Raw genomic sequence first — 72089 nt, 5'->3', positions numbered from 1 at the left:
TGACGCTTAACCAAATAACTGAATAACGCGCGCTATTTGAAGCGCCTTTTTGGCCGCGTATGTTTCTCAGGGGTCACGTGTAGTGATTGAGTGAAGGCTGGCTCTTCTCCCAGGCAATTGATGCGGTATTTTTTGGACAAAAAAGGCTAAAACAGGGGGAAACTGGTTAAGATAACTGAAAGACAAAACTTCGATTTGAAAATTGGTTTCAGTTAAGCAGTAGATAATATTAATGTCTGCATCCACAGAAGAAATCGTAAAGCATGTGTGCTTCGACCTAGAGAATTTTTGCTTTGCGTGGATTCCGAACTTAAACGGCAAAAGACTTGTTTAAAGAATATTTTATGGACATTCTTGACTTAGATCGACAAAAGGTGTACGGTAGCACTATTTCGACCGAAAAAGCACCAAATACCTAAGTCGTTTTTTTCGGAAAGTGCATCGTTAAGACACCTTTCTGACTGTGTGTGGAACACCACATTTCATATTCACAACTGTAACATATTATCTTAAAGTATCATCCAGTTATTTCAAAGCATTAAACATCGACGGAGGGGCAAGAAAGCTGTCTAAAAGTGCGAAAATGGTTGCTATGAGCGCTGCTTTACACTTATATTTGCGGTTGGTTGGAAAAAGTGCCAGATTGCACAACAAAAACCGAAATTTGTCATAAGCACTCTTTGCCACGGTATTGTAAGGTGAATTTGTTGTCAGAAAATAGGTAAAAGACAATTCTTGAAATTTAGACATTATTTGGTGGTAAACCACCTTAAAGGTACTAGCTAGCTAGCTAGCTAAATATACAAATTGAATTATTTTTCTGAAACAACTCTAAATGTCTTTGGTAGAGCAACTTTTTCGATATATTTGTTTAGCTTTTTACCAGGGTTCCATTTGTCTTTCTTTCAACTTCGTGTATGTGCATCTTTCGTCATGTTCATATCGACCTCGGAATCCAAATCATTTCTTTTATCAAAAATACGTGTGGATACAATTAGGTTAAACAAGCGGATTTGCAATATTTTCCATGCTAAAGCTGCATAATTGCTAGTTAATGCTTATTCAACTTGATTCATTCTTTTTAAATCAAAAAAAACATAAATTTCGTTATTAACCAGTAACCCAGACAATACTTTTATTGCACCGCTAAAGACATTACCTCCTTGCTAATTGGTTATTAGGACATGTGTTTACGAAAATAATTGTCTAGCAATTCTTTATTATGTATACTTTTATCATTTCACACCACAGTGTATCCACCGATAGCTCAGTTGGTAGAGCGGAGGACTGTAGTAGAAAAAGTAACAGATATCCTTAGGTCGCTGGTTCAAATCCGGCTCGGTGGAGACCAAACTTTTAATCTGTTAGCAAAACATTATTTTTAGGCACCTATTATATCTCTTAAGTCACTTTTTTAACTCAATCTTTATTTTTTTAAGTCTAATAAATAAAAATTAAAATAATGCCACTACAGATTGGTACATATTGGCATAGCAATTTGATTAAATGTACAAGGCAATATGCTAACAGAATACGCATAGTCGATATTTTCATTTTCATACATGATTCTATGTTTTAAATGAAAACTAAAAATAAGGAGATGAAATAAAATAATAAAAAGAGATTGTACCAAACAAAAATTAAATAGGAATATGGGTACACAACGAACAAATTTTTGAAGTTTCGATATCAGACGTGATTTTGGTCTGACCAACTTAAACATTTGTTATTGCCGACATTTTCTAGAAAGTCCTTTTGCCAACTTATAAAGCCTGCACTTGCTGTTAATCCGTAAAATCGCATTAATCTGTGATAAACTTCCCGAAAAAAATCCATGTTCCATATATTTCGAAGAATAGTAGCAGAAATGCGAAAGAAACCACACCTGGTCTACTGAAGTGTAATGACGTAAAATGTAAATCATGTAAACTTTATATAGACGAAGGAGATCGATTAAAATCGTCAAACAACCAAAAATGGATCATCTAAACAAATTTACCATGACAATCTATCAATGAAATTTAGTTCTTAAAATGTATCAATTGCACTACGACCTATATTGGCAAAACAAACAACTTCCGCCTTCGTATGAATAGCTGTAACCAAGGTAACTCTACAGATGAATTTGACAATTACGTACATGCCTCGATACTAATAAAAAAGAACCTTCCTTTAAAATTCGTATAATGATGTCCCTTGATGACGATAAAAACTTCTTCAAGACGAACATTATCTGCATTTAAAAGGATGTGATACAATGAACAAGACAAAGGCCTTTTCTAATTTTGATTATTGTTTTTTAAGGAAAGATCGATCAGTGCAATCAATATAGAAAGTGTTGCGGAGAGGTTGCCAAGGCAAAGGCATTAAGTACCGCAAGGGAAGGGCACGGCAAAGACAGAGAAGGACACAGGAAGAGGAATCAGCAAGGCAGGGGATAAGCAAGACATGGAAGGCACAGGCAAGGGCATAGTAAGCAGGCACCAGAAAATGCATAGGAAGGGTAGGCAAAGGCAAGAGAACGGCAAGGCAGGGCAGGCACCTTAATAGAAACTCTCCCCCTCTTCAACTCAAAGATACTCAGAGCAAGGTCAATTTGGTCAATTTAATCCAGGTCAATTTGGACATCGGTATAACGATTTTGGGGGACATCTAATTTAAGCCCCCAATTTAGAGAAAATTTAAAATGCTTGGGAATTGCTTTATTTCCTATTTTCTGGATATTTAAATACAGAAACGAAACCGAATTGTCGAAATTAATTTGGAGATTAAAAGACGACATTATATATATATATATATATATATATATATATATATATATATATATATATATATATATATATATATATATATATATATATATATATATATATATATATATATATATATATATATATATATATATATATATATATATATATATATATATACCCATTTTTGAAACTTTTGCGAGGCAAAGTTTCCCGAAAAAGTTTCCATGGCGAAATTTTCTCCAAATAAAAGGTTTAATGCCCTTACAAAAAAACTTTGGTGCAACTTCGATTAAATAGAAACACAAGTAACAGCCTGTCGTTAACACAAGGATGACCACTTAGTACAGGTATTATTTCTTTATGCGGAAATTATAGGTATAATATTATGTTTAAATTTAATTAAATTAATGCGATATATATTAAGATTTCCAGTATATACATGTTGACGTTTGTACGAGAGCCGCTCCTCAGACTTTAAAACATGCCTTAATAAAAAATATATATAGATGTTGATGTAGAAATAAATTGATTAATTAAAATGCTAGCCATTTTTGATGTATAGGGATGGAATTGATAGAAATACGAAATACTCTTCATCGTTGTAATTTTTTATAATATTTGACTATAATAATGAGGAAATGGGCTCCGCTACGCTCCGCAATAAAACAAGAAGCGATAGGTGGAAAAGGAATGGCGTAGATCCGAAACAAACAAAATAAATGTCTAGCTAAATTCACTTTTTTTTCTTTGGTTTTACTAAATTGCTACAAGTCTCTTGTTTAACTGATAGGACAAGTACATGGCCAAAAACCAATAGAGTGTTACTGTTAAAAAAGATCCATGCTGGAAAGCTATTCAAACACGAAAGGGATAAACTGCTTAGAGCAAGATGTCAAGACACCATTGGGACTGATTGTATAAAAGCTGGTACTTATATGGAGGTGATAAATACATCGCTTTTTATTTAGTAAATTTGAAGTCATTCTGCTTGTTGTATATCTGCTTATCTACTTTGTTTTTTGTTTCTTTCTGCTCAGATTAACAAGAGAATCATTCGAAAGGTACGATGATTTTAATATTTGCCGTCACAATACAAAAGGAGAAACAAGAAAGTTCCCTGAAAGATGTTTAAAGAAAACAGAAGGAAGAGTTGACAAGGAAAAGGTGCTTGGAGAATATAGATGGTAAAAATAACACAAGAAGGAAGAAAATTGATTAACAAACAGCCTACTTAAAAGAGAGAAGTTAGAGCATGTGGAAAACAAAAGAAGAAGAACGAAAGGGAAATAGAATTTCTACGACACCTGGTAAATGCGCAGAGACTGTGATGGAACATCAGAAGGCAGAAATGAATAAACAGCAAGAAAACTTTCAACAAACTTTATTGCAAATGGGGTTCTCTTTTATGTTCGCTTTTGAAAGAAGGAGAAATTCCCCAGCTCATGGAGAAACAAATTCTTTATCTTACGCGAACTTTTGGTTTCACGTTTTTTGGCACTTTATTAAATTTATACTAATTTGCGTTCCGTCCAAAAAACAACACAAAATGGCGACGACAAATATTGTACTTATAAAACTGATTCACGCGGAAATGATTTTTGCATTTAAAAGAAGAAATGATTGACGCACTATGTGTGCCAAGCATCAATAATAATCAGTTTGAGGTAGTTGCATGGGTGACTGAGTATGATTGCATCGGTAATGTGAGGCTGTATGGTCAACAACAACAACAACAACAAGCATTACAGTCATCACAAATCATGACAAAAGAGCTGGTAATAGTAGTTACACAACGATAAGAGCAGTCACAAGCTCAGCACAACCATCATCAGCTTTACGAAAAAGATACGTTCTTTTTGCTCCATACAGAATTAAAAACGGTATAAGTTACAACAACACAAGAAATAAGCAACCCTTCTGCGGCTGGTCGGGAACTCCTTGTTTGCCTGACTAGTTTACACCAGCTACATGTTCCAGTTGTAATAGAAAAGGGGAGATTACAGTCACCCGGACTAGGACATAAAAAATTAAATTGAATCAATGATGACAAAATAACTTTTTATGAAAATTTAACTTCCGATGAATTCATTGATGGAGAAGTTAAATATTTCCCAGGTCTTAAATGTGGTAGTAAGTTTTAAATCATGCAGTGTATTCTAAATTCACAGGAATTGTGTTTGTTGAACTTTACAATGAATGTAAAAGATATAAAAAATTATTGGCTGCATATGAAAGAATTATGACATAGAGGGTTGAATCAGAAAGGACGATTTGCTTGATAAAAGTATTGTTACTCCTGCAAATTTGGAAAGAAGGGCATATAAATATACTTTCGAAAAAAATAACATGAAGAAACATTTTACTAATTTACACCTTACTACGAACAAGGTATTACAAACTCAGAGTATTCTAAGAAACTTACATACATAAACAAACAAAAAGCAATAACAAAAAATTCAGGAAAAGGAATATAATTTGGTTTTATCCTCCCTACAGCGTAGAAGTATAATCTATAATCGACAAACATTTTACTCAAAAACACAAGTATCGTGAAATATTTAACCGAAACAATATTAAAGTATCAAAGTGTAGATGTAAGTGAGTTTGTCAAATAAAAAAAACAGCTTCTATGTTTTGTTTTTGTATATCAGCAACCAATTAGGTCTTTCATTTTGTTTGAATATCGCCTGTTACACCCTAAGCCTGCGTAAACTATTTTACTTTCTTTGGGCAGGTTACTGAACTTAAAAAAAGGAGAATAAATCGGAAGCAAAAATACTTGTAGCTACTTTTCAAATTCAGTCTATAGCAAATATTGTAATGCTTCGAATTAATGCCCATCCCATTCCTTAGACGGCCTCGTGAAATGCCACCAATTTATTAGTACTAAGACCACATTTTCGAAATTATTATATGAAAACTTTCAATTTTCAACCATTTTAATAAAAAAATTGCCACTTCTGTCAAATTATATCGGCACTAAAAATGATATGGATTTCGAAATCAAACAAAATCAACCTATCTACTGAGTTGAATGTTTTTCAAATGAAAACAATTTTTTATCTTTGTCAAGATGACAAGTCACTCAGGAGAAAGATTAACAGTTTTTGTTGCATGTTTCATCTACCACCTCTTTGAACGGCAGTTGCTGCTCAACACAAAATAAAAAACAATAAAATCGTATATTATATGTACGTTAATGAATAGATTTTTAATTTTTAATAATAATAATAATAATATCAAAAATAAATATAGTAAATAAATCAAATACCTTTTTACATTTTTCCTTTTTTTATACATTTTTATATATTTTTACACTTTATAAATAGACAAGTATATATGTAAAGTGAATAAAGTTTTCGTCAATCAGATAATTCTTCTCATTAACTTAACCCGTTCTCTATTAACCAAAAAAATGTCACTCTTTGTAAAAACTTTTGTTCGATTAAGTAAAGAACGAGTTTTTTTAAACTTGCAAACCGTGGTTGGTATTCATCTGAAAAGTCTAAACAGTATTTTCCGTCAACACAGGGGATTTTTTCCACACAAGTATCCTTCCCCATGGCATATATAACCGTGCATGTTACTTCACCATTTTCGTCAACTTTTGCGATGATGGACCCACTTAGTAAAGACGTTTCTTCAGTTACATTACACTCACCCTTTCTAAGGAAACTGAATATAATATCAAACTGACCATGATACCAAACATTTGTACCAAAAGTCGATTCCATTTTGTTTATCATTATATCATCTTCGTGATTTGTTGTATCCGTTCTTTTCATATACGCGACGCGTTTGTTTCCGTACATTTTTTTATTATCAAAGTAACGACCGAGACTTTTTACATTCTTTATCGTTCTTAAGTCCATTTTAATACCCTTGTCCGTCATCATTTTGTTTGCTGTCTCCTTTAGAAAAGTCTTTATATACTTGCTTTTATGAGCGAATGTGTGTCGTCTTTTTAATACAGAACTTCCATTATCCTCAATTGAATTTGACTTATGTCTTTCATTCAAACTTGAACTTCGCTGCATATCATAAGTACGTTCCAATGCACGATATACTGAGCTAAATTTCAGCATTCTGAAAATAGAGGAAAATCTTTCCGAAACTTAAACTCCTTTTGTAACCTTTCTTCCGTGCTAACTCTTCAACAATAAAAGCGAAGCCTGTCTCGCTTTATATAAATCAATAATACGTGGTTGTCATGGTCCTAATTGTGTGAATTCCTTGACAACGTATTTCAGTTTCATTATTTATCTCAGTAAAGCAATGATTGCTATGGATATGATTGATTGACTTCCTGACAGCGCAATTTATATCCACTATAAAGCAATCGTAGTTGTCATGGTCCTAATTGTTTGAATTTTTTAACAACGTATTTCCTCTTTGCTAATTACCTATTAGGAGAAACCTTGACGCAAAACAGTCTTTTATTCTAAACACACCCGGTTTGTCAAAACTGTTGATGTGATATATAATTTGACTAGCTGTATGCCTGTGGATGAATCCTCAATCAACTAATGCCAAGGAAATATTACCTTTAAATGGAACGATGACAGAAAGTACTTAAAAATTGACTATTGCAACGCAGTAAACATCAATTTAGATGACCAAGGCATCGTGATATCTTTTCTTGCATATAAATTAAGAAACTTGCGAAGAAACTTTTTTCTAGTAAAATCGCATCTTGTTTTGAGAAACTGTTACTAGTTGGTATATTACTTAGTTTCTCAATAAAAAAACGTTCACATATTTGAACAATTATTGTCTGTGCTTGGTGGAAAAACTGAAGTACGTGATCAATGTGGTTAAAGGAACTAGATTTTAGATTGGAAATTGGCTATCTTAGGCAGATTCTCAAAGACTAGAATCTACAATTTAAATTTGAACAATTCATTGGTTATATCATGTCAAAGAAAATTAAAATAACACAATGAAAGTATATTTTTCTTAACGTTTAACTTTTCATCATTCTTTTAAATAAGGGTAACGGACTTGGAAATGTAATTTTTAACTTTTTTTTTAATTTTTAGGAAACATTGGCTAAGGCAGTTTGGGAGGGTCAGAATTAGAAACAGGAAGACCTACTATCAAAAGCAAGTTATTTAGTATTTTTTGAGTTAAATAGGCATAAAAAATGAAAGATAATATCCAACAATCCAAAAAATAAGGTTATGTGCCATTTTTTCTTCTTCAAATTATATAAAATAACCTTGCCTTTTTACTTAATTACCTTTTAAATAATCATTCATTTTATGCTTCAGTTTTAAAGCAAAATTGCTGTTATATCGAATGGTAATAGATTAACTCTAATTAAGTGAAAAGTTTTAGCAGAAAAAAAATTGCGTCAGGCACATAAAATTCTTTCTGGTAATTAGCTGAATAAATTAGCTGACGTCGTATGGGTTAATAACACGTTAACAAAGCGTAACGCTTCACTGTGTTGGAAAAAGTACATTAGTAAAAATATCGAAGCGTTTAGTTTTGACCACGGATCATGCTTTCGATGGGATAACATTAAGCAGAGCCCTTAATAGAAAACAAACGATTTTAGAAGCGTTTTCGATTCTTTCTTCTAATCCGTCGCTTAACGACCAAAAAAAAATTAAAAGTTTGAATTTATATAGGTAAGGCGTGAACTCTTTCCGACAGGTACGTTCATTATTGGTTTTTAGGTGTTCTGTCTCTTCAGAAAAGGTTTTCTCGCATTCGTTTTTATTCAATAATAATAGTATTTTAATGATGCATACAAATTAGATAATTTAAGATTAGAAGTAGAAAATATAACTGAAGATGTTACTATGTAACGAAAAGCTTCGTGAATAAAATATTTTAATCATACACGTGTTTTCATGTCTGAATAAGAATTTGGTTTAACTTAAGGAGATACTCTTAAAACTTAAATTAAAACAACTTTTATAAAATGTAATCGTTAATGTATTTACTTTAGTGGACAGAATAAAAATAAGTTTTTGTACTGTGATATAAAGGCAAAAAACAGTTATTTTTTCACACAATCCGGAGGAATGTGTCTTTGGTTTAGCCTTTCTTCGTTTCCGGAAAAAAATGAACACATCGGTGAATCTTTTACGCGGAGCCAGCTTACATGCGTTCGTACGTGAAGTTCTTGGCAACTAACTTCGCACAACTTTTTTATTTGCATTGACTGGCTAAGTATTGTTTACTGCGGGGCCAGGTTTGGTTCGAAAATCGACAAAAAACTTGAAGAAAGTCGAAAAGACAAGACAGGTTAGGTGAGGTGAGTATGTGCCCTATTTACATTTTTTCCGTAGAGCTGTAATTAGCAAATAAATATTCTTGAAATATATTTTGTTAAACGAGTGCAATGTTTTTTGTTTTTTTGCTTTCCGCCATCGCCAAGCGGGGTGGAATTTTTAAAATCGCCGGATGGAAGATAGAGATACTTGATCGCGTATTCATCGAATAAGATCGCTGCAGTCAAATAGCCAGCAAGTTTAAGACCGTCTTCCATGTCCATCTTGCCCCCGGGTCTAGAAACTCCCAAAGCTTTCCTATATCCTAAAATATCGACATTTGGCCGGGTTTTGCCATGTTTGCCCTGTTGGGGCTCCGGATAGGTCGTAGGCTTGTTAGATTCATTTTTACCTCTGCCAATTTGTACCAGACACATACTCCTACGGCAATCACGGCTCCGAATCCATAGATGTAAACGCTGTCCATCGACTTGCTAGAACCTGTCCAAGGTTCTTTATCATCCTGTGAAGGTTCTTTGTCCACGTTCTTCTTTAAGTCTGCTTTGTTCTTACGGTTCCATTGAGCAAGCCTCCTGCTGGCTGCCACACGACCCTCGTTCTTCGATGATTTTGTTATAACCCTCTCCTCTTGTTTGTTCTGAACTACTTCACTCATTTATTCTTACAGCACCGTCTCCGAATCTGCCTATTTCGCCACCTCCTCCTGTTTCTTTTTCCCATGTGTCTGGCTGTATGGTCTGCTACAAGCAGCGGGGCTAGGCACCTCGCAATAGTGCACGAGTATTCCCAAATCCGTCATACTGTTCCGGATAATAGGATCTTCCTCAACATCCCTGCGTAACTCGTCAACAGAGTCAATGTCGACAAAATTCCCAATCATACTAGCATACAAGCTTATAACATGGGTAGACAGTGCTTTTGACGTCTTCTCCCCTTTTTCTTGGAGATCTCGCTGTACATACTTGGCACGTACCTTTTCTACCGCCTCATCAGGGTCCTTATCGACAAAAACTTCGGTGCACTTCTTTGGCACCCTCCTTTAAAATTTGGCGTTTGTTGGGTGGGAGTTCCACATGTTCATATTCTGCAGAGGTGGCTGTGTCGAATACTTGTGCAATATCGGACGATATCTTTATTATACGTCCATATCGAAAAAGTACATAGGCAATCATGGCATAGAGTAGGAGTATGGCGATATACATGCCTCCATTTTATTCCCTATATTGGATTATAGCCTCTAGCAAATGTCGTAATTTGATCTGGTTGTACAATCCGCTTGTCATCTTCTCTATTAAGCGCCAATTTATTTACCTCCCGCGTGTATATTCGATGGCTCTTGAATAAGCACTTGACGTTTGTAGATGTCAACCCCCTTTTCCACAAACCGCTTGCATTCATCGAAGGTTATTGATTTTTCTGTGACACATCGATTCACACCCTTCGCCATCCTGTCACCGCTCTCTTTTGTAAGGCTATTGTAAGCATACAGCTTGGCCCTTAGGGTGACGAACTCTGTCATGATTTTGTAACCTAATTTGTCCTTCATGAGGCCTACAACTTTCTTGGGGAGAGGCCTTCCATCATCGGCCTTATACGCACTTGTATCGAAGCGTGCTTTTTAACAGCTTCATGATCGATGCAGTAGCTATAGCGCTTGTCCCTCGATTCAACCGTGGGAAAGGTTTGTAGGCAGTTTAGGCAAAAGTGCATTGCATTCCTATTCTTCGAGGTCTCCTTGCCCAGGAGCCTCGATAGACTTTTGACCGCCGTATAGTGGGTATTTTTGTCATCGGTGATAAGCAATAGGATATTGATCTTCTTTGATCTATATAGAGGACGTTCACCGCAATGTCGGGGTTATTCGCCTCAAACTTGTATATGCTCTTGGTGCTGCTTTGAAACTCTATACCCTCCCCCAGTTATAAAGCTTGCCGATACTTTGTGATTTTTTTCAATCTCCCCATGATGTAGGGATGCTATATTGGCCCACTTGAAACACTCCTCATCCTCATCTTTTGGGTTAATAATTGCCTTTTTGGAGGATACCCACTTGAATAGTTCAATACACGATGAGCCTCTTGTTAATCTCAATTTGTGAAAATCTGCATTAAGGTATAGGATTGTAGATATTGTGTAAGCCTTGTGTTGGTTGTCTCGGTATAGAGATTCATCACCGTACGTTTGAATGCTGCATGGGTCCCCGTGACCGCCTCAATTATAGGCTTTGAAATAGTATCCACAAGCCAGTTGTACCATCCCTGCATTTTATTCCTAACAACGGACGGATTTTGCGACAGTTCCTGTTTCTCGAATACATCCATCTCAGATAGGGGCAATACCCAGTTGTACCATTCCCTGGTTTTACCCATGATAGTTGGACGGGTCTTGGCCATCTCCTGTCTCTCGAAGACGTCCATATCCTCTGAAGTTATAGGTCTAACCGGTTTCTGTGATACATTCCCCAATAGGGCAATCAATTTAGCCTTACGTAGCCTGTAATAACCCTTAAGTCCACAGGTTTTTGCAATATCACGTAATTGTTTTCTCTTTATGCTATACGGTTTTTTGTTTTGTTAGAACATTTCATTCTATTCGACCTAGCGTGTCTTTACTGCACATGCGTTGATTTTTGATGAATATTAGTATCACTAGGGCATTTCCCTTGTATGCGCGTAGAATATTATGGGAAATTGCGCTAGAAAATTGTTAGACCTCTTATTCTGTATACTTTGATGACGTCATCACTTTATAGGGAATTTAACCCGCTAGGCAGGTATAGGCATGGCATGGTGCTGGATGGTAGGGATTTTGCTGTGACGTCTGTGGGTGTACGCCTGCGCCAGAAGGAACATTTCTCTATCTCTGCACGCAATTTTCAATACAGAGTAGAAGTGTTTTTTAAAAAAATGGTTCTAGATGCCCCCCTTGGAAAGGTTAAATATCATGTGATTTGTGTTGAATTTAAGTTTAGAGGTAGTTCCCATGACCATGTATTTTTATGGATAATCGGTGCACCAGTGTTGACAACAGAGAATAAAGAAGAGTATATAAGTTTCGTTGATAAAATTATAAGAGCAGATCTTCCAGACCCTGAAACAGAACCAGAGTTATTTAGCGCTGTAAAAATGTTCCAGATTCATTCCCATTCTAAAACTTGTGGAAAGTATAAGAATAGTGTATGTCGGTTTAATTTTTTTCACAGATCGAACAATAGTAGCTGAACCTTTTAGTGATAAAAAATGTTTTCTGCGTACAGGGAAGATATATTATCAAAGAGAGAAGAAATATTGAGCAAAATCAAGGGTTATATAAATTGCAACCTTTTCCCGAAGAAAAAGAATATCATTGATTCTCAAAGTGAGAATTTTGAATCTCCAGAAAGCATACCTGGTATACTGAAAAGTTTAGATATTTCAAAGAGTGAATACTATAACGCCCTTTCTATATCGTCAGACTCAGATTTCCAAGTTCATTTACGGCGCCCTCCCAATTCGTGTTTTGGGAATAACTATTTTTTAAAGGGAATTCTTGCATGGCAAGCAAACATTGACTTGCAGCCGGTTTTTATTCACCATAAAGCAATAACATACAGGTGTAAGTATCTTTCCAAATCAGAAGATGAATTTTCGCGTGCAATGAAGCATGCATTGTCAGAGGCACATGGAAATAGCGAGAACAAATATGAACAAACGATTAAAATTGCAAATCCATTTTCAAATCATAGGGAATGCTTTGTTCAAGAAGCAGTGTATCATTTAACGCCTGAATTGTGGCTACGAAAAACATTTCCTAAAGTAATCTTTGCAAATAATAATTTACCAGAAGACAGGTTTAGAATGTGCAAAAGTAAGACAGAACTTGAAGAGCTACCTGATGACAGTGTTGATTTATTTAAAACAAACATGCTTAATCGTTTTTTAATCAGACCTGATACTACTTTCAAAAGTGGTAAATATGCTGCTTTGGTTAAAATGTGGTATGCAGAATTTTTAGCTTTTTATTATTTAGACACCACAAAATCTGAAATAGGTGACAATGATAACCGACCTATAATTTCGAATGATGAGTCCATGGAAATGAATAAAGGTCTTTCTACTTACCCATTACCGATACTTCTCATGAATTCTAAACAAAAACTTAAGTTTGGTAAGGTTCGTGGTTGTGTTCGATCATATACACCTAACCAACATACCCAGCCAGAATAGTATGCTCATCACTTTTTGTTTTTATACTATCCTTTTCGCTTTGAATCTGATTTACTTGATTGTACTTACACGAAGAAGATTAACCATCCAGGAGTTTTAAATGTTGTCTATGCGAACAAACAAAAGTTAGAACCATATAGTGAAATTTTTGACGAAGCTTTTGCAACCTTTAGAGCTGACATCAACACTAATCAAGATCTATTTGCACAACAGGAAAATGAAGAAGTTGACATCTTAGCATAAAGGGAGCAAGATGACACGTATCGTCCCTGCCTAGAAACAGTTTTGTCGTGGCATCAGACCAGGAGATTAATTGAGATATCAGATTTCTGAATGCTAAGCAACGGGAAGTATTTCAAACAGTGTTCACTTGGACAAGAAAATTTGTAAGAAATCGTAACTGCATTTCACCCACTGATGTTAAACCTCTGTATTTGTGTCTATATTTTTAACTGGTGAAGGCGGATGTGGAAAGTCGTATTTGATCACAACCATTTAAAAATTTCTCACAAAATTAATAAACGTATTGCGAGGTCCCTTTACAAGTTGGACTCACCTGAAAGATTTGCATGATGAATGCTAAATGATATATTTACTTTTTGTTAAAACTTCATGTAACTCCAGATATAGCTTTTTAGTTATTAATTTTTCTTGCCGCCTTAATTGCCGCTTCGATCTTCTTGTTCGTTGAAAATTTCAGTCTACATCCAATCTTTTTTAGTGGCATGTGACCCTGTTACGTAGTATTACAGTAGCGCTTTAAACATTACTGACTCTCACTCGCTATTATTAATGACTTTCATAGCCTAAAAGAATTAATATACTGTAGCAACAAAGTTAAAAAAATCCAATGTACTTTCCACATCGATCTCTGTACGAATGATTTGTTTTTGTTTAAAAATAATAATTCCAACATGATATTCTAGCCGTTTAAGCAATAAAACAAAAAAGTAAGATATTAGCAGCAGGTGTGTGCATGATTTATTTTATTTCAAATTTAAAAGAATTTATTTCAACAAACAGGTTGTAAAAATTACTTATCTATAACCTGTCGACCTAGGCGGGGGTATGATGCTCAAGTGAGTATTGCCAACTTTGTTCTCAACAATCCTTGGAGACGAGGTTGCCTAAGTTACTCAGTATATATATTTTTTATTAGATATTAGTAGATATATTTTTTATTAACAAATATTAAAAAATACTTTAATTTATCCCACCCTTAGCCGACGTAATTGCCGACGTAACTTTGTTGTGAAATTTGAATGCCACGATCAAAAACGGTCGGTGTTATTATGAAGAACGTAAGGTATAGAGAACATTAAAGTCGGCTCCTTTCCTTCATGCTGACACTCTTATGCTCGACTGGTGCATTACACTGAGACTCGAACGAAAGATGGAAGACCATTTGGAACCATGCCACAAGTCAGTCTGACCTTCATCGTCACAGAGAATACTGCAAGAAGAGCGCGCACCCATGCAAGTTTAATATAACCGGAACATGGGAGAGGTTAGGTGTCCTGTAACTTAATACAGCTTTCCGACGAATGTTCTCGTAATGTAATACCAAAGAAAAAACATGTTGAATAAAGTTTAAAAAATCTTTTTAAAAGGGGAAAGAGAAATCAAAGATGGTTAGTAATAATAAGCGAAAAAATTGTATATGATATTACAAAGAAGTCCAGAAGTTCTGTCTCCCACACGACACGGCAGGCAATAAGTCAGCCCTGCCCTCGGTTTTGTGAGAAGAGATGTTCTGCGAAGACTCAAACAATTGAGTCTCCTGTACAGTTTTGCATGTTAAGCTGTGCCAGTGACAAGTATTTTCGAAGCATGTCACCAGCGACTTCTGCGATATACAACCTAATGATGCCCTGTGCCAGTGACAAACATTTTCGAAGCATGTCACCAGCGACTTCTGCGATATACAACCTAATGATGCCCTAACCTAATGAATAAATAATTTATTTTTAAACGCGCATGTTTTTCATTCAAATTCCGAACTTTAAGTCATTTTTTTCTTTGATTATTAGTATAGTAAATAATTACTTTATACAAAAGACATATCAGGTGCGCATTATTGAAGTTATAGATAGATAGATAGATAGATAGATAGATAGATAGATAGATAGATAGATAGATAGATAGATAGATAGATAGATAGATAGATAGATAGATAGATAGATAGATAGATAGATAGATAGATATATTCACAGTTACTCTCCTGACCGAAAACAGTACCGAATCCTACTGTTTTAGGTTACGTTTTCTACGTCGGTTACCTTTCCTACGTACGACGGTTACGTTTCCTACCCAGCAGTAGGTTACGCTTAGGTTACGTCGGTTACCCACGACATTGCGGTTACGTTTTCTACGTCAACGCGCATGTGCAAATATTAAAAATAAATCATAAGGGCGGCTTGCGGCGTGAAAGATACTCTCAGTTAAGGATTGTTGTTGTTGTTTTTTAATCATATCAATCAGATATAAGAAACAGAAAAGCTTTTTTTCTTTGGTAAGTTTTATTTTGTCATTTAACAGTTTTAAATGTTGTAAATGCTTATGTAAATATATTTTTTGTGGGCAACCAAAGTGCATAGCTAGCTAACGTTTTGTAGCTAGTAACACCCCAAATAGCAATCTGAACTTTTTAGGTTTGTTCAATGAAATAACATTAGTAGAATTAAAGAGCTATAGCTATGGTCATTTAACAATAGCATTATGTTCCTTGGTAGTCTTTTTGTGTAGTTAAGTATATTGCTGTAGTGTGTTTTTATATAGTCCTTATTCTCATGTTGGTATTTTGATATGACCTCTGAGCGTTTGTTTAAAAGCTCATTTTATTTTCACTAAATTTATTCTTACTTATGTTTTTCTTGTTTCTTTAAAGACAATAGCCATGCTTGAAGTTGTTTTTCGAGAGACTCACACCTATTTGTTTTTAAAACATTTTGTTTATTTTTCTCTTGTTTTTTAAAAATAATGACCATGCTTGAAGTTGTTTTCCTGGAGACCCCACACACTTGTTTTAAACAACCAGTGTTGTTTATAGATATATTATTCCTAATCAAAATGATATCAAATCATAACAAAAGCTGTTATAAATTATTGTTAAAAAAGTGTGTTGTCTGTTGTACCCATGCTTTCAAAGAACTTATATCACCGGTTTTTATTATGATAATTTAGTTAAGTACACAATTAAGCTTTCTTTTATATCACACTGCAGTTGTGCTTTGCTCAAGTATTTCATATATATTTTACATTGTCAGAATAAAAAAAATCATTTTTCAAGTTGGAATTGTCAAAGCAGGTCACAAGAAAAGTAGGAAGCATATTTTATCATGAGTTTGGGTAATAGTAAGGTAAACAACAGTCTTTTGTGTGTATACACCTATTATATATATACTATTATATACCTTCTTCTTGTTCTTAACAGTATATTTTTATTTCTAGGAAGTTTTGTATCGACAATTAGTGAAAATATATACGTGTAAAATTTCTGCAAAAGTCAATTTGTGAAAATAAGTCTTTCCTGCAAAAAGGTTTATTTGTTAAAATTAATCAACATGAATTTTTAGCAAAACAAAAAGATTTCTGATTCTTGTAGGCAGCTTTAATTAAAAGCTATATAAATCCCAAATAATTTATAAGGACCTAAACTAAAATTGAAAACTAATTCACTGCAAATCAAGTTGAAATTATTCGTTTCAAACATTTATTTCAAAAATAAATTTTTGAAATTTTTTAAAATGACTAATTTGTGAAAATTATTCTTTACGGAAGGTAATTTTTAATATAATTAATATAAACTGGCTAATATAATTAATATTATTAATATATTTAATATAAACTGAATTATATACAGAAATATCATATTCCACATATTATGGAATCACACAATCCATACTCACATCATCATCATCATTCTCGGCTTAACGTCCGTTTTCCATGCTAGCATGGGTTGGACGGGGTATATTAATGACCCTCTTCCAATCTGATCTAGACTGTGTTAGATCTAAACTCAACTTCCTTTGTATCAACTCACCTTTTTAACATATTTTAAAACTATATGTAGCTGTGTGGATGTCTTTTTAATACAGTTGGCACAAAGTGTGTGAATTTTTTTTTGACAATGGTAAATATATGTGTATACATTTTTATATAGCGAAATCTTCAAGAATCATTTGTATTGGTTGGTACCATAACAGTTATTACAAGGAATGGGACTGATGGCATGGCCTATCCTATTATCTTGGGAAAAAAATGGTAACAATTGGAAAGTAAGTATGGCACACATTGTTACTTATTATAATTTTTTATAACAAAAATAAGGAAATTTTCAGCTAGGTTTTTTGTCAAATTTTATAGTGATGTTGATAGTGACATCAGGGTACGAAGTAAAAATGTTGAGGCGCTTCATTGCAAATTAAAAGTCATTGGAAAAAACGATGAAAGTCTTTCTTTTATTGTCAGGTCTATAATCAGGTTTTGATATTGTTTGTTTCAGGTTCAAACATCGTCTACGTCAAATAGTTTAGAAAGGTATGTTCATTTCTTTTTTAATATGTACTGAAATTGCTGCATAACCATCTAATTTAAGATTAAATTATGAATTGAAGTTGCGCATATAAGAAAGAGTCTGCAGCCTTAACTGTTGCTAATTTTAGATTCCTTAAATTCTTTTATCCTTGCCTTAGTATGTTGATGAGAGAAAATATCAGGTTGAAGAAGAAAATTTCAGAGCTCGAGAACCAACTTTCAACAGACTCTACAAGCTTACCTATAGAAAAGTATGATTTTTACTGCCATATACTATTTACAACATGTAGATTTTTGTTTCTCCTATCTCCTTTATTCGAATTATATTTTAAATGTATTCAAATTATTATTTGAAAGTAAAAGAGAAAAAAAAATTGACTAAACCAGAAATGCCAACAAAAATATTCTGCAAAAGCTTCATTCTGCCGAAAATTTTAGTTTAAATGTAATATTTTCCTGCGAAATTCAACTCGTGCAAGACATATTGCAATTAAAATACTAAGAAGAAATTTCTGTTTCCCACCGTTTTCTTGCAGTCTCAAACTATGTTAATTTAATTGTTTGAATTGTTTCATAGAAACCGCAAAAAATGTCCATTACAGTCATGTGATAGTTGTGTTACAAATTTATCTCGGCACATGATAGAAGTACACTATTGGCCCCAGAGTAAGGCAAAATATTGCGTTGGCATATACGGATTGAGGAAACCAGGTGTTAGGTTTTAGGTTGTCGAAACAAAAGAATGAGTTTGCACCTCCAAGACGTCCACAAACTATCAAAAGGACCTTACTATTATAGTATGTTGAAATTAGCCAGGGTGTGTGACGTTGCATCAAACAACGAAGTACACATATGACATCCATCCCTGCCAAGCATGTCGCCACTGATGATCGCCACTGATCCGAAGTAACAGATTCGGATAGTGACATGGAAGATGACGAAGTGGTTGACTCTGCTGAAATTTTAGAGAGGTTTGTGACATATAAAATTTCAGTTGATGGAGGGAAGAGTTGACAAAAGAGTGCTATTCAGTCAAAGCAGCAATTGAGAGATATTTGGGCAGCTTTGGATTCCTCATATCCCAGTGATTTAGTCAGAAAATATAAAATTCGCGACACCTTTTTGACAACGTATGCCGAAAAGACAAAGGAATACAAAGCTTTAACCATTAAACGGTATATTTTGTCACTGCCACACTTCTATGACTTTCTCCTTACTGAGGAGATCCATCTACCTGGAATAGCACCAGATATGATTTTAAGGATGAAAGTTAGTGTATCTCGATGGAGCAAATCTAATAATGGAACGGTAGAGATACAGCAGCTTGAGAGACAGATGGAGGAGCAACAAGTGCTTATCACGCCTGAGCAGATCCAACGGTATGAGGAGTCTGCCAGTGCAAAGGAGGCTATCTCGATAATTAAAAATTTTCGTAGCCCTTACCGAGAAAACACCTTGTCTCGTCAAGAATATGCGTGTATACGGGATTTTCTCATAACGGAAATAACTATAATTAATTGTCAGAGGTCTGGCGTACCTAGCAACATGAACATCGATGAGGTGAAGGCTGCTGTATTTCGTGATGGTAAATATATTATTAAAGTAAAACGTCACAAGACATTTAGGAAACACGGTCCTGTTAATCTGTGTACGAGAGAAACCTTGTACCAACAGCTCTTAATTTTTTTCGATTCAATTCGCAGTCAGATACACAGTGACTTTGAAAATGTTTTTGTTTCATATAATGGCAAGATTTTAGAATCTGGAGCAATATCGAAACAAATTAATAGCACTTGGAAAAGGTCCGGTGTTTATGGTGAAAACGATCCGCCAGTGAGGAAAAACATCACTTCAAATATATTTCAAAAGTCTGGATCCACCATCATTGAAGATAAAAATCCAAGTGAAGCTTCATATGTTGCTAGCCTGTTGACGCACTCTGAGAGCACCTCAAAAAATACTACCGTTTGATAGAAAAGGAAAAGTATGCCCTTAAGGGTACAGCTGCCTTGGAGGAAACTTTCAACAAACGTGGCAAAACAAATATTTACGAAAAAAGAAAACGTGGACTGATGCCGAAGTCGGGGAGTTGGAGACTCTATTTAAGCAGTTTTTGACTGCGAAATCTGTCAGAATTGGCGATGTACGTAATCTACGTGAAAAGTTTATCCATCTTATTCATTTGTCTGATAGGCAGATTTTAGATAAATTGAGAAGCTACTGGCGCTATGGAGTCACGGAAGAGGAGAAAGGTAGGTTAAAACTATCGCATTTTTCTTCTTATATGTTGTATTGGTGACTTTTATTTGTTTTACGTTAGTATAAATATAAAGATTTTCATGAAAATTGTGCCTGTTTTTTTATTAAATTTAAAAGAATTCATTTCCTATCTTTTAATAGATGGTAATGATGCTGTTGACAACTCATGCTCCTCTATTGCAACTGAATACAAACAATCTGTGTCAAAAGGAGGTATGTTTGTGTTTTGCTACTTGCTAGCTTAATTGATTTTGAAAAAAGCGCTGAAGCTTTCACAGGCAGAAACTCGCGAAATGCAATTTTTTTGTGAAATTTACAATTCGCGAATATTTCTGTTGCGAAATTTTATGCACTTAAAGCAGCCCGATCCAATATTTCTTTAGTTAAGGCTTAATAGTGTGTGGTGTGCTCTTGTTGCGAAAACACAATTTTGTTTTTGATATAGTAGATAAGCATCATGGTGAAAACGAAGATGTTGACGAAGAAAGTGAAGATGATGATTATGAAAATACAGTTTCTGGGAAGGAAAAAATTTTCTCGAATGTTGAAGCTAACATCATTGTCGAAAAGTGTGCCGAGATCATTCGTTCTGGACCAATATCCATCAATAGAGTAGAACGTGCACTCGAATCAAGCTCTGTTGGAAAACGTGTACTACAAAACTTTGACATGTCGCAAATACAAACAAGGCTTACATATGAGCGCTTGTAGTACAGAAAAAGTTCCAGAAGAAAGTGTCTCTAAACTGTTTTATTTCTACCTTTACTGTACGAAACATTTAACTATAATTTGGTGTAGTTTCGCACACTTTTAATTATTTTTCCCACTATTAAACGCTCCTCATTGTATGTATCGAGAATGTTTTCATTTTCTTTGAATTCTTATGGCACGTTTTAATTCTTAACGGTGCTGAGACAAGAGTATGGATTAAAATAAGTACCATTTGTTAAAAATAGTTATATCGTTTTGCAGTATACAAGTTATGTTTTATGTGCATCACTTGACATTTTTATGTATGTTATTTTTCTATATATATATATTTAGTTATGCAAAAACAATGAACAAAATTTCCGTAATTTGCTACATTATTCATCATTCACCCTAACATCGTTTGCTTATAACAAAAAACGTGTACCTTGTGAATCCTTATTACATTGCCTTTATCGTTATGAGTGTTATGAGTCGCCGTTAGGGAGAACTGCCATGTGCCTAGGTGATGCCACGTAACTCGTGAATTTTTTAACTAGTAACTTTTTAACTAAAAACAGTCAATAAATGCACGATTAAGCGCCCTTGATGCTCGTTAAGGGGAAATAGGCGTTTTGAAAAAAGAAGTATAAATGTTATACTACCGTAGGGGACAAATATTAAATGGGGTTCCTAACCGGAAAAGGTGCCACATCTAGCTAAATTTAGTACTTAATAAGTCGGTTAGAAATCACGAAATTATAACGAAAAGTATCAGCTAAACTCCAGGAACGGTCTATTTAATTTTGCAACAGTATTCTGTAAAGTACCCTGCAGTAAAGAGCGGGAGTGTCCTCATCTGTTTAAAACAAATTGGAATAAAAACAAAAATATCCTTTCAAATAAATACGCAACATACTGTCATAAAAGTGAGGGAAAGTCGAGAATAATAACAATGGTCATTTATTGCAGCGTGTGCCAAGAAGGTAAAATAATGTCCCGGTTAATGGCGCAGCACTATTGTTAGGTCACGCTACTATATTTTTAACATGTTCGAGTCTGTAAATAACGCATCCGTATTATAACTTGAACAGCACGTTATTATAAAAACTGTGGGTAATACAATAGCAGTTTTGACCACTAACAATTATACTTGCGATATTATGATTTGGCTTTTATATATAGACAGCAAGACAAAGCAGACATCAAAGCACAAATTTAACTAGCGTTATTAAGATTCTTCTTCTTCTCCCAAAACAAATCTTGGAGATAAAGGATGACGCAACAATCAACAATAGTTCAATATTTATTATTCTGTCTAAACATTGTTAAATAGGAAATTATGTTGGAAATTGTATACGTCGTCATTGCGTAGCAATCTCAAAGGTTTTCCCAACCAAAAAAAGCGATAAGAACCTCTAGTTTGGCTATTACAGAGTACGGTGGTTTTTATCCTGGAGTAGGAGGCGATTACAATAAAAGTGATCGTCTTCGTGCAATGATCTCACACTGACGCTGTTGTTATAAACTTTACTTGTATTACTCGTACTTGTACATTATTCACGATGGATTTTAACGATTTCAGCCAGCGCAAAATACCAACGTTTACCAAAAAGTAGTTGTTTTTTGTGTTTGTCAGGAAGATGTGAAAAGAAGTGCTAAAAGTTATAAATGACAACGAAATTATATGTAAAAAATTCTTTGAAAACTGGAATATTGATTAAAAAAGCTGACGTCAGCATAAAATATTGCTGACAGTCATCGTCTAATGCATAAATTTTGTTTGTCTTGTGTTATCTAGAAATTATTCCTACAAACGTTATGAAATATAAGCCAACACACGATAAATTTTGTTTAGGAAAATGTTTTGCCCAACAACACCCACCTCCTAGCGGTAATGCACTACCGCATCCCCCTTCCCTCAATATACTAGCCTCAACTTTGGTTAAAGACACATAATTAAAAAATTAATAGAAACACCTTTCACATAATAACCTCTTGTTATGTCTATCACCGTTTTGTTTCTTACAAAGACAATACGAAAACTAGAGTGCACTAAGATCGTTTTTCCGATTCCGCGCCGTAGGAAAAGTCTGCGACCTTTCCACTTCCATGCTGTGATAGATCATAAGACAGCAACACCAAGATGAAAGAGATAATACTACGTTAATTCTTAGCACATATATTTATTTTACATGGGCTAATAAAGAGATTCTCTTTCATATACCTTCATAGACACAAAAAGGGTTAATATGCGCAATTTTTATACTCAGGTCGATAACGTAACTCATCGATAGAATATTAAGAATACATCCGACTAGAAACAGAGTAGCAATATCAAAAAGCAATTATATAAACACAATTTCAAACTTAAAAAGTATTTAACCACATGATTTGATGAAGAATAATCAAAATTTAAGAAAGTTTTGTTGTTGTTGTGCATATCTTGAAAAGGTTACGTTAACTACGTGTTAAATTTTCGAGGGTACCTCTAACAGACAGGTCCAGAAATCCTAATTGAAGTGACTACACGTCAAATCCTTTGCTACGAATGCCAGTGTATGTTAGCAGAATGTTCATGTGTAATTTCAAGATTTTTTGACACAGTACGTTTACACAGTGACAGTGCAAACATGAAGCCCCCAAAATCGCAAAAAAGACCTACTTTTAAAAAGATAAGGGGTATGTTATGTATGTGATTGCACTCGAATTTTTTTTTTAAAAAATCGTTAAAAACTGGATAATGGCGAATGGTGGTAATTAATTAGGGGGCTATTTTGGTGCGTGGTAGGATGATCTTTACCCATATAATCAATATTTTCCCATACCACGCCCTAGTTCTACTTACCACGACGTAGGTTACGATTCCTACTATCTTAACTTTAGCTTACTCATTTTTTTTTTAATCACAACACTTTTACAAAAATTTTAGGTTTTCTTGTTGCAAATTTATTAAAAAATATAAAATAACCTTTGGCAGCCCTTCAAACATCACGCGCGGTTTTATAATATGACTTGTCTTTGAGGTAGAAAACGTAACCTATTTACCTATACAGATAGATAGATAGATAGATAGATAGATAGATAGATAGATAGATAGATAGATAGATAGATAGATAGATAGATAGATAGATAGATAGATAGATAGATAGATAGATAGATAGATAGATAGATAGATAGATAGATAGATAGATAGATAGATAGATAGATAGATAGATAGATAGATAGATAGATAGATAGATAGATAGATAGATAGATAGATAGATAGATAGATAGATAGATAGATAGATAGATAGATAGATAGATAGATAGATAGATAGATAGATAGATAGATAGATAGATAGATAGATAGATAGATAGATAGATAGATAGATAGATAGATAGATAGATAGATAGATAGATAGATAGATAGATAGATAGATAGATAGATAGATAGATAGATAGATAGATAGATAGATAGATAGATAGATAGATAGATAGATAGATAGATAGATAGATAGATAGATAGATAGATAGATAGATAGATAGATAGATAGATAGATAGATAGATAGATAGATAGATAGATAGATAGATAGATAGATAGATAGATAGATAGATAGATAGATAGATAGATAGATAGATAGATAGATAGATAGATAGATAGATAGATAGATAGATAGATAGATAGATAGATAGATAGATAGATAGATAGATAGATAGATAGATAGATAGATAGATAGATAGATAGATAGATAGATAGATAGATAGATAGATAGATAGATAGATAGATAGATAGATAGATAGATAGATAGATAGATAGATATATTCACAGTTACTCTCCTGACCGAAAACAGTACCGAATCCTACTGTTTTAGGTTACGTTTTCTACGTCGGTTACCTTTCCTACGGACGACGGTTACGTTTCCTCCCAGCAATAGGTTACGCTTAGGTTACGTCGGTTACCCACGACATGGCGGTTACGTTTTCTACGTCAACGCGCATGTGCAAATATTAAAAATAAATCATAAGGGCGGCTTGCGGCGTGAAAGATACTCTCAGTTAAGGATTGTTGTTGTTGTTTTTTAATCATATCAATCAGATATAAGAAACAGAAAAGCTTTTTTTCTTTGGTAAGTTTTATTTTGTCATTTAACAGTTTTAAATGTTGTAAATGCTTATGTAAATATATTTTTTGTGGGCAACCAAAGTGCATAGCTAGCTAACGTTTAGTAGCTAGTAACACCCCAAATAGCAATCTGAACTTTTTAGGTTTGTTCAATGAAATAACATTAGTAGAATTAAAGAGCTATAGCTATGGTCATTTAACAATAGCATTATGTTTCTTGGTAGTCTTTTTGTGTAGTTAAGTATATTGCTGTAGTGTGTTTTTATATAGTCCTTATTCTCATGTTGGTATTTTGATATGACCTCTGAGCGTTTGTTTAAAAGCTCATTTTATTTTCACTAAATTTATTCTTACTTATGTTTTTCTTGTTTCTTTAAAGACAATAGCCATGCTTGAAGTTGTTTTTCGAGAGACTCACACCTATTTGTTTTTAAAACATTTTGTTTATTTTTCTCTTGTTTTTTAAAAATAATGACCATGCTTGAAGTTGTTTTTCTGGAGACCCCACACACTTGTTTTAAACAACCAGTGTTGTTTATAGATATATTATTCCTAATCAAAATGATATCAAATCATAACAAAAGCTGTTATAAATTATTGTTAAAAAAGTGTGTTGTCTGTTGTACCCATGCTTTCAAAGAACTTATATCACCGGTTTTTATTATGATAATTTAGTTAAGTACACAATTAAGCTTTCTTTTATATCACACTGCAGTTGTGCTTTGCTCAAGTATTTCATATATATTTTACATTGTCAGAATAAAAAAAATCATTTTTCAAGTTGGAATTGTCAAAGCAGGTCACAAGAAAAGTAGGAAGCATATTTTATCATGAGTTTTGGTAATAGCAAGGTAAACAACAGTCTTTTGTGTGTATACACCTATTATATATATACTATTATATACCTTTTTCTTGTTCTTAACAGTATATTTTTATTTCTAGGAAGTTTTGTATCGACAATTAGTGAAAATATATACGTGTACAATTTCTGCAAAAGTCAATTTGTGAAAATAAGCCTTTCCTACAAAAAGGTTTATTTGTTAAAATTAATCAACATGAATTTTTAGCAAAACAAAAAGATTTCTGAATCTTGTAAGCAGCTTTAATTGAAAGCTATATAAATCCCAAATAATTTATACGGACCTAAACTAAAATTGCAAACTAATTCACTGCAAAGCAAGTTGAAATTATTCGTTTCAAACATTTATTTCAAAAATAAATTTTTGAAATTTTTTAAAATGACTAATTTGTGAAAATTATTCTTTACGGAAGGTAATTTTTAATATAATTAATATAAACTGGCTAATATAATTAATATTATTAATATATTTAATATAAACTGAATTATATACAGAAATATCATATTCCACATATTATGGAATCACACAATCCATATTCACATCATCATCATCATTCTCGGCTTAACGTCCGTTTTCCATGCTAGCATGGGTTGGACGGGGTATATTAATGACCCTCTTCCAATCTGATCTAGACTGTGTTTGATCTAAACTCAACTTCCTTTGTATCAACTCACCTTTTTAACATATTTTTAAAACTATATGTAGCTGTGTGGATGTCTTTTTAATACAGTTGGCACAAAGTGTGTGAATTTTTTTTTGACAATGGTAAATATATGTGTATACATTTTTATATAGCGAAATCTTCAAGAATCATTTGTATTGGTTGGTACCATAACAGTTATTACAAGGAATGGGACTGATGGCATGGCCTATCCTATTATCTTGGGAAAAAAATGGTAACAATTGGAAAGTAAGTATGGCACACATTTTTCTAAACACATTGTTACTTATTATAATTTTTTATAACAAAAATAAGGAAATTTTTAGCTAGGTTTTTTGTCAAATTTTATAGTGATGTTGATAGTGACATCAGGGTACAAAGTAAAAATGTTGAGGCGCTTCATTGCAAATTAAAAGTCATTGGAAAAAACGATGAAAGTCTTTCTTTTATTGTCAGGTCTATAATCAGGTTTTGATATTGTTTGTTTCAGGTTGAAACATCGTCTACGTCAAATAGTTTAGAAAGGTATGTTCATTTCTTTTTTAATATGTACTGAAATTGCTGTATCTAATTTAAAATAAATTAAAACTGAAATTGCTGTATCTAATTTAAGATTAAATTAAGAATTGAAGTTGCGCATATAAGAAAGAGTCTGCAGCTTTAACTGTTACTAATTTTAGATTCCTTAAATTCTTTTATCCTTGCCTTAGTATGTTGATGAGAGAAAATATCAGGTTGAAGAAGAAAATTTCAGAGCTCGAGAACCAACTTTCAACAGACTCTACAAGCTTACCTATCGAAAAGTATGATTTTTACTGCCATATACTATTTACAACATGTAGATTTTTTGTTTCTCGTATCTCCTTTATTCGAATTATATTATTAATGTATTCAAATTATTATTTGAAAGTAAAAGAGAAAAAAAATTAGCTAAACCAGAAATTCGAACAAAAATATTCTGCAAGAGCTTCATTCTGCCGAAAATCTTAGTTTAAATGTAATATATTCCTGCGAAATTCAACTCGTGCAAGACATATTGCAATTAAAATACTAAGAAGAAATTTCTGTTTCCCACCGTTTTCTTGCAGTCTCAAACTATGTTAATTTAATTGTTTGAATTGTTTCATAGAAACCGCAAAAAATGTCCATTACAGTCATGTGATAGTTGTGTTACAAATTTATCTCGGCACATGATAGAAGTACACTATTGGCCCCAGAGTAAGGCAAAATATTGCGTTGGCATATACGGATTGAGGAAACCAGGTGTTAGGTTTTAGGTCGTCGAAACAAAAGAATGAGTTTGCACCTCCAAGACGTCCACAAACTATCAAAAGGACCTTACTTTTATAGTATGTTGAAATTAGCCAGGGTGTGTGACGTTGCATCAAACAACGAAGTACACATATGACATCCATCCCTGCCAAGCATGTCGCCACTGATGATCGCCACTGATCCGAAGTAACAGATTCGGATAGTGACATGGAAGATGACGAAGTGGTTGACTCTGCTGAAATTTTAGAGAGGTTTGTGACATATAAAATTTCAGTTGATGGAGGGAAGAGTTGCCAAAAGAGTGCTATTCAGTCAAAGCAGCAATTGAGAGATATTTGGGCAGCTTTGGATTCCTCATATCCCAGTGATTTAGTCAGAAAATATAAAATTCGCGACACCTTTTTGACAACGTATGCCGAAAAGACAAAGGAATACAAAGCTTTAACCATTAAACGGTATATTTTGTCACTGCCACACTTCTATGACTTTCTCCTTACTGAGGAGATCCATCTACCTGGAATAGCACCAGATATGATTTTAAGGATGAAAGTTAGTGTATCTCGATGGAGCAAATCTAATAATGGAACGGTAGAGATACAGCAGCTTGAGAGACAGATGGAGGAGCAACAAGTGCTTATCACGCCTGAGCAGATACAACGGTATGAGGAGTCTGCCAGTGCAAAGGAGGCTATCTCGATAATTAAAAATTTTTGTAGCCCTTACCGAGAAAACACCTTGTCTCGTCAAGAATATGCGTGTATACGGGATTTTCTCATAACGGAAATAACTATAATTAATTGTCAGAGGTCTGGCGTACCTAGCAACATGAACATCGATGAGGTGAAGGCTGCTGTATTTCGTGATGGTAAATATATTATTAAAGTAAAACGTCACAAGACATTTAGGAAACACGGTCCTGTTAATCTGTGTACGAGAGAAACCTTGTACCAACAGCTCTTAATTTTTTTCGATTCAATTCGCAGTCAGATACACAGTGACTTTGAAAATGTTTTTGTTTCATATAATGACAAGATGTTAGAATCTGGAGCAATATCGAAACAAATTAATAGCACTTGGAAAAGGTCCGGTGTTTATGGTGAAAACGATCCGCCAGTGAGGAAAAACATCACTTCAAATATATTTCAAAAGTCTGGATCCACCATCATTGAAGATAAAAATCCAAGTGAAGCTCCATATGTTGCTAGCCTGTTGACGCACTCTGAGAGCACCTCCAAAAAATACTACCGTTTAATAGAAAAGGAAAAGTATGCCCTTAAGGGTACAGCTGCCTTGGAGGAAACTTTCAACAAACGTGGCAAAAAAAATATTTACGAAAAAAAGAAAACGTGGACTGATGCCGAAGTCGGGGAGTTGGAGACTCTATTTAAGCAGTTTTTGACTGCGAAATCTGTCAGAATTGGCGATGTACGTAATCTACGTGAAAAGTTTATCCATCTTATTCATTTGTCTGATAGGCAGATTGTAGATAAATTGAGAAGCTACTGGCGCTATGGAGTCACGGAAGAGGAGAAAGGTAGGTTAAAACTATCGCATTTTTCTTCTTATATGTTGTATTGGTGACTTTTATTTGTTTTACGTTAGTATAAATATAAAGATTTTCATGAAAATTGTGCCTGTTTTTTTATTAAATTTAAAAGAATTCATTTCCTATCTTTTAATAGATGGTAATGATGCTGTTGACAACTCATGCTCCTCTATTGCAACTAAATACAAACAATCTGTGTCAAAAGGAGGTATGTTTGTGTTGTGCTACTTGCTAGCTTAATTGATTTTGAAAAAAGCGCTGAAGCTTTCACAGGCAGAAACTCGCGAAATGCAATTTTTTTGTGAAATTTACAATTCGCGAATAATTCTGTTGCGAAAGTTTATGCACTTAAAGCAGCCCGATCCAATATTTCTTTAGTTAAGGCTTAATAGTGTGTGGTGTGCTCTTGTTGCGAAAACACAATTTTGTTTTTAATATAGTAGATAAGCATCATGGTGAAAACGAAGATGTTGACGAAGAAAGTGAAGATGATGATTATGAAAATACAGTTTCTGGGAAGGAAAAATTTTTCTCGAATGTTGAAGCTAACATCATTGTCGAAGATCAGTGCCGAGATCATTCGTTCTGGACCAATATCCATCAATAGAGTAGAACGTGCACTCGAATCAAGCTCTGTTGGAAAACGTGTACTACAAAACTTTGACATGTCGCAAATACAAACAAGGCTTAAATATGAGCGCTTGTAGTACAGAAAAAGTTCCAGAAGAAAGTGTCTCTAAACTGTTTTATTTCTACCTTTACTGTACGAAACATTTAACTATAATTTGGTGTAGTTTCGCACACTTTTAATTATTTTTCCCACTATTAAACGCTCCTCATTGTATGTATCGAGAATGTTTTCATTTTCTTTGAATTCTTATGGTTCGTTAAAAAAAAGATCTGTAGCGCACGTTTTAATTCTTAACGGTGCTGAGACAAGAGTATGGATTAAAATAAGTACCATTTGTTAAAAATAGTTATATCGTTTTGCAGTATACAAGTTATGTTTTATGTGCATCACTTGACATTTTTATGTATGTTATTTTTCTATATATATATTTAGTTATGCAAAAACAATGAACAAAATTTCCGTAATTTGCTACATTATTCATCATTCACCCTAACATCGTTTGCTTATAACAAAAAACGTGTACCTTGTGAATCCTTATTACATTGCCTTTATCGTTATGAGTGTTATGAGTCGCCGTTAGGGAGAACTGCCATGTGCCTAGGTGATGCCACGTAACTCGTGAATTTTTTGAATAAGTAACTAAAAACAGTCAATAAATGCACGATTAAGCGCCCTTGATGCTCGTTAAGGGGAAATGGGCGTTTTGAAAAAAGAAGTATAAATGTTATACTACCGTAGGGGACAAATATTAAATGGGGTTCCTAACCGGAAAAGGTGCCACATCTAGCTAAATTTAGTACTTAATAAGTCGGTTACAAATCACGAAATTATAACGAAAAGTATCAGCTAAACTCCAGGAACGGTCTATTTAATTTTGCAACAGTATTCTGTAAAGTACCCTGCAGTAAAGAGCGGGAGTGTCCTCATCTGTTTAAAACAAATTGGAATAAAAACAAAAATATCCTTTCAAATAAATACGCAACATACTGTCATAAAAGTGAGGGAAAGTCGAGAATAGTAACAATGGTCATTTATTGCAGCGTGTGCCAAGAAGGTAAAATAATGTCCCGGTTAATGGCGCAGCACTATTGTTAGGTCACGCTACTATATTTTTAACATGTTCGAGTCTGTAAATAACGCATCCGTATTATAACTTGAACAGCACGTTATTATAAAAACTGTGGGTAATTCAATAGCAGTTTTGACCACTAACAATTATACTTGCGATATTATGATTTGGCTTTTATATATAGACAGCAAGACAAAGCAGACATCAAAGCACAAATTTAAGTAGCGTTATTAAGATTCTTCTTCTTCTCCCAAAACAAATCTTGGAGATAAAGGATGACGCAACAATCAACAATAGTTCAATATTTATTATTCTGTCTAAACATTGTTAAATAGGAAATTATGTTGGAAATTGTATACGTCGTCATTGCGTAGCAATCTCAAAGGTTTTCCCAACCGAAAAAAGCGATAAGAACCTCTAGTTTGGCTATTGCAGAGTACGGTGGTTTTTATCCTGGAGTAGGAGGCGATTACAATAAAAGTGATCGTCTTCGTGCAATGTTCTCACACTGACGCTGTTGTTATAAACTTTACTTGTATTACTCGTACTTGTACATTATTCACGATGGATTTTAACGATTTCAGCCAGCGCGAAATACCAACGTTTACCAAAAAGTAGTTGTTTTTTGTGTTTGTCAGAAAGATGTGAAAAGAAGTGCTAAAAGTTATAAATGACAACGAAATTATATGTAAAAAATTCGAAATTTGAAAACTGGAATATTGATTAAAAAAGCTGACGTCAGCATAAAATATTGCTGACAGTCATCGTCTAATGCATAAATTTTGTTTGTCTTGTGTTATCTAGAAATTATTCCTACAAACGTTATGAAATATAAGCCAACACACGATAAATTTTGTTTAGGAAAATGTTTTGCCCAACAACACCCACCTCCTAGCGGTAATGCACTACCGCATCCCCCTTCCCTCAATATACTAGCCTCAACTTTGGTTGACGACACATAATCAAAAAATTAATAGAAACACCTTTCACATAATAACCTCTTGTTATGTCTATCACCGTTTTGTTTCTTACAAAGACAATACGAAAACTAGAGTGCACTAAGATCGTTTTTCCGATTCCGCGCCGTAGGAAAAGTCTGCGACCTTTCCACTTCCATGCTGTGATAGATCGTAAGATAGCAACACCAAGATGAAAGAGATAATACTACGTTAATTCTTAGCACATATATTTATTTTACATGGGCTAATAAAGAGATTCTCTTTCATATACCTTCATAGACACAAAAAGGGTTAATATGCGCAATTTTTATACTCAGGTCGATAACGTAACTCATCGATAGAATATTAAGAATACATCCGACTAGAAACAGAGTAGCAATATCAAAAAGCAATTATATAAACACAATTTCAAACTTAAAAAGTATTTAACCACATGATTTGATGAAGAATAATCAAAATTTAAGAAAGTTTTGTTGTTGTTGTGCATATCTTGAAAAGGTTACGTTAACTACGTGTTAAATTTTCGAGGGTACCTCTAACAGACAGGTCCAGAAATCCTAATTGAAGTGACTACACGTCAAATCCTTTGGTACGAATGCCAGTGTATGTTAGCAGAATGTTCATGTGTAATTTCAAGATTTTTTGACACAGTACGTTTACACAGTGACAGTGCAAACATGAAGCCCCCAAAATCGCAAAAAAGACCTACTTTTAAAAAGATAAGGGGTATGTTATGTATGTGATTGCACTCGAATTTTTTTTTTAAAAAATCGTTAAAAACTGGATAATGGCGAATGGTGGTAATTAATTAGGGGCCTATTTTGGTGCGTGGTAGGATGATCTTTACCCATATAATCAATATTTTCCCATACCACGCCCTAATTCTACTTACCACGACGTAGGTTACGATTCCTACTATCTTAACTTTAGCTTGCTCATTTTTTTTTAATCTCAACACTTTTACAAAACTTTTAGGTTTTCTTGTTGCAAATTTATTAAAAAATATAAAATAACCTTTGGCAGCCCTTCAAACATCACGCGCGGTTTTATAATATGACTTTTCTTTGAGGTAGAAAACGTAACCTATTTACCTATACAGATAGATAGATAGATAGATAGATAGATAGATAGATAGATAGATAGATAGATAGATAGATAGATAGATAGATAGATAGATAGATAGATAGATAGATAGATAGATAGATAGATAGATAGATAGATAGATAGATAGATAGATAGATAGATAGATAGATAGATAGATAGATAGATAGATAGATAGATAGATAGATAGATAGATAGATAGATAGATAGATAGATAGATAGATAGATAGATAGATAGATAGATAGATAGATAGATAGATAGATAGATAGATAGATAGATAGATAGATAGATAGATAGATAGATAGATAGATAGATAGATAGATAGATAGATAGATAGATAGATAGATAGATAGATAGATAGATAGATAGATAGATAGATAGATAGATAGAAATATTCATGCTCCTGATTTTCAAATTATTTGCTCCCTATGTAACAATTTTGCTCCCTGGATTCAAATTTAGTTTTGAATCCAGGGAGCATTGCTCCCGAAATTCAAATTGCCTGCTCCCTGTAACAATTTTGCTCCCGAAATTCAAATTTCATTTTGCATCCAGGGAGCAATGCTCCCGAAATGCAAATTGTCGATTTTGCATATCGGGAGCAGTGCTCCCGATGTTCATATTTAGTGCTCCCGTGGTACAAAGCAATCAAGACAAAAATAACAAACGGAGGATATCGAGGTTATTATTACAAACAGTGAATATTGGTTAGTGAAAGTTTACAGAGGTGTAGGATTGTTTCTTGTTCTGTGTTGATTATATTTTTGCTTCTTTATTAATCTTTTTGTTAACATGCTAAGAATATGTACAATATCATAGACTTTTATTTTGATATTCAACTAGTTAGCTAGCTAGCTAGTTATCTATGTTAGCAGTTTATGTATAGCTAGCTAGCTATCGTAAAGATGAAAGTTCAAAGTTGTGATTTTCTATTATACAACATCCTTGAAAACTAGAAATAGTATATACATAATAAGTTGCATGAGGAAATAATTGTTGAAAAAATGAACATGGCCTCTCAACATAGCTATATATAATCTCTTAATTTTAAAGTGCAAAGCTACCATACTTAGGGGCCTTCGAAATTTTTTTTCGGGCCCCCTTAGCGGGATATCACCGCTAAGAGGGGAGGGAGTCTGAAGCTTGAAAAAGAAATCCGCTAAGGATTGAGAAATTTTAAAAATTTGTTCGTGGCCTGAACATTCTTCGTTGTTCGTGAGCATAATTCCTATTTTCATCAATTCCGATAACTTTTATCTACAAAACACGCCCCTGAGCCTTCCAAGAATTTATCCGAATGTGTGTATTTCACAGACGGAAATCCACTAAAAGAGGGGAAGGGTCTCTGAATCTTAGCGGCGATATCCTGCTAACAAGGCCCGAAAATTTTTTTCGAAGGCCCCTTAGGCTAAGTTTTATAGCTATATGTAGCTAGCTATATATATTACATTTATCTTTTATGTGTAACTGATTAGATGTTTCTTTTTCTCTTTATTATTTTTGTTTGCCATAGAGTGACAACACGCTGGCTTTTTTTTGGTTTCTAAAAGATATATACTTGTTGTAAACGTATTTGGGCATAATTCTTAAGAAAACCAGCTGATGCGTCAAGTGAGAATTACCCGGATTGCGGTCATTGTGATAAATTCTGTATAATGGGTAGCTATTGTTGTACAGAAGATTGTCTGTTTGTGTAGTTTACACGTAAAATAAAAAATAATGAATGAAAGTTATATAAATAATTTGATGCAACGAAATGTTTTCAATGACGTAAATGGGTTTACACGGCAAAATACTGTTTGTACCACATATTCCATGTATGTCTGATTGTTTTTATATTTTTTGCAACAAACATTCAAATTAATAATAAGTTTGTCTTAATATGGTATCTAGCTGCAGTAAAGGAATATAAGACATGAAAGATGTATATATACATTATGCCACCATATAAGCAGCAGAGTCCCAATTACCCAATTATTTTAAGATCTTAATTTCCTAGATTGTGGCTGGTGTACATCCTCTATATCCACATTCCAATGTGGAGAGCAATTGTGAGTGCATATCATATTAACAGATATGATATAACAGAATTCTGCTTGCTTTCCTTGACCAATTAGGCTGTAAGAATTTAAGTTGCAGGTTTGTTATTAATAATTGAGTGTGTGGTCTATACTGAGTCTATACTAAGTCTTTTGTAAAGTTCGATTCAAGAAATTATTTTTCTAAAAATGAAATTCTTGATTATGTATTCTGTATATTTTTTTTTTACAAATCATTTTTCATTATTTTATTTTTCATTTCGGTTAAAAGTATTAAGGAAAAAAATGCTGGTAGAAAGTTTATCAATGCATTCAGTGCATTTTAACGAACCTTGTAAACACTCCACAATGCAATAGGTTTTGAAGCTTTCTCAAAAAACCAGATAGTTGTCTCAAATATGAAACTCCTGACAACACAATCCATAGAATTTTAAATTCGAAATATTTATCACTGTAAATGGATTTCCTATTACAATGCGTTTTTTAAGTTTAGTTCTGTCATTTAGATAAAGTAAATAAAGTGTACCAGGAGCAAGAAAATGGCAACAGGATTAATGACAGTTTGATTATGTGGCATTTGTGGGGAAGTCAATTGTTCCAAAGTATGTACATATACATTTTTCAACTCTACTAATCAGATTGTTAAGCTTATTTATCATTTTTCTCAGCTTTGAAATATTTGGCGTGTTATATAGGTAAAATTACTTATCGTAATGCAATAATTTGGATTGTCTTTTTAAAGTATATGAATAAATTTTTCGATGATCACAAAGATATAAAACATTTGTTTGATAAATTTTAACTTTGTTACTTTCCTGTAGATTACAGATGAAAAATATTCTTGATAGCAACGACCGCATGCTGATGATGATATACAATGAATACAAAATGAATTCCGGTACACACTTCCTGACGCTTACATGCACACATATACGAAATATCGCTTGCCATTATATTATTTAAACAACATAACCATAATCGATAAACTACAGCTAATTATGAACACGCTTGATATTGCATATTTTTTGTATGATTGGATTTTAATATAATAAGGTCGCCACAATATAACAGCTTTCTTCAACAAATAAACATAATTATTTAAATTTTTTGTAGGTGTTTTTTATCTTATGTTGCGTTGCACACGTTGATCAAACTGATAAATCGTTTAAATATTCCTTTCTAACAGGATTGCATATATACCGAGTTTCTACACAAATTGTTACAACGTGTCAAATATAAAAGTATTAAGAACGTTAGGGATTTAAACTTAACTAAAACAAGGATTTTTTTACAATGCGTCACATTTAAAATACGACAGACAAATTCTTGCATTAGGGAGGTGCTACTGAAAAATATTTCTTATTCGTTCTTTTTTTGTTACTAAGATGCGTTGATTAAGCGCTTTTATCACATAAGCGCTCTGTTTAGATCAAAAATGTTAAAAACTTAACTTATTTCACAACTTTTCCTTCAAGGCTGCACTACAACAATGTTTCCTTTTCTTTTTTTAATTAATTGCTCTCCTCTTTCTCCACACCTCCATAGTTTTACATCCGAACATCGATAATTAAATCTTCAGTTTTTTTGCGCAAAATATAAGGTGGTAGCCTTTTAATGGCCAACGGAAGAATATTGTTGGGGAAAGTTTAAGCTGTCTTACATTGCTCGAGTGAGAGAAAAAGGGTTTTTTAATGCACTGAAATGAATATTTTTTTATCAGCATCTTTCAAGCAACGCGGGGGTCCAAATTTTTTTAAGAATGAAACGACTTGTAAGTAATAACCAGCCTTAAATGATAAAATAGCAGGAAAAAAGTGCTCTCTGAGGCTGTCCTCTTTTTTTAGAGCGTTTTAAAGTTGGATAAAGCAACAAAGATATTTGAAAAATTTAAAACTTTATTTATTCTAACTTTTATTCTTTATTAACTCTATCATGGGCGGGGGTCATAATGTGCCTGCGGCAAATTTAAATTTTGATATCTAAAATGCTTTCTCGATTGCGAATTCTGTCTTCCCTGGTTTTTACGCTTCTAATGCGAGATATAATATTTATCAGGATTCACTATGTGTAAAAATAGATGATGTTATACACTATTGTATATTACCAACAGAAAATTATAGCAAAATAGCCAAGTATTATACAGAACGGTCTCTAACACCGTTTTGATAGGTAATAATATTTTACCTGACCTAAAAATTTCTCAAGACGACACACAAAGAATGCTGACGTCAAATGTGCCGAGGTATAACTCTGTCAGATTTTATGGATAGCATGCACGTTATGCTACCCTCAAATACTTACGCAGGTCAAAAAATTGGGTTAAAATGAAATAATATACTGTTTTCTAAGGTTTTTAATTTATTTAATTTATTTCAATAATATTTTACAGGTTCTAAATATCAGTTAAAAATAAACTGTTCTTTCTATAAAGTCCTGTTCGTTAATAAATATGAAAAATTAAAAACATTCTTTATTATATGTACATTATAAACACAATTAAAATATTAGAAATCACAAACAAAAAAGAGGACCACAGAAAAAAGAGAAAGCACATAGCACAAATGACATACTCAACTGATAGGTATATAAACATTCCAAAAAACTCAAATTTTAATTCATACAGAATAAAACTTTAACTTGGCAGTAGTCCTTTGTGTCAATTTCTGAACGTATATCAAGTTGAAGTTTATTATAGTTTAGTGCAGCATTGATTTTTGTCGATTCAAGCTTAACTATTGGGTCACGAAGAAGGTGGTGATTGTTCCTTGTCCCGATGTTGTGACATATCACCTTAAAATACTCTTCAAACATAGGAACGTCGCCTATTAAACATTCATGCACGGTGGTAAAGAGCTTTCGCATCTGATAATTATGAATTGTTGTATGTGAGTGTCGTGTCGGATGATACTATGTGCTATCTAGTAACTCGAGCATATGCATTCTGTATGGCTGGTGGAAGTAATTTGTAAGTGAACAATATGTTGCGTTCGGTACGATCATAGCCTGATAGATACGCAGTGCTGCGGTAGCTGATAGATGAGATCTAATTTTACGTAACATTCGAAGTCTCCCAGATACTCTCCTGTATACAGAGTTGAAATGATCAACCATAGTCAGTGGTGGATCCAGGTTGACTCCTAGATACTGGTATCTTTCTGTATTGTTAATTTTATCTGAGCGATACATAATGCTGATGTTTTGGTTTTGTCTTGTAAGTCGTGATTGTGTCCCAAAAAGTATGACCTCTGTTTTTTTCTTGTTTAAGGTTCAAGATGAGTTCATTTTCTTCTAACCAGTCAGATAAATTCTTTAAGTCTTTGGTGAGTGCATGTTCGATTGAAAATATATTGTTGTGATGAAAGTTAATGACCGTGGCATACATCATAATTTCGCAGTTCTCGAGTTGCTTTTCAGTCTCGTTAAAATAGAGTAAAAAAAGCAGCGGATCCAGTATTAATCCTTGAGGGACACCATAAAATACGGGTTGACTCGAAGATAGGGTGATGTTGTAGGAAACGTGCTGCCAACGGTTAAACGGTTAAGTAATCTGTAAAAGATTGTTTTTTATGATCGAGAATGCCATAATTCGGTAGTTTATTTAGAATGGCGCTATGAATTATTGTATCGAAAGCCATGCTAAGATCGATAAAAAATGGCGCCAGTTAGTTGTGATTTATTCATTGCTTTGTGAATGTCATCCAAGAACAAAGTTGCAGCCGTTTCAGTTGATCTATGCTTACGGAACCCAAAATTGCTTTCATGACAAAAGATTATTTGATTCCATGTATTTTGAAAGTTGTTGATGAATACATTTCTCGATTATCTGTGGAAAAACAAGCAGAACCCATTTGCAATTTCTTTTTATTTGCGGTCTCGGTTCCGTTTAGCGTTTGATATAGTCCTTTTTGCCTTCGCAGGAAAGAGATTTTTCAAGCATTTCCAGAAAGTTTCAAACTTGAAATATTGTCTTGGAGTTGATTTTTACAGTATTCTATCTCGGCTTTTTTGATCAGAATATTTACGTAGTTTTTCTTCCGTTAATAGACCGACGTCGCAATCTTAACCTGACTTTCTTGTTTTTCGTAATAAATTGCGTGTTGTATTGTCCCTAACTCATCTAGACTGTTTCTGAATTATAATGTTTGTAATTTCGACTCGTTAATTTCTTTGAAGCGAATTTTGTAAAAAATTTCTTTCTGATACAGTCAACCGTGTCGTGATCGCTTAGACTGGATGAAAGCGTTTTACCATGTGAAATGGTGTTTGGAGAATTTGATAGTACAACGTCTGTTAAAGTTGCACTATTTTCGGTTATTTTCGTTGGTTGTGTAATTAATTGTTTGAAACCAAAGGTAGTGAATATATCTTTTATCTCTTTGTGATCGATTCTTATAAGAAAAACAATTTATATCTCCTAAGAGCCATAAAATTTCAATATCCTTTTTTCTCTTCTTCTCACATATGGAACACCTTGCTTGATATATGCACCCACTCTTTCTTCCATTCCAGTTGTACGACTCTTATGCACGAAGTCGAACCCTCGGATTTCTGTGTCAAACAACTCGTCGTTAGCAACAAATGTTTCACTCGAGGAGAGAATGTCGATTTTTTTATTTTCAAATAAAATATCTTCAAGGAGATCTTTCTTCCCACATAACCCTTTAATATTTTGATGGAGCACAGTAAAACCTTTAGATTTAACAGAGTCCGCGATACATGTAAAATTAGGGCCAGATTAATATGAAAGCAGTAACAGATTTCGAATATTGATTTGTTATATTTCTACGTCGAGTAGATAAATCATCTTTTTCGAACGATTCTCTATCACTGCAAGTTTTGTTAATACGATTCGATGTAGTAAAACGTTGCTTTTCATAATTAAAAACATATAAGCCAAGTACAAACAAGTATAACAACAACACGCCCGCGCTCTCCGCCATCTTGATAGCTTAGCTTGATTATTATTCTGTAGAAAACCAGAAAATGTGTCGCATATTTATATTGCTTAAACTCAGGGACCTAGAAATAGTTTTGCTCCGGGACATCGTTTCAAAATAAACAATTTATTTTGGGCGTTTTCCAGGTAGGGAATTTAGAAAAGAAATTCATTTATACGCCTTTTTTATGCAAGCAGCATAAAATTCAACTCCTTTAAAAACCGAAATTTGAAAGCAACATTAACATTAAACCTCATCCAAAAGTTATGTTAGTTATATAATAATGTGTTTAACGTTTCAAGTAGACCAGATTTTTTCCATCAACTTGTCCAACTAGTTTTTCTTCTTTTTATGCTAAAAATATATAAATGGGAGATTGATTTGATTTTGATTTTGCCCTCCAAATATTCGAACCTTCTAGAACCATTAAAATTTTTATGATGTCACTTTTAAAAGTAACTTGAAAATCATATATTAAATTTAACGCATTAAGAACGATCCGCCGACGTAACTTGAAAATATCTATCTTCGGCAGTACTCTAAGCTGTTACAAATAAATAACCATAAAAATAAAATATAAAAGAATTTGACCTGAAGTATTTAATACTTCTGACCTGCACACAAGCTATTGCTCCTGCCTATTTTTATTTGTAAATCACAAGATCATAATACTCCCTCCAACCTACTTTTTTGGTGCGAGACAAGAAAACCTTTTTACGCGCCTCTGTGTCAAAGCGCAAAACATGCTGCGCAAACGTGAAAATGAGCTATGCTCCTTGAGATCATCCATCAAAAAGACGTTACCAGTATAATTTTTGTACCTTTGTACCTGAAACCTGAAAGCGAAATTATAGAATTTGGAGTAAAATTGACAATATTTTCTTCTTCCTCAGCACCAACCATACTGGGGTATCCTTATATACTAAATACTTATGTACTGTTTTACCCCCCAGCTTTCAAAATTTTTTCTTCAGGCCTGTTCTCATGTGAGTGCGTATGCTGTACGTAGATCAAAGAAATTTTTTTGTGCGAATGTATCACAAACTTTCTTCTTAGACTTGTTTTCATTAGCCCAAACAAAGAACCTATGTTTTCTCTAAAATTGCAAGTGTGTTTACTTAAATCTCAGGCTGTAACCCTACTTGGTCCAGGGGATGGGGACGGATGCCGAACCCCCTGCCGGGTTTTTTTTATAACTCTTTTTTGCTATGCTGTATGATCAATATGTAAAACTACCCTTTAAATTTCTTTGAAATCCCTTTATAAGGGTAAGGATGAAATATTATCCTTTTTTACGCGAATTATGCAAAATATGTTAAATAACGTCAGAAATTCGTTCCTGTCGTGACGTAGTATAAGTGTGCCAAGTTTGATTGAATTTAAAGAAAAAGCCTATCAAAAGTTGTGAAAGGAGGGAGGGGGAGTAGTATGTTAAAAAACCCTGGACCCAATAGTTTTAAACAGGGGCACGCAAAGTAAACATATATGGAAATTCTGAAGTGAATGAAATTCTTCATTTAATTGACAGGAGAATTTCAGGAGTAAAAAACACTGCAGAACTTTGTATTCAGTAAAATGTTTTTTAAACTAACCGAAGTGCATTTTTAGTTTTATCATAGAAATATCATTAAAATATCTCTATGGTTTGTTTTATCATTGTTAAAATCATTGTCAAAATATTTGAATAACTTTCTTTTCCCTGAATGAGGCGATTATAAGGCTCAATACACTATTTACCTCTAATAATGGCCCCAGTATAGTGCTCAACCGAGGAATTAGGGTAAATAATTTAACCAGTTTTAATAAGAACGTGTAAGTTTTTACTAAGAAACAACTTATAAGCTACGTCAAAGACGTAAGTGTGATGTATGGCTTTTAATTAGGGCAGCTTTCAGTTCGTATATATGTTGTCGTGTCAGTGTTTATTTAGTCGAGCAAGGTTTGACACATTACACATTCCTGTAAAATAATGTACAACATTTAGTGTATAAATATTTTTAAAAAGCAGGTTATAAACAATAGTCAGAAAAAATAGTTAATTTAAAGTCAGAACACGAAAATGAGTTCAGAAATCAGATCAAGAGAGGTGAGTTATTTAGTTGATATAGAACTAAAAAATTTAAACTAGTGATTGTAGAGTTTCAGCGAAGATGAATGAAATAGAAGGCAATGTATTTGTATAAGAAGTTATTTGGTACTAAGAAGATTATAGTAACTGTAAAACGCAAACTCGTACCAGTGCCTTTTGTCTCTTTTTTACTAATAGGAGAGAAAAGGCGCTGGGGACGAGTTTGTGTAAAACAAACAATACTTGAGTCTTCAAAAAGCTATCACCCAACCAACGAACGCCTAGTATTTATACGAAGAGTGGTTTGCCATGCTCACAAAAGCTATTATATCAGTTAACGTATTCGAAAAATCAATTCCTTAGTAAATTTTGATGGTGATGTTGAAAATATCCGCTTCTTACAAACCGTTGTTTTATTTAAATGTAACCATAAAATAGTCTAACAATGAACATCTTATCTTAAGCCACAAAAATCAAGAAAAAAAACTGGAGAAGAGGTAGCAAAAATCTTTTGCGAGCTCGGAGCCGATCCTCCTGGATTTGAAAAATGTTACATCGATGACTACATTGGTAAGAATAGTCGTTCGTGCAGTCGTTTGTTCAGTCGCTCGTTTATTTGTAGGTCTATTTTTGAGTCTTTTGATCTCGTGTAGGTTATGGAATTTTTGCGACGATTAACTTCCAGAAGAATGATTTCTTGTTGGAGTACCCTGGTACTTTGCTAACAGAAGAGGAAGGTGATGAGTTGATGAAAACTTATCCAGATGACATAGGATCGTTCCTATTTTTTTATAAAAATAAATGGTAAGTCACCTACCGTTACTTTTTCTTTCAGACAGAATATTTTCTCAAAAAATATTTTCTTCATTTCGAATATAAAATGTGTAAACTTAAACAAGTACGTAAGATTGTTGATGTAACATCTGACTTTTATGTTATAGCATTGATGCAACACACGAAGAAAGGTTAGGAAAATACGTCAACGATTCAAAGTTTCCCAACTCTGCAATGAAAAGTGTTTTGTTAAATGGACGCCTGCACTTGTGCTTATTTGCACTAAAAGACATTTGCCCTGGTGAGGAGTTGCGATACTCGTATGGAGCTAGCGGTCTTTGGTGGAGAAAGGTTTGTGAATTTCTCTTTATGTTAATGCATCAAGCCTATGCGTGCCTACATTGAATACTGTCTTTTTATAGGATAAGAGGTCCAAGGTAAAATACACTTTAAGTAAACTAAAGGAAAAGAATAAGAAGGTGATTATATTATTTAGATGTGGACGAAATGTGATTAATTTTAAAATAATAACCATTCCACATTTGACACAACCTTTTAGAAAAACAGTGATTGTGACGTTGACTTTGCACTGGCAAGAAGTCAATACATAAAAGATGGATTAACATTTATTGATGTGGATCCACAGAATAAGGTACTATTTGATAATTGGGCACTTTATCTACATAATGAAAATTGGTATCATAAGATTTTGAATCTTGTTAAAGTATACGTTCTGCTTAGATACTCAAAATAGATTTACCAAAAAAACTTTTAAACTTAGCTAATGCCCAATATATGAAATTTAGTCTTGAAAGTCCAGAATCTTAAGAAATTTTAACAAAATCACAAGGCTGAAAATATCTCAAGTTCATTATAACACGTAAAATAGCCCTTATACTATGAATTATTTTACTTCTGCAGGCTAGAAAACAGAAGACAGTTGACGATGGCGGGGAGAATACAGTTGAGAGCGTGAACGAATTTTCAAATACAGTTAGTTTTTATTATTTTCCATTATATATCGATTTCGCAATTATAACACGCAATCTTTGGTAAAATAGCCTTTATACTATGAATTGTATTACTTTCGTAGGGTAGAAGACAAGAGACAGTTGACAAAGGCGGGGAAAATACAGTTGAGAGCGCAAGGGAATTTTCAAATACAGTTAGTTTTTAATATTTCTAAATCTATATTGATATCGCAATAATAACACGCTGTTCATTCCAAAAATTTGCTCCTGTAGGATAAAAGACAGGCGACAGGTGAGGGAAGCATTAACGATACAACTGAGAGTTCAAAACCAGTTCTAGATATGGTTAGTTTTAAACATTTCTCATTTGAAACTGGCTTTCTAATTACATTACCAGTTTTCTTAACCGAAGCTAAAATGTAAGTGCATGTATAATTGCAATGTATTAATATATTTTGACTGTTACCTGCTAGACATGGAAGAGTAAAAACAAGTTTATTTGTTTATTAATTCCTTCATTATTTAGTATTCTTGTAGGGCATTTTATACATTTTCTTGAGCTTGTTATTTTTACTCTCTGTGCCTGTAGAAAGTGGAAGTATTGCCAACTCAAGAATACAATGCGGCGGAAATGTTAAATGAAATTTTTAATCCTACCGATGCTCAGGAAAAGGTAACGTACCTTACTGCTTAATCAGCACTTAAGGAAGTTTTTTATATGAGCATTTTGGACTGACAAGTTGCCTAACACTCTTTACAAATGACTATCAGTGGTAACAGAATGCTATAGTTATAGTAGCAATACGTGTTTACTTTTAGTTTGCTGATGTCGATGAATTAACATTAGAAGTTAGACGCTTACGTGTATGTTTACTTAGGATCTTCTGTAAAACTATCTGAGTTTATCGATTTAGGCTCTTTACTTTATTTTATTTTACGATTTTACGATCTTATTTTATTTAAAGGAACGTCGTTATAAGAGGAATTGTTCTAAAAGCGATTGGAAATATATCCTATGCTATTTTCGTAGAAATAAATAACAAAATACCATAATATGACACAAGGAAATGACAAGCATTTGTTTTGTTTCAATTTTACAAAATAATTAAAATGTAGATTTAATTCAAGATCGGCAAATAATTTACACTGACAATATACCCATTTTTAGGATAACCCGCTACCAGAAATGCCACCTATGAAACGTGTGAAGCGAAAAGAAAACTGTGATGAAAAGGTATTACAGTAATAACTTTTCCCACTTATTTTTTGACAAATCTTGTAACATTTACTAAGTATTTCTGAAAAATATACTTATTGAAGGATTTGAACGTCACAGAAAGATTGTGTCAGTTGATTCGGAGTGGAAATGTAGCTGAAGCCAAAAAAGTAAGCAATTCACCTTTGTTTATGGTTAACATTAGGTACCTACCGAAATTAATAGTTGTTAAAATTTTATTTAGACTTTCAATCTATGGGAAAAATCTTTGAGGAGCACTTTTCCACAGAAACGAAAACGAAAAGTGTGCACTTGTCCAGTCTGCTTTCAAGACAAGACTGATTTAGTGGTTCATCTTGTTCGAGTACATCAGATAACGGAAGAGAATGCCAAAAGTTATAAAAGCGGAATCAGTTCAAATAACGAGAGAAAAAGATTAGCCAACGAGCAAAGGAAAACCAAACCTCGATTTTACCGGAAAAAGATTTGTCCCATTCTGGGCTGCTCAAAAGTGGTTGTTCGAATAGAAAATCATTTGAGAGAAACACACAAAATTAAAGATAACAAAAAATTTAAGGCTGCTATGAAAGAGGCCATTGCTTTCGAGGAATTTACACCTAAAAATGGTTTAAGCGAAGATAGCGCGACAAGTAGTTGCAGCGAAAGTAGCGAACGGGAAGAGGAAAACAAGATCATGAGGAATGGTGGAATGAAGTACCTCAAAGTTGCTGAAAATATGTCGCCTGTGAATTCCAATGATAGCAGCGATGAAGATTGGTTTTCGAGAAAGGTTAGAAATATTGCGGAACGTAGGCGAGAAGAAAGAGAGCGTAGAACTAGTAAGAAAATTATTAACTTTGTTAATTGCAGATTTTGTTGACATACGATTGTGTGCCTGTTCAAAAAATAAATGTTTGATATTGGATGCCGTAATAATTTCTTTCTTCTTAAAGTGAGACGCACTGGAATTAAAATATTAACCTGTTGATTAATTCCCTGTTAAAAACAACATACTTCTCAAATCACACTTTATTTACGATTAAAAAACAGGTGAATCAAACAAGATTACTTTCAAAAGTGCGCTGTTAAAAGACTAGGTTAAGCAAAGATGTTATAAAGTCGGAAAAATTTATTCTCATGTGACATTATGCAAATGTTTTTTTGCGCTTTGAATCTAAAAATCTTTATGACCTAGTGAGTTGAACAATGACTTTAATAACGAAATCAATATACACCCAAAACCCTCAATACAGATCTGGGGTGTTATAATTAATGAAAATTAGGGTGATAATTTGCTTAGAAAACTATTTTTATGTACACTAGGCGAAAGACAAGAAGAAACTGTTTTGGTTAAGCATCGAAAATCTTCTTCCACGATTTCTAGAGGTAGGTTTGTATGTTTTATAACTAACTATTACAAATAAACGATCTCTTCATTCATTCATTATTTCATTCACTCATTCATTCATTTTTCCAAAAAAAGGCTACTTTCAATCGCGAAATTTAAAAAAAAGCAGATTTTCACTGAAACACGTCACCGTCTAAGCTCTAAAATGTGAATTTTCATAGTTGCCCAAGGCAAGTATAATTTTCCAGTTTTTAGGGGAGGGAGATTATCACAGGGGTGTGTATTTAAAACAAGGAGACCCTTATAACATTTCAAAGATTCTAGTGATTCGAATATGAATAACCAGTTAAGTTCATTCTTTCTTTTGTTGGGGCGAAAAGAAGAAATACTACGTTAAAAGTTTTACATGGCAGTTAAAATTCCCAGAAAATTAAGCTGTAACTTTTTTAATAAGAAGATTTTTTTTTAAAATCATTTACGAGTTTTTTTGTTTTTTGTTTTGGTTGATACGAATCTGAAAAAAAATTCTATTAAGCGCCTCTTTCTTTTAGAGGGAACAATACTTGTTACATGGGGCGCTTAAATGAGGGAGGCGCTTATAAAAAAAAATAATTCTAGGGTGATTGGTTGCTGCTTGTTTCGTTGATTCGCTATTTTATTACTTTCACTGTTAATAATATACGATTCCTTGTCTCATCTTAGCTCCCTCCATAGCAAGTGTTGGTCCTTTATCTGTCGATTTAGAAGAAACGGAAGAAATAGGTATAACCATTATCCTAATTTCTGCGAAAGCGCATGTCCGTTTCACAAAACTATCCTAATTTCTCTCAAATACAAAAAAGAAAAGATGTTTTCTGTCCCAGTTAGCGCTTTTTTAGCACTTTAAACCGTTAAAAACAAAATTTTGCTGCTTATTTACAATTTATTCGGTTAATTTATAGAACCTGACTCAGATTTCCCAATTTTCAATGAGACACTAGGTATGTATGTTTAGCTTTAAGTGCATATTTGATAAGAAGTCGTCATGGCACTCTTGATTGTTTAATTCATCCTTTCTGTTATGATGTCACAATAATTGTCAATAAATCGTCTTTATCTCATCTCAGCTCCTTCCATAACGACGATTGAGCCTTTATCTGTCCGTTTCGAAGAAAAACAAGAACAAGGTATAATTTTTCATTCTATGACCTGTCTTATAAACAACCATTAAAAACTACAGTTTTCTTTTGATAACAGAAGACCTTTAATGTATTTCTTGTGACGTACTCTACTTTTAATTTGTTTATTTATAGAACCTGTCCGTAGTAAATTGCCAATAACAAGCAAAAACGATTCACTAGGTATGTAAGGTTTGACTTGTTTACCGAAAAAGTATGCAATCCCTCCTCTTTTGTAACAACGCTGCGTAAAAATTTTGCTCCTAAGATATGAGCGTTTGATATGAACATATATTGAAGCGTGCAAGTTATGAAGAAAATATCGACTTTATTCTCTGTACATGATTTTTGCGTAACTTTTCTCATTAAACTTGTTTCTATCCAGCATTAAACAGGATTTTTTAAAGAAATTTGCCACTTTTGTTCAACTTAAAATTTATGCTTAAGAAATTTGAACTTAAACAGTGAGCAGAATTTTTAACCTAAAAGGATTCAAACAAAAAACAGTCCGTAATAAGAACATTTTCTAATTGTTTGTAAGTGGCAGGATATTCTAAAAAAAATTATTTTGTTAATTTTTATTTACAAGAAAATATTAAGTATTTAAAGGAATTTTTTACCTATAAATTTTCCGCAAAGACATGTCGCGTAAGTAACTTGATAATACTTGAATCTGTTGAACCATAAGGATTTTCTTAGTAAAAAATGCATAGTATTATATTATTTTAGCCTTTCAATAGCTTAGTGTAAAGAATTTAATTTATCTCCCTGAGGAAAATCATCATTTAAAAGTTTTTTTCCTTCTAGAATGTAGAATTGAAGATTTGGATGGAAGTGAGGATGAAGATGAGGAGGATGAGAATATGGATATTATAATTACACCATGGAGGAATGAGTCACATTTTGACAAATTTGAATTGTGGTTGGTTAGCCCTGATGGTAAGCGAAAAAATAAACGTGCTGCGAAACAACATTCCAGACAAGTGCAACTGATTTTAAAGGACACCAGCCAAGATTCATACGAATTATCCGTTCTTTTTGACCGCATGAAGATCAGGAATCAATGGTTACTGAATTTTGAAAAACGGAGAAAAGCTGGAACTATAAAAAGTTATCTCCATTCCCTATGTCATTTTTACAAGTATATTTTGTGTGACACACCTGTGCTTTTCAAAGATTTCGTTAAGGACTGTCCAAGCATGATAGTTATCATGGAAAACTGGATTGTGGAGTATAGAAAGAAGGCCAAAAGCGACAAATGGATGAAAGATTTGGAGCAGTTAGATCAGCTCATAACAGCTGAAGAGGTCAACACCTTCGATAATTCAACACACGTATCCAATTGTCGCAGGAATATCAAGGAAGTGTTGGCCACTGGTAAAGTTCCAACATTCAAGCAATTTACCTCTGTTCGAGATTATATCTTAACTTATCTCTGCTTGGATAACGCGTCAAGGACCGGTGCTTTGGCTAACATGACAACCAAAGAGTTCATGACGGGGAAAATGGAAAATGGAGTATATATTGTAAGTGTTTTTAACCACAAAACAATAGCGACGTCGGGACCAGCGACAATTTGCTTCACTGCAAATCTATATAAAGAATCATCGATATTCTTTCAACATTTCCGAAATAGGCTAGAAGGCCTAGACGACGAAAAAGGTTCTGCCAACAACCCGTTTTTTACCAGCTGGAGCGGAAATAAAATGTCTTCTTCAATGGCCACAGGCCAGTTGAACTCATTTTGGAATAAAGCAGTGGGAAGGAGTTTGCTGCGACCACGTCTTAATGCAACACTAGTCCGCAAGACGTGTGTCACTAAAACTCATTCTTTGAGGCCAGAGTTGGAGCAACAGTTGGCAAATTTAATGTGCCACTCCAAGGCAACAGCCAGACGGTCGTACTTTCTGCAAGAAAAGTCAAAAAGTGCCGCAGAAACAAGTAGGGAGCTGAGATCTGTCCTACGCCAAACTGAGAATAACGTTGATGTGTCTCTAGAGGATGCCATTAAAGTGCATTTTGCAAAGGAGATAAGTGATGGTAAAATCACTCTGACTGTCGTGAAAGAAAAGTCAACATTACATCCGAGCTTTTTTAATCTTACCTCACTACAGCTACGAGATAAAATTCGTTATTTCATCATGTCGAAGACGAAGAGACAGAATAACGATGAAGTTAGAGATAAAGGTAATAATTTGAGACATAGCATTTTAATACGTTTTCACAAATTGATTTTTAGTTTTCTTATTAAAATTTTAACCTGATTACGCAATTTATTATTATCCCATTCTTTCTGCACATTACGTTATAATTCCCCTGTAAGCTTTACGTTTTTTAAAAAACTTAGACTTTTAAAAAAGAAAGTGACTACTATTAACCATTTCTTTCCCAAAAAATCATATTTTCAAAACAAATGTAATTTACAAGTTTCGCTGCGTTGTCTCGCGTGGCACTTGGAGACTTATCTTGTAAAAAATATATTCTGCTTTTAGAAAAAGTGTCCAGTCACTGTAGTCACTAGATTTTGCTTTTCCAAAATAAATATGACAAACTGCCGTACTGGGGTAACAGGCGAAGGACTCTGGGGTGTATTAACTTCACATTGCTAATCATGTTGTTCTCCGTCAATATACCTTTAATATTTTGTGAGTGAGGCGTTGAAGTTGCTTTTCATATATGGTTAAAATAAAATGAAAAGGTGTTGCGTCAATAACTCAGTTATACTTAAATAATACACATTTACATACAACCCTGTTCTAAAAAGCTTTTAAAAGGAAAATTAAAACGGATAACTTTAAAAATGTACATAATTAAAATAGAAAATTAAACATTTAGAATTAACAGTGCACGAACCAGAAGCCCCTTTTAACGATAATGAAGCTCTGATCAGCGACAATACATCGATTTCGACGTGTGAAACGACTTCATCCTTGTTTGGAACTAGAAAAGATAGGGTGAAGTTTTCCAGCGAAGATAGCCAATCAATTTGGGGAAAATTTGGAGACCTGATAACAGGAAGTAAATTAATTAAGGAGGCAGATATTCGCAGTGCAAGCAAAGCTGACAGAGTTGTGAAAGATTTGATCGAAAAATACGGTGTAACCACAATAGTGATGAAAGTTCGCACTGAGAAAAAGAAATTTGCAAAGGACAATGCTAGTTAGAACATTAGTATATTTCCCAGCATGCATATAGAAAGTAGCAATAAAAAAATATAATCAAAAAGTGAAATTTATTTTCCCACCAAATCAATTCCCACCAACAAAATGTTTCTGATCATTTTCTTAATTTACCATCCTCTCATACACCTCTTTCGTGTAATACGCTTTCAGAGCTATTTTTAACTAATGAATATCTAACTGTATGTTGCAACACGATATATTGTTATTAATTTTCAACATTGTATTAACAAATGTTCCCGATAATTATTCCGTTAGAAATAATAATTCAAGTAAACGTTTGTGTTTATATGAACATTTCTGTAAGGAACTTACCTTTTTCCAGCATTACCATATTGTTCTGCCTTAGAAACTACTATTCACGGCGTCTCTGACTAAATAAAACACATTTAACATTACAGTGTCTATTATGGCGTGTATTAACCAACATATCAAACTATTCTTAGATACAGTATAGAGAAAGATGTTCTCCCACAGGACATTCGTAGGTAGTACCAAAGATGTTACTCTGAAGTAATTGTCATAATGTTAGCAAAATAAACTGTAGGAGTCGATATAGCTACATACAATGTTCTAAAACTAATACATTAACTGCTGTTCTGGCAAGCACCGCTTACGTAGGGATGGTAATTAGTAAAAATGGTGCAGATTTTCCGTATGTAAACAAAATAAATTCATATAAGTCCACAGCCCATGGATAAACCCAGGAATTTGCCCAGCCCGGACGTTTTTTATGTTTCCGTAGCACCGATCTTCTTGCGCGCAATAATGTTATGTGCAACACATCTGTCTTGTGCATCAATGAAACAACGAAACGCTATAATTACTAATACGCCACGTACAAACTTCTTGCGGGCACCTCCGCTAAACATTAAGACAGACTAACATGTGGAAAACATACATAGGAAATACCCAAAAAAATGTAAAAGTCCGGTGGAACAACCACAATTTGTTAACTAAAAACTCGAACCTGCAAATGGCACATACTAATGACTACCCCTCAAATAATTGAGGAAGAAAGAAGCTTCTTCAATGGTTTTAAAACAACAATGAACTTGATGATGTCAGCAGAAATAAGGAACCTTCACAAAAATGCTGACGTCAGCAATTTTCCTGTCGTTGTGTCATCATAATAATCACCTATACCAACTTTCTACCTACGTGTCCTATCTATGAGGAATACGGGAGTTGGTAAGATAAAAAATACATAAAAACAAGCTACATACGACTTATCCACAAAATAGGGGGCAAGAATATTTCAACTACTTGTTAAGAACTGACAGAAAATTAACTTAATTCATTTATTGTAGTACTGCACGTTAATGAACAACTGGAAACCTATTGAAACAAGAATAAACTTGCGCTTTTTAAGGTAACAATTTATCCAGGGAATTGCTCCTGAAATCCAAATTTCAAAATTGGGTCTTTTTGCGCATGCGTCAAATCGAGCACATTGATATAAATTGTAACAATTTTTTTCTTGAATTGAGTTGTGTGAATTGTTCCTTCTCTTTAAACAACTGAACCGCATTGTGTAATTACATTTTTTAAGAATAATTACACAAAAACGCCTTAAATTTTTGCTCCCGAAATTCAAATCAAATTTTTTGAAGGCAAAAACTCGAGAAAATGCTTATAATTTTTTTTCAAAAAATATTTACTATTCCATTCCATCCTTTAAACATACCCCAGACCCACTTTGTTAAGAAGCAAAAGGATTTGAACTGGTTTTGTAGTGTTTAAAGATGATATGAGAGTTACACTGAAAAAATCAAACGCTATCGAAGTCGCATTTTACATCAGCGTACGTAACACATACCCGATATTACACTATGAACTTGACTCAACCAAATTTATCAAAATTTTTGTATTTTTCCTAGATAGATATGATAAAATAAAGGTGGAATGGAGTGGGATTCTATCATTTAAGAGGGAATAAAGCAAGCTAATATGGGACCAAAGGACAACTTATGGGGGTCAATGTAGCCCGAGAAAACATGCGTGCTCCCGAAATGCAAACGCTTTGCGCACTTCTGCTCAATTTTTTTTGTAAATGTAAATTATAGAAATTTTTAACTTCAATTCCATCAAAGAGGCATGGAACTTTCTTTTTGGCACTTAACAGCCACGTATTTCCTACTACAGAAGATGCTAGATCGATTTAAAGACTGATTACGAAATTTGCATTTCGGGAGCAATCCAGCAATTTGGTGAATCTAAAGATAGATAGATAGATAGATAGATAGATAGATAGATAGATAGATAGATAGATAGATAGATAGATAGATAGATAGATAGATAGATAGATAGATAGATAGATAGATAGATTGCTTTATTTATAGTCGATAATGTACAAAAGATTTAAAATATACTAATAAAATATACTAATAAAAAAAACTAATAATATATAATAATAAAATACCATTTCTCTAGTAGAATCAATCCGGAAGCTTTTTGGCTAAAAAACATGAAAGACTCTACTGGAGAAGATGGTTAGTCTATTAAGACTAATTAAAATCGACTGTTTACACGAAAAATTAAATAATTCCTAAATTAATTATGTATTCTGCACAGATCCGACATTTGCATTGGAAAGAAGAAAATTCGCCCATAGCTCTACAGAATTTAACCAAAGACTCTGCAGATTTGATTTCATCAGGAAGAGAATTCCATAATTGGGAGGCTATATATCCAAATGTTTGCAGCCCATATTTTGAAGATTTTATTCTAGGTCTAACTAAAGCACTTGATGACCTTAAATTATATCCAGTATCATTTCTAAACTGAAACACACCTTCCATGTAGGAAGGATTCAATTTCCATTTCGTCTTGTAGACCTCTTTTAGTAATTGTCTACAATGTTGCATATGAATTCTTTTCGCAGAAGAAATGGATTCCACTTTAGACTGAGACCTTGCCCTTTTTAAAACTCTATCCACCTTTGAAATAGATTTCCTGCTATTAAATCCCCAGACTAAAGGACAATAATTGAACTCAGATGCTATGAATGTTGCATATAATAAACTTTTCTGTTTATTATCAACAATCCAGGAAGCTTTACACATTTGGATGCAGATAAAATTGCTCCATTTAAATTTAAATGCCGGATTTGTGGACTTTCTGGCTTTCCGAATATTATAAAATCGCATTTGCTTGCGTTTAATTGCAAGCCATTATCGGAAAACCATAAAGCTGCTGACCTAAAAAGTTGTTCTAAAATATATTTTACTTCGTGAAAGGTTTCAGCTGATGCACAAAACGTATTATCGTCAGCATAGTTACACACTAGAATATCAGAGCAGGGCGGCATATTCACGTCATATTGAAAAAGAAAATCATTTAAAAATATGTTAAACAGTAACGGCCCCAAAATTGACCCCTGTGGTATACCAGAAAAAATTTCCTTCCAACAACCAAAAACCCCATCAATACCTACTCTTTAAAAGCGCTGCTTTAAATAGCTCCAAATAAAAGATAATGCACTAGAAGAAAATCCATAAGCATGAAGCTTAGCAATAAGTAGCTTGTGGTTAATACAGTCAAAAGCCTTGCTTAGATCCATGAGCAAGGCAGCAACACACTTTTTAGAGTCAACTTTTTTTGAAGAAAGCACATTAGATTTAAAAGAGCATGTTGGCTACTGTATCCTTTCCTGAATCCAGACAAGATAGGGGACATTTTCCCCTCCATGAACTCACTTATCTGTTCAAATAAGATTTTTTCAAACACCTTAGCGATGTTTGGCAGTTTACTAACTGGTCGATAATTTTCTTTGCAGACCCTAGACTTTGCCTTGTAGAGTGGAGACACATCCGCAAATTTCAAAGACTCAGGAAAGATGCACCTATCTACTGAGTCATTAAAACAGTGACTCAACTGCTTAACAAAAACATTTGCGTGAGCTTTGAGAAGATCTGCAGGTATGTCTCCCTCTGGACAAGCCTTGCCACTTTTTAAAGAACCAATATAAAGTTTTAATTTTTCAACAGAAACATGACAGAATTTCATTTCGTCCATGTCAGCACTTTTGGGGAATTTTGATTTGATATTTTTTATGCTCGGATGTTCTTTGAAACTTGAAATAATTGCATCAACCTCGGTACGAGAGCAATCATCAGCTGTTCCCAGATTGTTTTCAGGGATGTTGTTTAAATTCAGTGATCTTGTGATATTTACGAAATAATCATTCGTGACGTTTGCAATTTCAACTTTATTTCGTAAAACAGCATCATCTTCGACTAACGAAGTTATATTTTCCTTGTTTGCTTTCTCGGAGAAATTTGGTTTCACGATTTTCCAAAATTCTTTGTTGTCTCGAACTTTCGACACGTCAAGTTTTCTGTAATAATTCTTTCTTGCATCTCTGACAATCTTTGCACACTTATTCCTTTGAATTCGAAAAGAGTTCCAATTTTCAGCAGTTGGATTCGAATTATATACGTTTCTTTTTCTACTTCTCATCATAATTTCTTTGCGTACTCTCTTCGTAATAAATGGTGCATGATTGTTTCTAACCATCTTTTGCTTCACTGGCATATGTTTTTCAATTACGTTCTTAAAAGCCACATCGAGGTTTGCGAAATTCACTTCCTGTAACTCCATTGACTTAGTAAGGCCTTTTTGGAATTCGGATTTATTGAAGTTTTTTATAGACCTGTACTTTATAATGCGGGGTTTCTTTTTTGGCATCTCCGCTTTTATAACAGTCACAGTGAGTTTGTGCCAATCGGACAGTCCTGTCTCTATTGCACAGCTATTTGTGAACCTTTTCTTGTCAGAAACCCATATATGATCAATACAGGATGGGTTCGCAGGGTTCTTGTAACAAGTTGGTGAATCAATTAAGTTTGAAAGATTATAGTGAGTTTTTAAGATTGATAATTCGGATTCGTGGCTGTTAAAGTCGCCCATTATTATACAATTTTCGTAATGAAACGAACTAGGACTTTACCAAGGTTTTCAAGAAAATAATCGCAGCGTTGATTGGGTGGTTTGTAAATGCCCAGTACGGCCATTTTTGTGCACGACTAGGGTGTCTTTGGTGCGCGATTAAATACGCTGCTCCATTGTTGCAGGAGCGTGCCGAGGTACGGGGGCGGTCTCGCGCACCTCAAAAGACCAGGACTGTGACACAAATGTGTGACATGCTGAATGATCAGTAATTTTCACAACCTGCGTCTCAAATAAAAGTCCTTTGAAGTAAAAATCATGCGCAACTTGCGTCTCAATTAAAAAGTCCTTTGAAATAAAAATCATGCACATTTTATTTTTCGTTTGATTGCTTAGCTATGTGAGAACATATACAGAAACATTTCTATTTTTTTTAAAAAAATAATTGTTTGTAGACAGCTTTCGTTTCACTTTGCTACGCGAAGGTATATGTTCTGGCTATGCAGTCTGTAATAATTAAAGCGCTACTGAAATAATACGTAACAGGGTCACGTGCCACTAAAAAAGACTGTAGCTAGAATGAAAATTTTTAACGAAGAAGAAGGTCGAAGATAACCAAGATGGCGGTCGAGGGACAGGAAAAATAAATATTTAAAAAGCTATATCTGCAGTTACATGAAGTTTTGACAAAAAGTAAATATATCATTCAGCAGAAAGAGTCTGTCTTGTAGCTCCAACAGGTGTAGCTACTGTAAACATTGGAGGTACAACAGTACATTCATGTTTTGGAATTCATGGGAATAATTATGTCCCCCTAAGTGATAAAACGCACACTCATTTACGAAACAAGTTAGCAGAGGTGTGTATTATCATAATTGATAAAATTTCAATGGTTTCAAATGCCCTTCTTGTCTATATCCAGCAAAGAATAATAGAAATATTTGGAGGAACAAGTCGGGTTCCTTTTGCTGGAAAAGCATGATAGTATGCAGTGATATTTATCAACTTTCCCTTGTCATGGGAAAGGGTGTTAACTCAAATAATGAATTTTCTTGTAAGCATCCTAAAGTTATGGCATAACTTCAAATTAGCTGAACTTACAAAAGTCATGCGACAGAAAGGCGATGATGTTTTTATTAATCTGTTAAACTATATAAGAACTGCACATCTCACACCAGAGGATGAAAACCTTTTGAAATCAAGGTTTATCAGTAAGAATGATCACAACTATCCCGCTGATGCCCTTTATTCATTTGCAGAAAATGTGCCTTTTCTGAAAAATAATGGAGATATGTTACAACGTGTAAATGGTAAATAAATGCTATTGATGAAATATCAAATGATGTACCATCTCATATTATTGATGAAGCTTTGAATAGAAAACAAACTGATAGTGGTGGTCTTGCAATTGGTTCTTAAAATTGGTGCCCAGGTCATGCTAACTACAAATATAGATATTGATGATGGATTAATCAACGGGTGTATAGGGACTGTTTTTCACATATTGTATCATAATAATTATGTTTAAAAAATATATGTGAAATTTGACAATGCTCAAATTGGTGTTTTCAGAACATTAAAAGAACACTATGCAAGGTTGCATCAAGTTGTACCAATTGGAAGGACTGATACTGACATTCATGTGACTGACAATTGGACATTTTGCTGTTTAAAGAAAAGCATCACCTTATAATTTTTTAAAGGTCAGGTACAAAATCCCAGTTGAGCCATGGGCTGCCAAGTAAAAATGATTTTTTTTATTAGTGAATTGAGTCTTTACATACCTGATTCTTTTAAAATTGTTATTTTTGATTTATAGCTTTTAAGACTCGTTGTGAGAGTGGCTGCTAAGAAATACAAGCTTTATGAAACATAGCACACAATCTGTTCTAGCATGAGAATAAGACAAACTTTTTCAAAAAATGTTGTAGATTGAGTGAGGCTTGCATTCTTACTAAATTATTTACTGAGTATTCAATGCCAAATCTTAAACTAGTTCTTGTTAAATTTAACATTCTTTATTTTTAAGATGGAAAATATGGTGCCAGGTTTTTCGGACAGTGAAGATAAGGGACTAAAATCCAGTGACAACATGTATAATTTTTGTTTCTTTTTTCTTAATGTCACAGTGCTGGCAATGGAGAGTCTTGGTGTTATAAAGTTTAATAAATATTATTCAAATTCTTTACGTATTTATTTACTAGGTTGATAAATTCACTTCCCTTTATGGTAAGTCTGTTTGAGTTTGGTACACTATTCATGGACGTTTTAGTTTTGCTTTATTATTGTTGTGATCATCTATATTTTTATGATTACGTTGACGGTTTACATAACAGAAATTACGGCAATGATGTTAAATTAATTTAAATCATAATTTGTTTGTGTTAGCATAATTGTTAATAAAAATAATAATGTTTATTCTCCTTTTAGTCCATGGTAGAAGATTCTGAAGAGGTAGAAGATATTTCAGAGTTTGATGTTTTGAATTATATTTCGTCTGTATGTAATTCATAAACTCTTGAACATGCAATTCAAGAAGTTAAACCTGAATCTTTGTCCATATGAGGAAATCAGACTGGTATAGGCTTTTGTAATACATACTTTGTTGAATGTCATACTTCCTAGACATAATTGCATCTAAAATTACTATCAATTATATAAATTTAAATGCTTTTAGGTCAAAGTGTCAACTCCGATAAAGACTAGAATACTATCAGTTCAGTATAAGGTATGACATGGAACTTCAAAACAACTTCCACAATTTTAATTCGATATATTATCAAATTAAAATTGTGAGAATGAACGCTGTAAAATTTTCATGGTGTAACATTTTTCATTATAAAACATAACGTCATAAATAGATTGAGTGATTTGTTTATTGCCATGAAAGATACTAAACTGCTATTTTATAATTCAGTGGTCAATTGTCTAAAGTTTGTAATCTCACGTATTCGTTTTTAGATCGAAAGTCTCTAGACGCTTTTTTGCCATATAAGTAAAAGTCACATTTGTCTTGTTCATAGGCTTTAGATGTGCAAACATTTAATGATAAAGGTGAAGTTATCATCTACTGTACATATATTTTAATATCATTAAATTTATAGAAAAAAATTAATAAAAAATTTTCTATTAAGATCTAATGTGACTGATTCTTTTGGCAATGATTTTAAATTGTTGTTCGAATTCTGGGCCTGCAAAAATCCTTCTGAATAAAGCATGTTCTCATATGATATATAACTGGATTTCCAAAATGGACTCTGTTGTTGTAACTTATAACTCATAACCTGCTCACTTTCGTTCGTAAATGCTAATCCGCTACTATGGACAGTCCATTCATATGTGAGGTAACTTAATAGCAGCTTTGTGTACGATATTCCGAAATTCCATACAGTACTTTGTTATACAAACGAGGCAAGTGTAAATGGATAAAAATCAAAAGGTTTTTATCTTAATTGATCAAAAGTATTTAAAGAGGATTTATGGTCAAAAACACGTTATGCTATAAAATTACACCACTAACATAAATTGTTTAATGCCGATTCTTTCAGATTTCTGTTAAAAATGACTGCGGATTAAATGTTGAAGACGATATGGACATCATTGATACAGACGAGGAAGGAAAAGTGGGGAACATCATTGCTATAGAGGTAATGTTCCGTGGTGCTAAAAGGAGAATGTTCGGTTTGCATAACTACAATTTTTGACGTTATCAATTTTTTTAAGTATTAAGTGTCCTTTCTTTTTCTTAATCCCTGACTTTTTTTACGCAAGCTGTGAAATTCAGAGTTAAAGTTAGGTTCCTTATAATTATAGGGCTTATTGGTATTTTACTATTTATGTCGAAAGTATTATTCGTATTTTTAAGTATGTAAAGCCACTCTATTTTATATATTATAATCAGGCCTAGAATTGACATTAAACGAACTAAATTAGAACGATATGACATATAGTTGCTGTAGCAATCGAATCAAAGAAGAATTGAACTGAGTGTATTTACATAATGTTGCGATTGACATCTTTCCTATAGCCTGTAATTTGCATTTTTTTTAGAAGAAAGAAACATCTGTAAAGAAAAGCGCCAACGAGGTAGTGTTTGTTTTTTGTTTATTTTAAAAGATCTTGGTAAAACTTCACTGGATGCTAAAAATGTATTCTTATGTTTTACAGTTGATATAACTTTTATAACCTTTGGCTTTTTTTACTAGAAAGTGGAAAAATCTGAGGAAAATGAAGCCAAACAGGTAATTTTATTTTTTGTTTGTTTCGTTGACGTTGATGCAAAACACAAGCAAAGGCGCTAATCTGAGTTGTGCGTTTTTAATAATGGCTGTCTATAGAGGTAGAGAAAGATTTTTGCAAGTGGCTGTCGCTAACATATTCGCCAAGAATATAGTGCATGAATGCTATTTGAGGTCTTGAGATATTTTGTTTTCCTAAATTTCATATTTTTAAACTATTTTTGGGGGCGGATTTAAAAGTTGAATCCAGACTTATTGCTGAAATAAAAATAACTGATGCTCAAGAACTTCTTTTTGTAATATTGCCAATTTAAACTTTCCTTCCTAAATTGCTTATTTGAACCCCTTTGTCTCCGACAAATCTGATAAATTTTGAATTTACATTGAAATTAGTGATTTTAAAGCACTACTTGTCATCCAGATAACTGGAACTTTCATTGACACAAGCAGTGTTAAAATACCCTGTTAAAAATCATTCGATATGTTAATTTTTTACCGAAACACCATATATATGCCGTCCCGTGCTTGTTTTTAGCACATCTACTCGTGTTTTGTTGCGGTGTGTCAAACGCAAAGGTTTCTTACTTTAAAAAAGTATATATATATAAACTCCCTTTCGTCATTCAAATGGAAAAATGTTTACACCTTTAGCGTTATATCTTCCAATGTGCAAAACATCTGGATTGCTCAGCACTAAAATTACTGCGAACTTATGGCGGATTATATCAATAAAAGCAAAAAATATAATTTTGATGCTAAACATTGTGTAAGAATAAACTTTCACGGTTAAGTAGCTTAGGTGTGATGAGCAGAAAATGTATGCTTAGTTGTATCCTGTATAGGTATGTTTATTCGTAGATAAACTCAATACCATTAAGACACTGTTTTGTTTGCGATAAAAAGATCAAGCATTCGAAATTAAATCGACACATCACTTTATGTCATAAGCATCATCCAGATGCGAAGGATGCTTTGAGCATGCCTCGAAAAGAAAGACTGAGAGCCTTCGCTAACTTTCGAAAAATTTGCATATATAATCATAATGTTCTTGTTATGTGCACCACCTGCAAAGGATCTCTTGCCAAAACCTTTAAAGCTAGGCACAAGGCAGACTGCTCAAAGAACTCCTGTCAATTTCCTGTTACAATTGCTCTGGATTGTACTAGTGATGAGTCATGGAAGCTATCGGATTATCAATTTAAGCAGAGAATTCTGAACATCATCAAAGACGAAGCCGTTGGTACTCTGGCGAAATCGGATCCCGTTATTTTGATGGTTGGTTATCGCCTCTATGGCAAAATAAAAAGAAGACTAAACAAAAAATGGAAGTTGAACGGTCTGTTCGAAGCGACATGCGTCGTCTGGCACATGTTTATTCCAGGTTTAAAGATAGGATGTTGGAAGTACCAAGAGATTGTTGTAATGACAACAACAATGCTGGTGAAATGTTTCTGAGGGAAAATTTTGAGGTGCTGAAATATTCTATTGAATCCTACACTCATTCTGATTTGGAAGTTCAAAAGTCAGGGCTTAAAACAGCCTTGTATTACGTGGTGAAAGACGCCGCCGAAAAACTAATTGGTTATTACCTTGATAAAAATAATGATGTTGATGCAGAAAAAATTAAAAACTTTTTGGTATTGCTGAAATTACGCAAAGACGAAATATTCGCTGACGCAACGTATGATTTAAACAAGAGAAGGAATGTGAAAACTAAAAAACCTGCACAACTTCCAAATGAAGGCGATGTCCAACTAATTCGAGATAATGTGCTTAAAAGGATAAGCCACTTATCATCAGATCCATTTACCATCATAGACAGACATACGTTTGTTGAACTACGTGATTGTGCTTGCACTCGTCTTGTGCTGTATAATGGCCGAAGAGGTGGAGAACCATCGCGTCTAACCGTTACGCAGTGGATTGAAGCTGAGAAGGATGAATGGTTAGACAAACAGCGGATACAGGACATTGCAAAAGAAACCAACTTAAGCTTTGGAACAAAGATCACATTTCAATTGGGAAAAGGAGTCAACCATTTAGTTCTTGTTTTTATTCCTAAAGATACTGTTGCTGCAATGAAGTTGTTGGCTAAAGAGCAAGTAAGGAAAGATGCTGGTGTCCTTGAAGAAAAGTCATACATATTTCCCAGCAGCCAAGGTTCTGATAATAATTGCTCTGGATGGCATAGCTTAGATTTGTGCGAAACTTCCAATTGCCAACAGAAAAAGAATTAGTGGAACAAGTAACCGACATCGCCTTAGTACCTTAATTGCTGGATTAGGTCTATCAGAGTTCAAAATTAGTTTGGCCTATTATCATTTTGGGCACAGTGAGAGAATTAATAAAATGATATACCAAGCACCAGCTGCTCATCGACAACTATTGTAAACTGGGAAACATCTATCTGTCCTTGATAATGGTGAGCGGTTTTTCTGCAGTTTATTCTTGTGTATCAATTTTATAAAAGTGAAATAAACGCATATCTTTTTATAGCGCAAAGTATAAAGAATGACAACAACTTTGAAAAAAATGGTCCTAACTTAGTTGAAGAAAATGAAACAAAATGTAAAGGTAAAACTTAGAATTATGGGTGTTCATATTGACTACTTCTTTTCCTTGGGTGTTGAAGTTTTTTTAAAAGTTGAAAATTTGTGAGCAGCCAAGCAAGAAATTTAAATTTAAAAGTAGCTAAGTTGTTTTGACTCTTCATTCTATTCAGGTCTAACTTGTTCGTAATTACCTACAAACAGGCTTGAATTAAGTTGTAATGTATTTTGTAGATGAAAATGCTGAAATAGAAACAAGTAAAGCGAAGACCGTAAAACTACCGAATAAAAAGAAAATGAAGAAAAGTGTACAAGCGGGAGAAAAAAGACAAAATCATCGAAACGATACATTTAAAAAAGAGAAAACTTGCGGTTAGTTCATTGCGTAACAATAAGATTTTATTCACAAAATATTATGTATTATTGGAAACATTTTCGTTTTTTGAATGATTAGAACCTTATGTTGCAAATAAAATGTGGCTTCGAAAAGAAGCCCCTATGTAAACAAAATTTACGTGAAAAACCAACCTATTCGACTTAGATTGATCAATAGCGAAAACACGATCTCAGAAATATAGTGACGTCACAAAACATCACACAGAATATTTGTTACTAGGAAAGGACAGTATAAATAGTCAATTTTTTAAGTATTTCTGTTGTGTAAGTTAACCTTGTTACAATACCTGATTGCAAAATGACTGAAAGCCATTTTCCTTTTAGCACCCACGAGAAAAAGAAAAGAAAGTTTCTCAAAGTATGTCCATGATTTCGTGTTTTCAAAATGATATCCTATGCTTTCATTTTTTGTCAGCATTTAACTTCTTTATAAACAAGTTACAATTTTTTTGTAACGTGATGCTCCATATTCTGTTTTCCCTAATCTTTCCCTGATTTTTCAATGAAGTTACAATGTTTTTAACGATTTAGAAACATCTGAGGAATCCATGCATTTTCAAAATATGAGCAATGATGAACCTTCTGAATGGTCTGAATCAAGTGAAGATAGCGAACTTGAGAATTCTGTAAAATGCACTGGTGAGGTTTTGTTAATCAACAATTTTGTTAATCCTTACTAAGAAAAATCAAAAAGTACCATATTTTTTAATTTGTTGATATATATATAGTATATGAAATTGCGAAAATTAGCTGATTGTACTTACCTGTGATAAACAACAGCTTCGAATTATGTGGAGCCCCAACAAATCATGCATCAATAAAAAGAATAATATCTTAAAAATTGCTGCGTAATTACCGAAAATGAAAATATTGCTAAAGTGGAATATTTTGCGCCAAATAAATCAAACTATTGTACTTGAACACGAAAGTTTATGTGATACAACTCGTAGACTGCTCTCGAAATTATCGTATCCGTTTTCACAATACTTATTTCCATATTCTTGAAATTGGAGTCCGAAAATATACAGAAACTAATAAAAAGAAATAGATTATCTTAATCCCTATAAAACTTAATAATTATTAATTAGAAAATAATTTACAAAGAGGTGGCAAGCCACCGCAATGATGAACTCAACCTGTTAGGTCTTTGGAAATAAGCTAGAGGTTGTACTCCTCTAGAGAAAATGCCTCTAAAAGCACAATTCTCCCTTTTTACAAGAAATTAATTAAAAAAAATCTAAAAAAATAAAAAGGACAAAACACATTTGAAAAGATGAACAGAACTTTAACCAAAGGCAGGTAGGTTTCGACCCATAATTCTGAACCTAAGTACCCTGGATGTCTAGCTGGGTCACCTCGAAGAGTTCCGCGGACGGTAACTCAGGTAATAAGTGGAGTCGTTACTCTCCAAAGACAAGACCTAGTATGATCAAACCCCCTTGCTAACTTAATTTTTATTTGATTTTGTTTTATTTTTAACTGGGGTAATAAGTGGAGTCGTCACTCTCCAAAGACAAGACTGAGTGTAGTCAAGCCCCCTTGCTGACTCAATCAGGTTAAAATATTCTTATCTCAGCTCTTCTAAAAAGAAAACATATGACTCGTGACTGTTAATAAGGCGGTCATCACAGAAAATTACTGCTCTATCGTTGCATTGTATCCACCTGTGTACCTTATGGTCGAAGGCTATGGTTGTGTAGTGACCATTATTTAATAATAGCCCTTAATTGAAAATTCTTACGAAATTTCACTTCTCCATCTACGGTAAAAGGTATGGAAAGGGTACCAGGGTAAGCAGTAATAAGAGAGGCAACTTTTGACACAAGGCCGTTGGCACTGGCAAAACGTTTTAGCTGTAAAATGAGATGGGAACAGCACGACACTACCTCTTTTTCAACTAGAGCAGTTTGATGAGCGTTGCAAACATGGCAGAAGTAGGCATTGGTGTCTGACAACTCCTCGCTTTCAAAGAAATTATCTAAGAAAGATTGTAACGTAGGGTGCAGAGAAAGTTGGATGCATGGTGCTATAACTTCTGAGTAGCTGGTAATATGACATGAATTCCAAGTGGTTGATGTCTTGATGCCAATACTAAAAAGACTTCCAAGAAATGGAAAGTCTAATGACAGACCAGGTAGGAGATATTCAAGAACCTCGGGGACGTCGTGCTGAGCAAAGATATTAAATGCACTTCCCTTCGCAGCTGAGATATGATGTTTCATAGCCCGCAAATAATGGGAGGGATCAACTGGACTTCTAGAAACAGCCAAACTTTGAAGAACACCTACAAATGCTTCGCCTAACTTTGAGGTTGTTTTGCTGACAGAAATGGCTTCTTTAACTTTTGGAAGGTTATAAAAACATTTTAAGATTGAGTTTGCATAACATGTGTTTCCCAAGTTTTTTAGACCGCTATTCCTAAAATCAGGGTAAGATGGCAATGCGACTGTTCTTTTGGAAGACCTTGTAGCAAGTTTTTCGGGTTTTTTGATTTTACAAGATTTTGTGTGACTTGCGGAAGATTTCTCAGGGGTTTTTGATTTCTTACATTCCATATTTGTAACAGAAGAAACTTCAGGAATGATTGGGGCCTTTTCAGGCTCAACCCAAGTGGTAGAATTTCAAGACATCCAGATGTAAAAAGAAGCACTCATGGAGGTAAAAGTTAGGGATTTTAATAGGGAACGTAAAGGCTTGTTAGGGAAACCAAGGCGACGAAAACAGGTCCTTACTGATTCTGAACAGAAACCCCTTGCACCCACCTCAATGGCAAAGAAATGCACGATCCATCCATTGTTTTTCATAGCATAACAAAGTGAAGAATATTTGTTAAGCTTTCGTTTGTGCCAATATTCCGTGTTCTCTTCACATGGACAAGTCAGTTCTACCATAATTACAGTTTTTGAAGAAGTGGATATTAATAACACGTCTGCGCGTAGTTGTGTTATTGCAATGTATGGTGGAACAACTAAAACGGAATCTAAATCTGACAGTATTTTCCAATCGGAAGCAAGGTGAAGAAGGCCTGGACACTTTGTATGCCTCTTCTTAGATGTTGATTGACCGGCCGGAAGGAAATTAATTTTGTTGCACTTGGAAACCTTAAGAGGTTCATATGATACCAAAAACTCCTTTAATGCCTTAACCAAAACTATTAAAACCGAGTCATGACGGTATGTGTACCCTGCGTAAGGGAGGTCCTACAGGCACCCAATATGTGAGAGACATTTGAGGATGGTTTCTTGCACAGAATGCAACTTTTGTCTTTCTCAATTCCCCTGATTAATAATTAACCATTTTAAATTATGGAAAAAATTTCATTAAAGAAATAACTTAAGGAAAGAAATGAAAATGATAATGAAGATGGCGGAATTAATTTTGCGAATTTGTTTTCAAAAACCTAAATTCCGCGAATTACCAGACAAGGGCGGACATCCGCAAAGTTAAGATTCCAACAATCTGATCAAAGATTTTCAATTGCAACTAAATGAGACTATTCGTAATTTTTTATTTCGCATATTTCGTACAATTTGTGAAAATTGCTTCCAGGACGATATTTTCTCTCCTATTTGGACGGAATAAAAATGAAATCATTGAAATTTGTATGCACTTTTCGTGTATAAATTAATCTTGTAATGTTTTCCTTTGCAGTTCAACAAGAAAGAAAATACATCCAATGGTCGTCAAAAGTTTGGAAGACATATAAAAAATAAAAAAATGGATGGCCTGGTATGTATTGCATGTATGTTTTGCACTAATTATGAAAACATGTTTTTGAATATTTAATATTTGTGTTTGTGTAGACTCTGATGATCTGAAAAAATTCGCCAACAAGGAAGGAATTACTGTTGGAACTGTTCGAAATAAAATTAACAATGAAAGAGGAAAAAGCAGAAGTGAAAAAAAAGAAAATGAACATTGTTTAATTGTGAAAGAGCTTTGGTTTCTTTTATTTTTATTATTTTTACATTACCATAAAAGTACATGTTTATAATTATCTATTATGTTTACAAAGTTTTTTGAGTATACTCTAAAAAATCTAAGTGTAAAAAATACATCACTTCGTCATCCCTTAGACGGGGGAAAGGCAAAAAAAAGTGTTAAAGTCACGAGGTTAATTTCTGTACAGGTTTCAATCATGTTTTAACAATCAAAATGTATGCTGAACGATAATTTAATTCAACTCCCCCCTCCCTGTCCCATGAAAAATATTTTGAACTGTATGGTTTTCATAACGAAAGTGATAAGAAACTGGCCCTCATAATTGAAGTATATACCTTAAGGGGAATATTTTTCGCGGGAATTAAGTTTCGCTGTTTTTTTGGAGTTTTGCCAAAACCACGAAATTAAGTTCCCGTGAAAAGTTTAAATACCCCTGAAATTTGCAATCGGCTTTATCCGCGAAAATAAAATCTCGCAAGATTTTTTTCTTTTTCCGAAATTTTAATACAAAAGACAATGATATTTAACTTTCTCTGGGACAGTTTCCTTTCTCTTTTGTATGTTGTTTCCAAATAACTCACCGGAATAGTTTGTTTTTTCAAATTTGCACAATTCGCGAAAATAACTTACCGCGAAATTTTCTTCAACACTAAATTTGTGAAAATTAATTCCCTTTTTCCCCGCCGAATTCCAGTAAAAAAAAATCTGCTAAACTAAGTCCCCGCGAAAATAAAATCCCTAAGGTATCTTGACACGTCTATTCGTGATATACTTCGTACAAGGTGATGCATTTAGGAGGGTTTAAGGCGATTAAACAGATTATCATTTGGCGTACGTTTTTTGATTTCTCAGCCCTTCCTTACGCATCCCCAATATATAACTAGTGTCAAATGAGAAAAAGAAAAAGGAAGTTAATTTAGTTGATCGCATTTCTGTGGAATTAGTAAGATATCAGGGCTTGGTTATTCAGGTTCGTTAATTTTAATTCGAAAAAGCAACAAATGATTAATCGTTGTTTTTTTTGTTTCTTTTGTTTGCATATAAATGTATGAAAATACTGGATTTTATGTGTTTACCTTATTATTTTTATTTTTATCCTTCTTCTGTTATTTTTAATAACGCATATTATAGATTTAGGTGTTCTTCTTTCTTTTTTGATTTTTGTTATGTTCAAAGAAGTCTATTACTACGCAGTCATGTCTTATAAAGTTTCAGGAATACACTTTTTGACTCTTTTAGTTTTGTATCTATATAAACAAACCCAGCAGCTTCAAAAACCTCAAAAATTTAAGGAACATTTATAACCCGTAGTTACTTCATCATACCAAAAACAATATAAGTTGTTTTCGTTTGCAAACTACTAAATGTCTTGATAGGGTTTTTTACTGATTGTATGCTGGAAAATCATGGCCTTTCCACTCAGTGACTCAGGGAAAAGAATATAGAATTCAATGAAAAGTCAGGGAAAATTTTGGTTTAAAAGTTGTATATGAACCCTGTAAATACCCTGTAAAAAACGTGTATCGGATCGAATACAAGCAAAAGCAACAGTTTTTATGCCCTTAATGTTGCTTAAGATCCTCTTTACAAAGTGCAATTGTTTCATTATTCGTTGTTTGTTGGTTTTGTACCGACACAAATCACTTCCAAGCATTTTGCTGCTTCATTAAGCTAGTTCTTAAATTGTAACCAAAATTTTGGTAAAAATTCATATACTCTTAAATACATGTTAAGGATGCTATAATTTGTGTTTTTTCCTTTATATTTTTTCTCCGAACTGCACAGCTGCTAACGTGTGCTTATGCTGCAACATTAACTTGCATTTATTGGTTTAGACTATGATTTATTAAGGGTTTGTTATAACTATGAGAAAAATGTCTTTAAAAAGACAATATTGCAGTTCAATATCAATATTTATCAGCTGATCGGGTTTAACGTTCATGTATATAAAATATATATCTGTCTACATTTAGTCGATCTAATGTAAAAAGTTTCTTAAAGTAGACGCAAATTCTGATTATTTCTATATCTTGACTTTTTAATGTGGTTGTCATTGGAACCAAGTTAACTTTTAATCTCAGATTTATGAAAAAATGATAGTTTTTTTGCCGTTATGAGCGATTGTTTAAATACTTGTATTGGCACATAATTCTGCTAACATTATTGTTGCGTTATTAATTGAAAAGTAAAATTTTGAAGAACTTGTATTTTTTATTTTGTTAAATGTTATACACCATGTTTGTTCATTGTCCCTTATGTCTTCATTCTCGTTCAATGTCTCACCTGTTATTTTTGTCTGTTCTCCATCACTGTGTTCATTTGTAATCACTCTACCCGATGTATTGTTAATTGTTGTATAGTTTATTGTGTGTCATGTCAACGCGATCATTTCTTGTAATATATACATTTTTAGTTCAACACGTAAAAAGTCTTCCTCTCAAACTCCGAGGTTTAGCGAGAGTTGCATCAACATCAAGCGTTTTTTACTTATTTTTCAATTCAAATTCAAATATTTCTCAATTCAAGTTAGTCTTAACAAGCAAATTTTATCAGGGCATTCAGCACAATAATCTGGCAAGTTGGTGAGTTTTTATTCATGTGGCTTTGTTTTCTCATTTTCAACAGGCTTGCCGTTTTTCCTATGAATTATTTATCAATTATTAGTTTCATTGTATTTAGTTTGAACCGTTTCAAAATCATTTTGTTACAAACATATGCCGTATTTTGTGCTCTGATCTTGTTTTGGGTGTTTGGCCGGAAATCCTAACATTCAAACAGCGTTCAACACGAAGGCGCTTATGCAAAGAAGTAAAAGATCAAAATTTGCTATAAACTACAAGGAGCTGCATACAAGTGAAAAAGAGTTATCAAACCAAATAAGCAGTTAGACGTTATTAATTTAACAGAATTATTTCAGGAGTTTAATTTGCGCGATACAGATATGGATGACCTTTTGGTACAAATTGACACAGTTTCGTACGATATAGGCGATTTTATAGACGAAAATCCAATTGTGAACATTTCACAATCGATGAAAGAGTTAAATATAGCCCTTGAAAAAATTAATCAATTACGCACTGTATTTAGAACGAGAGATAAAGAGCTCCGGAACAAGGCAAGTGAATATGAATCCAACTATGGTGTAAATTTTAATTCAAAGATGATGGCTATTAAAGGTTTTATTCAGGACGCAAATGATGCCAAACACAAATTAAGATTAAAAGATTTCGTAGAGGAGCAGGTGAAGGAAACAAGTAAAGAAAAGCATGCAAAGTATTTAATTGATGACGTTGCAAGAATTTTATCGGAGGTATAGATTGAAATTTATATTGATTTGGTAGGGTTAGCGAATGATGAAGTGTCTAGTAGAAGCAGCGATTTACATGATATAACGAGAAAGGTGATTGTGGTTTCTACGAAAATACCACAGCTATTATTGGAAAAGGGTAACGTATCACATGTAGATGGTTTATTAGGAAAGTATGAAGAGATTGCTAAAGCTTTACAAGTTATACTAAAAAGTTAGAAGAAGAAACTCGAAACAGAGAATTAGAAAAGGAAAGTGTTTTTCAAGGCAGCAAGCTAAATATAAAACTCGGTAATTTCAATGGATATGATCATGGTGTTGATATTTATACATTCAGAGATAATTTTGAAAAGATTTACTCCAGGACAACTCCAAGACGTTTGATGTCAGATTTACTCAAAAATAATTATTTAGAGGATTCCCCATTGTCATTAGTGACTTCAGTCGACGATATCGAAGAGATATGGCAGCGATTACAAAGTGCGTATGGTGACCCCAGGATTATCCTAAACAAAAAGTTGCAGTATTTGAAAAGTTTTGATTCAATTTGGAAGTAGAAAGATTCTGAAAGGATTGTTGACTTACTGAGCAAAGTTATTAATTTAATAAAAGATTTAATGAAATTATGTAAGAAACATAATATAGAAGCCAAGTTGTACAATGGCGATGCTATAGATAAGTTATACCGAATTATGGGAAATAATAGAATGAATGGTTAATATGTGTTTGTGACAAAGACATTGTAGATCAGGAGTTGTGGAACAGATTAATTGTCTTTCTGGAGAAAGATATGAAAGTCGAGCAACAGAAACTAATTGTATATCGCAAGACTGAATTAGAACGGCAGAAGGATCGTAAACCACCAACCAAAGGAAACGTGCATTATACTGGTGATAGATATACCGGTAAATGTGCTTTTTGTGGTGATACTGGCCATGTCGCGACATCTGGACCAGAAGGTATGATAGTTATCCAGTATTTTACGTGTAAGAAATTTGTTGAGATGACGCCAATGCAACGATTTGTGGAATTACGTAAGAAAGGTTTATGTTTTCAATGTTTGTTTCCGGGAGCTTCGATGCAGGATGGAAAACACAAAGATGGCAAATGTCAGAGGGATTTTGTATGCCAGCATCCTTACCATTCTAAATATCCAACGAGAAAAAACGTGCTAGTCTGTGATGAGCATAAAGATCACACTGAAAATAAGAAAATATTTCAGCAGTATAAAGAACGTTTTATACTAAAGCAGAGAGTCGATTTACCAAGCTTTTCAAAAGATTTAAAGTTATCATTTTATACATCTCACCACTCTAAGTTTAACTCAACAAGAAAAGACTATAACTGAGAAAGGTATTTATCAACTGCAAGTTATAAATACATTGATAACAATCAGTATACTTTTTTCTTTGATAGTGGTTGTGGAGATTTTGTTTCGAGAAGATCAGCGATAAACCACCTTGGAACGAAAGCTGTTGTTGAACACTGTGGTCCAATTAATTTAGAAGGAGTTGGCGGAATTGTTACAGTCAACTCATGGAATTTATACAGTGAAGTTTCCGTTATCTAATGAAAAATCAGCCAATATGACAGGAGTATGTCTAGAATAAATCACCGCTACGTTTCCACAGTACCCACTTGAAGAAGTTGAATCGGAAATAAAACAAGCGCATCAATTGAAATATGGAAGTGATTATCAATTACCAAAGCTACCAAAAAGCGTCGGTGGAGATTTCGATTTTATGATAGGTATAAAATATTTGCGTTACCATCCAAAACCTGTATTTCAATTAACCATTTATGAGTCGGTTTTTGAGAGTGCTAATGGCGGATCTGGAGTGATAGGTGGCCCACACAAGATATTTTTGTCAATTGAAAAACAATTTCGCTCAAGCCAAATTCACTAATCTACTCTCCTCTCAAATCAGTTGGATCTGTATCGAAGTGGTTATCAAGTAAACCCGGACTTGTCTTTACTTGGATATGAGGTAGGCAATTTTGATCTTCACGATAACGATAATTACACAGTCGATAATTCACTATTTGTATCAATGCAAGGTAAACTGTTTTTAAAAGCTGAGGAGACTGGAAGTGAGATAACGTATAGGTGTGTTAAATGCAAGTCGTGTTCTAAGTGCAAAAACCATGAACAGACAGAGGCAATTAGTATTAAGGAAGAGGTTGAACAAG

General features: G+C 33.6%; 4 protein-coding genes and 1 non-coding gene across 13 annotated transcripts; 4 read left to right on the top strand and 1 right to left on the bottom strand.

Moving 5' to 3' along the window:
• Positions 1 to 1256: 1256 nt before the first annotated feature.
• Trnay-gua (transfer RNA tyrosine (anticodon GUA)) lies at positions 1257 to 1346 on the top strand. Its single transcript is given in 2 exon segments — positions 1257 to 1293; positions 1311 to 1346. It is a non-coding gene; the product is annotated as a tRNA-Tyr (tRNA).
• A 14040-nt stretch (positions 1347 to 15386) lies between these two features.
• Positions 15387 to 20796, top strand: LOC130613934 (uncharacterized). 5 transcript variants are annotated; one of them, XM_057435303.1, is made up of 5 exons: positions 15387 to 15712; positions 17363 to 17477; positions 17705 to 17739; positions 17895 to 17987; positions 18314 to 19132. In XM_057435303.1, the coding sequence occupies exons 2-5, from the start codon at positions 17418 to 17420 to the stop codon at positions 18459 to 18461; spliced, it is 336 nt and encodes a 111-aa protein (XP_057291286.1). In that variant the 5' UTR covers positions 15387 to 15712; positions 17363 to 17417; the 3' UTR covers positions 18462 to 19132. The 5 variants fall into 5 exon arrangements, 2 of the variants coding, with proteins under 2 accessions (XP_057291286.1, XP_057291285.1); XR_008975772.1 differs by adding an exon at positions 20441 to 20796 and having other exon boundaries at positions 15393 to 15712; positions 17363 to 17739; positions 18314 to 20208; XM_057435302.1 differs by lacking the exon at positions 15387 to 15712 and having other exon boundaries at positions 17272 to 17477; positions 18314 to 19123.
• A 3788-nt stretch (positions 20797 to 24584) lies between these two features.
• Positions 24585 to 30222, top strand: LOC130613932 (uncharacterized). 3 transcript variants are annotated; one of them, XM_057435299.1, is made up of 6 exons: positions 24585 to 24792; positions 26444 to 26558; positions 26800 to 26834; positions 27020 to 29115; positions 29264 to 29335; positions 29568 to 30222. In XM_057435299.1, the coding sequence occupies exons 4-6, from the start codon at positions 27789 to 27791 to the stop codon at positions 29732 to 29734; spliced, it is 1566 nt and encodes a 521-aa protein (XP_057291282.1). In that variant the 5' UTR covers positions 24585 to 24792; positions 26444 to 26558; positions 26800 to 26834; positions 27020 to 27788; the 3' UTR covers positions 29735 to 30222. The 3 variants fall into 3 exon arrangements, with proteins under 3 accessions (XP_057291282.1, XP_057291283.1, XP_057291284.1); XM_057435300.1 differs by lacking the exon at positions 24585 to 24792 and having other exon boundaries at positions 26276 to 26558; positions 27020 to 27112; positions 27439 to 29115; XM_057435301.1 differs by lacking the exon at positions 24585 to 24792 and having other exon boundaries at positions 26276 to 26558; positions 29571 to 30222.
• A 7157-nt stretch (positions 30223 to 37379) lies between these two features.
• Positions 37380 to 51072, top strand: LOC130614108 (uncharacterized). 3 transcript variants are annotated; one of them, XM_057435510.1, is made up of 17 exons: positions 37381 to 42502; positions 42586 to 43185; positions 43266 to 43358; positions 43628 to 43699; positions 43800 to 44022; positions 44267 to 44350; positions 44497 to 44541; positions 44846 to 44911; positions 44998 to 45063; positions 45138 to 45732; positions 46217 to 46279; positions 46944 to 47003; positions 47183 to 47221; positions 47348 to 47407; positions 47534 to 47581; positions 48206 to 49585; positions 50234 to 51072. In XM_057435510.1, the coding sequence occupies exons 5-17, from the start codon at positions 44020 to 44022 to the stop codon at positions 50560 to 50562; spliced, it is 2838 nt and encodes a 945-aa protein (XP_057291493.1). In that variant the 5' UTR covers positions 37381 to 42502; positions 42586 to 43185; positions 43266 to 43358; positions 43628 to 43699; positions 43800 to 44019; the 3' UTR covers positions 50563 to 51072. The 3 variants fall into 3 exon arrangements, with proteins under 3 accessions (XP_057291492.1, XP_057291493.1, XP_057291491.1); XM_057435508.1 differs by having other exon boundaries at positions 43628 to 44022; XM_057435509.1 differs by having other exon boundaries at positions 37380 to 42502; positions 42586 to 43699.
• Positions 37835 to 38688, bottom strand: LOC130613637 (uncharacterized). Its single transcript, XM_057434951.1, has 3 exons — positions 38668 to 38688; positions 38171 to 38447; positions 37835 to 38100 (listed from the first exon to the last, which is right to left on the bottom strand). The coding sequence occupies exons 1-3, from the start codon at positions 38686 to 38688 to the stop codon at positions 37835 to 37837; spliced, it is 564 nt and encodes a 187-aa protein (XP_057290934.1).
• Positions 51073 to 72089: the final 21017 nt, after the last annotated feature.

This window comes from Hydractinia symbiolongicarpus, chromosome 11, assembly GCF_029227915.1.
Source record: "Hydractinia symbiolongicarpus strain clone_291-10 chromosome 11, HSymV2.1, whole genome shotgun sequence".
NCBI classification, from domain to species: Eukaryota; Metazoa; Cnidaria; class Hydrozoa; order Anthoathecata; family Hydractiniidae; genus Hydractinia; species Hydractinia symbiolongicarpus.
Note: the sequence above shows the minus strand (reverse complement) of the source record. Positions and strands in the feature narration are given on the sequence as shown.

Bases quoted from the DNA above. Each gene is read 5' to 3' on its own strand.
- LOC130613932 (XM_057435299.1), top strand. From the start codon at position 27,789: ATGGAAGATGACGAAGTGGTTGACTCTGCTGAAATTTTAGAGAGGTTT. The intron at 29,116-29,263 runs GTAGGTTAAAAC...ATCTTTTAATAG, and splicing joins AGTCACGGAAGAGGAGAAAG to ATGGTAATGATGCTGTTGAC. The intron at 29,336-29,567 runs GTATGTTTGTGT...TTTTTAATATAG, and splicing joins ACAATCTGTGTCAAAAGGAG to TAGATAAGCATCATGGTGAA.
- LOC130614108 (XM_057435509.1), top strand. The intron at 46,280-46,943 runs GTAGGTTTGTAT...GTCTCATCTTAG, and splicing joins TTCTTCCACGATTTCTAGAG to CTCCCTCCATAGCAAGTGTT. The intron at 49,586-50,233 runs GTAATAATTTGA...TTAAACATTTAG, and splicing joins CGATGAAGTTAGAGATAAAG to AATTAACAGTGCACGAACCA.
- LOC130613934 (XM_057435303.1), top strand. From the start codon at position 17,418: ATGGGACTGATGGCATGGCCTATCCTATTATCTTGGGAAAAAAATGGT. The intron at 17,740-17,894 runs GTATGTTCATTT...TCCTTGCCTTAG, and splicing joins ACGTCAAATAGTTTAGAAAG to TATGTTGATGAGAGAAAATA. The intron at 17,988-18,313 runs GTATGATTTTTA...ATTGTTTCATAG, and splicing joins ACAAGCTTACCTATAGAAAA to AAACCGCAAAAAATGTCCAT.
- LOC130613637 (XM_057434951.1), bottom strand. From the start codon at position 38,688: ATGAAAGCAATTTTGGGTTCC. The intron at 38,448-38,667 runs GTAAGCATAGAT...AACCGTTGGCAG, and splicing joins TGAAAGCAATTTTGGGTTCC to CACGTTTCCTACAACATCAC. The intron at 38,101-38,170 runs GTCATACTTTTT...TGTATCGCTCAG, and splicing joins TAAACAAGAAAAAAACAGAG to ATAAAATTAACAATACAGAA.